The following is a 71,398-nucleotide window of genomic DNA, read 5'->3' as shown; positions in this document are numbered from 1 at the left end:
GCTCACAGGCACACCCGGCCCAGCTCACAGGCACACCCGGCCCTGCTCACAGGCACACCTGGCCCAGCTCACAGGCACACCTGGCCCAGCTCACAGACCCACCTGGCCCAGCTCACATGCACACCTGGCCCAGCTCACATGCACACCTGGCCCTGCTCACAGGCACACCCGGCCCAGCTCACAGGCACACCCGGCCCTGCTCACAGGCACACCTGGCCCAGCTCACAGGCACACCCGGGCCATCTCACAGGCACACCCGGCCCAGCTCACAGGCACACCCGGCCCAGCTCACAGGCACACCTGGCCATCTCACAGGCACACCTGGCCCAGCTCACAGGCACACCCGGCCCAGCTCACAGGCACACCCGGCCCAGCTCACAGGCACACCTGGCCCAGCTCACAGGCACACCTGGCCCAGCTCACAGGCACACCTGGCCATCTCACAGGCACACCCGGCCCAGCTCACAGGCACACCTGGCCCAGCTCACAGGCACACCTGGCCATCTCACAGGCACACCCGGCCCAGCTCACAGGCACACCCGGCCCAACTCACAGACACACCTGGCCATCTCACAGGCACACCTGGCCCTGCTCACAGGCACACCTGGCCCTGCTCACAGGCACACCCGGGCCATCTCACAGGCACACCCGGCCCAGCTCACAGGCACACCTGGCCCAGCACACAGGCACACCCGGCCCAGCACACAGGCACACCCGGCCCAGCACACAGGCACACCCGGCCCAGCTCACAGGCACACCTGGCCATCTCACAGGCACACCCGGACTATCTCACAGGCACACCCGGCCTAGCTCACAGGCACACCTGGCCCAGCTCACAGGCACACCCGGCCCAGCTCACAGGCACACCTGGCCATCTCACAGGCACACCCGGACTATCTCACAGGCATACCCGGCCCAGCTCACAGGCACACCTGGCCCTGCTCACAGGCACACCCGGACTATCTCACAGGCACACCCGGCCCAGCTCAGGCACACCCGGCCCAGCTCACAGGCACACCTGGGCCATCTCACAGGCACACCTGGCCCAGCTCACAGGCACACCTGGCCCAGCTCACAGGCACACCTGGCCCAGCTCACAGGCACACCCGGCCCATCTCACATGCACATCTGGCCCAGCTCACAGGCACACCCGGCCCTGCTCACAGGCACACCCGGCCCATCTCACATGCACACCTGGCCCAGCTCACAGGCACACCTGGCCCAGCTCACAGGCACACCCGGCCCAGCTCACAGGCACACCTGGCCCAGCTCACAGACACACCTGGCCCTGCTCACAGGCACACCTGGGCCATCTCACAGGCACACCCGGACTATCTCACAGGCACACCCGGCCCAGCTCAGGCACACCCGGCCCAGGTCACATGCACACCCGGCCCAGCTCACAGGCACACCTGGCCAGCTCACAGGCACACCTGGCCCAGCTCACAGGCACACCTGGCCCTGTTGCAGGCACATTGCTAACATGGATTCCCAGCTCTCCTGGCTGGGGGCACTGTGTGCTGATGGCGCGGAAGCTGTGGCTGTGGCAGATAGGTCTGTCCTGGGTCACCTTTCCTATAGGCTTTTCTTCAGATAGTCGCGTCTTAAGGGCCTTGCCAGGGAGAATCATTCTGGAGACACAGGCCTCGTGGCGCCTTTTTGGGGCGCGGACAGCCTGTGAGGGGCTGGTGGGCCAGGGGATCACGTGGTGTCTGAAGACAGCTGGGCCCCCGTGGTGGGATGGTCCCTGGAGCCTGGTGGACACTCTGGGGCAGGCATCCCCAGGTCCGCCCGTCCTGCATCTCCTTCCACTCTGGTCTGTGAGCCCACCTTGCAGCTGCCCTGCTCTCTCCAAACCCTCATTTGAAAATGCAAATCGGTAATGCAGTCCATCCCCACACCCACCGTGAATCCCTCATCAGTTCCCAACTCCGGAGCCCGCGGGGTCAGCCATGCCTCAGCAGGGCCTGGCCAGGTGACACTCACACAATTCCTCCACCTCACCTGCCCACCCACCTGTTCCTCCTACCCCTGGCCCGGGTCCCACCCCGGGGACCAGCTGCTGACAAGCGTCACGTGGAGGGAGCAGGGCCGGAGCCCGCGGGGCCTCCGGCTTGCCGCGTCCACAGCCAGCCACAGCGACGCCTGGTCACGAGGTGCAGGCCCACACGTGGGTACTGTTCGTCCTCGATGGCTCCAACATCGGCTGCTCCCCCCACCGTCCTGCTTCTCCCCACAACAGGAAGTCACCTTGGAGAGCTTCCCATCTGCGTGTAGGGTCTCACTCCTGTTGTTTTTGTTAAAGTACTTTTCAAGTTACTTTATTAAGCTACAAACGTGGAGCCCAGGATGGAGAGCTGGCTCCTGGAGCTCATCACCACATCCCCAGTCGTGTCCCCCTGCCCTGAGCCCCGGGGTCCTGGACCGTCCTCACCAGCCACTGAGCCTCTTGAGCTGCACTGCCCTTTCTGTTTGGGGAACTTGTAGGTCCTGAGTTCAGCAGGGCCCTGCTCGGGACCCCCACAATGCCAGGTTGCCCACTTCCCCCCGCTGACCACTAGCCATGACTCTGGGGCTGGGTGTTGGTGCTCAGCTCCCGGCTCCCCAGAGCTGCTGGAGGTGGAGGGGTCTTCTCAGCCCCGTGGGGACCCGGGCCCAGCTTTGGGCATTCACTGGGCTCCTGACGCCATCAGCCACCCCCCCACCATGAGCCCCCCTACCCTGGGCCCGGGCCGCAGCCCCCCGGCCCTCGGAGTCTCCGCAGACCCCTGCTCTCGCCTGGGGCTTCCCTCTCCTACTAGACGTCTGTTCGGCCCCCTGGGTGGGGGGCACCCTGGTCAGCAGGCCGGGCCCTGAGGTGGGCGCAGCAGTGTGACCGTTCTGGATCCCTTCCCCGAGGATGGTGTCACCCCACCGATGCCCGGGAATGTGTCACTCGGGGAGCCCCCAGGAGGCTGGCTCATGCCTCCCTGTGCTGGAGGCTTTGACTGTCGGGGACTTGGCGGCCAGGGCGCCGGGGCTGGAGGGGCCTCGCCGTGTCCTGCAGCAGATGGACGCTTTGTCCCTGGCAGGCCACAGCCCCTGTCCGTGGGCAGCGGGGGCCTTGGGCAGCCGCCCGCCAAAGCAGGTGACCTCTCGCTGCTTCCTCCCAGTAGCATGGCTGACAGCAGGCCCAAGCCCCCCAAGCCCGCCAACAAGACGCCCCCCAAGTCCCCAGGGGACCCCGCGAAGGACAAGGCAGCCAAGAGGCTGTCACTGGAGTCAGAGGGTGCCAGTGAGGGGGCAGCCGCCGCGGGCCCGGAGCTCAGCGCCCTGGAGGAGGCCTTCCGGAGGTTTGCGGTGCACGGGGACACCAGGGCCACCGGGAAGGAGATGCATGGCAAGAACTGGTCCAAGCTGTGCAGGGACTGCCAGGTGATCGACGGCAGGAACGTGACCATCACCGACGTGGACATCGTCTTCAGCAAGATCAAGTACGTGTGCGCCTGGGACCAGGGGGGTGGGAGCGGGGCCCCGCGTTCTCTCGGGCGGCCAGGAGGCGACGCTTCAGGACGCCGTCCCCGCCCGGAAGAAGATGCCCGGGAGTTTGAACCAGAACACGCCCCAGTGGGGCCGGGAGCCCAGGTCAGGGACGCTGCCGCAGCCTCAGGGGTCTCAGGTGGCAGGGCCCGGCCCGTGGGGGGCTGCTGGGGGCAGGGCACGGGCCGGGAGGTGGGCGTCTGTGGCGCCGCTCCCCTCAGCTCTGGGGGCGTTCGCGTGTGAAGAGCGGGGGTGACGAACGGTGCGCACCGTGTGCTTGTCCGTGTGTGTCTGCACGCGCGTGCACACGGGCTCGGGCGTGTGGCCCGGGCATCGACTCGCCCCCTCCCCCTTCTCCCGCCCTTCACACCCTGTGACCGCACCTTGAGAGCAGCAACAGCGCCCCGAGGCACCGCAGACTCGCACACACGTGCACGTGCATGCACACACAGGTAGAACTCAGGGCTCCACTCTGCTGGTCGCGGCTCACCCGGAGGACAGACGCCCTGGACAGGCCCTGGAGACCCCGTGCGTGGAGGCACACGGGCCCTCCTGCGCCCCGGGAGAGGGAGCCCCGTCTGGTCCCGGTCCCGCTCTGGAGGGCAGGACGCTGCTCAGACACTCAGGGAGGAGGCTTGGCCCCTGGCGCCCAGGCACTACGGGGGCCCCACCTCAGGGCCCGGCTGCTCTGGGCCCCAGGGTCTCTGCCTCGGCTCGCTGGGCGCGGGCCGGCGCGGGAAGTGGGCGGCTGCGGCCCCGGCCCGGCCAGGGGTCGTGGTCAAGACAGAGTGAAGACCAGCCTGTGGCTACTCCCCCTCTGCCCTCCTGGACCTGAACTCCCTGTGGAGTCCCTGTGACCTGTGTCCCACTTGGGAGAGCCTGTTCTGGGGGAGGGTCCCCCGGACCTCCCAGCTGTGCAGCGGGGGACCTTTCCCTTGGGAACGGAGAGGGAGACAGTGCTCCCTGGAGGGGCCTGGGGGGGTGGTGCCCTGAGTCGGGTCGTGGGGTCCTGCAGGACAGGCTGGGAGCCACCGCTGGGGGACCGGGTCTGAGGAGCGTGGGGCGCGCGGGTCGTGGGACCGCGGCCGCTGCAGGTGGCAGCCGCGGCAGAAGCGCCTCAGCTCCGGGAGCCGTGGGGTCGCCGACGGCGACGGCTGTTTCTGTTTGGGGCGGTTGCCATGGCGCCGCAGCCCTGCCGCCAGCGCGGTATCTGCAGCCTCTGTTTAGGCCCGTCGTCATGGGAGCGCTTGTTTGTTTGCGTGTTACTATGTGTTAAGTTTTAAACAGGCTTCTCGCAGCTCTTCCCCAGGCCTTGATTGAAGACTGCTGTCTCCGGGACCAGGGCTGCCCCCGGCCCCGCCCCCCGGCCCCAGGGCGGGAGGAATTAACTCAGGACCCCGTTCCCATAAGTCCCGCCGGGGGTCTGTGGGCCGCAGGGTCCCCTGCGTGTGTGCCCAGGCGGGAAGGCCAGAGGCGGAGGGGGGCTCTGCTGGCCTTCCTGGCCCCCACTCGCCGGCTTCCTGGCCAATGGTGGCGTTTCCCGTGACTCTGGAGCCCTGTCTGGGCTGCAGGTTAGGAGCAGGCACGCCGGGGCGGGGACGCGGCCCATTCTTGCCGCACGGGCTGCGGAGGGAACCTTCTGAAGCGCAGAGCTCGGCGCATCGGTGCAGAGACCCAGGCCGGGCGGGATGCCTCGGGAGCGGCGGGCAGAGCCGGGTGCGCTGTGCGGTCCCGGGCACGCCAGCGGGGCCCAGCGCCCGCTCAGGGCCTGACGCCCGCCCCTGCCCTGCCCCTCCCCGCAGCCTGGTGGGTGAGGCTGCGGCATTCGGGGCCCTGGTCCCAGCACGTGCTTCCAGCTGTGGCGTTGGGGGTCTCACAGTGTCCTCCGTGGGGGCCTCTCCCGGCCGCCCGAAGCTGTGCAGGGCATCCAGCGGCTTCTGCCCTGGCCTCCTTGGGGCCTGCCTGGCGTGTCTACAGAGGGCCAAGGCTTGGGGGGCAGGAATCGGGCAATTCCGCCCATGCTGGCTCCTCAAACCGCTGATATCGGTGTTGGACGCCAGTGCACACAGGCCTTTTGATGACCTTCCCCAAACACCCAGAAGTGGTTTCAATGACCTCAAGTGCATCTGTCCCCAGAACCCATCCCTGAGCCTCCAGCCTGCGTTAGGCCCTCGCGAAGTCAGGAGGAACTTAGGACGCTCTTTCCTGCTTGGGGAGTAGCTGACTGTTGGGGTCACAGCTGCCCTTCAGGTGGCCGGCCCGGAGGCCTCCAGACATGGGTGTCAGCAGCCTCCTTCCAGGTTGCCAGCAGCGTGGTCCCTGGGGCCCAGGAGCAGGGGGCTGGCGTCTGCCCGCTCCCAAGGCCTGGTACCAGACGTGTGGGCAGCTGCCACATCACACTGCATCCTCACACGGCATCCAGGTCCTCCAGACAGCGCTCCCGTGGCAACCCGCACAGCCCCGCTGGCCCAGGGTCTGATGGGAATATCCCGGAGGCTCCCTCCTCTGACCCTCGTTGGTGCCTGAGTCTCCCCCTCCAGATCCCACTTCCTGCTCTCTGGACAGGTCACCCAGGTCCCAGCTTCTGCTGCTCAGGGGAGCCTGGGAGTCAGCTTTCTCCAGCCCCCAAGTGGCATGTTATCTGTGGTCCAGAGGGGGCCCCTTGCTCCGTCCTAGGACATGTTAGCCAAAGTCCAGCTGCCTTCATGACGCTGGCCCTGGAGACACAGACCTCTGTCCTCGGAGGGCTGCGCTGCCCACCCTACCCCCCACCCCGCCCAGATCCCTGGCATCGAGTGCCCCTGGTGAACTTCGGGAGTGGCCGGGCTCAGCCCTCTGCCTGCCCTGTGTTGGGCCTGGAGGTCTGGGGACACAGGGCCTGGGAAGCACAAGCCACGGGGCCTCGTGTGTGACCAGTGACCCCATTACTGCTGGGCCAGCTTTCTAGCAGAACAACAGCCTTCTGAGCAGGGCACTGGTTGGCCCCAGCGCTGAGCCAGGAGGAGGGGGGGTCTGGTAGGGGGACCCCCTCCAGTTCTGTGCGCTCTGGAGAACAGGCTCCCTGTGTGTGGGGAGCCGTGTAAAGTGATCACGTGTCTCCAGGGAAGAGGCTGGCAGTGTCATTCGAGAACTCCCCAGGGACTGCTTCCAGCGGGGGCCACGGGGCCCCCTGGGGAAAGCTCCCTGCCAGCCCAGCCCGGGCTCTGAGACCCTGCCTGGCGGTCACGGTGGGGACACGCGGGGACACCCGGCCCCGCCAGGTGGAGCAGGCAGGTCAGCGCCCTGGGCCCGCACGCCCACTCCATGTGAATGCGGCCTCTGATGGAGGCCCCGTCGGCCACGCCCCCGCCCCCAGCCCGAGTGACTCACACTGGTGGTGCCTGGTGCCCCAGCGGCCGGTCACCAGGCTGGCAGTCAGGCCTGGCGTCCGTGAATAGAGACAGGAGCGCCTTGGACAACCCAGGACAAACAAGCGGGGCCCCGCGGCCGTCGCGGGTCAGCAACCAGCAGGGATGCCAGGCTCCCCGCCCCGACAAGGCCAGGACCACGCTGCCCAGGACAGCTGGGCCAAGGGATCCCCCCGGCCCAGCCCACGGACCTCAGAGCCGCCGTGGCGTCGCAGCCAGGCTTTGAGGGGTGGAACCCACCGCCGGACACGGGGGCTCTGATGAGGCCTGCGGTGCAGGTGCCCCTCCCGACAGCCGTCCAGGCCTCTCGGGCTCCGCTCACCACCCGCCACGTGGCCTCGCTGGTGCACGACTCGGTCGTCCTCCCCATGGCCCCTGCGGCTGTGTCCTCCCTCCGCTGTCTCCCGACCCTGGGCTGGCTGGTCAGCACGTCCCGTGTCCGCAGGCTCACGTGTCAAGTGCCTGTGAGTCCCGGCATGCACAGGGGACGTCCTGAGGCATGTTTATCGCTTACCGCTGGGCTGTTGGAGTCCTGGTGACTGAACAGAACCCACGAATAGGAGAGCAATACACACGCACAGGTTTACGTGCGAGTGAGACCCAGGAGGGGTCGCGGGGTTGTGCGTGGGCTGCCAGCCCACCTCTGGGGGATGCTGCCGCCTGCACCCTTCCACACCGTGGTGTCCTTTTATCTGGCTTACTTCCACTGTCCCAGTGGGTGTGCGGCAGGGCCACATCCCGGTTTAACCTGATTTCCCCGGTGCCCAGTGACGTGGAGCGTCCTTCACGGGCTGGTTTGCACTTGTAGATCTTTGACAAAGTGTCCGGTTCAAATATTTTGCCCAACTTTTGTTTTTTTTTTTGGAGTACGCGGGCCTCTCACTGCTGTGGCCTCTCCCGTTGCCGAGCACAGGCTCAGGACGTGCAGGCTCAGTGGCCATGGCTCAGCGGCCACGGCTCACGGGCCCGGCCGCTCCGCGGCACATGGGGTCTTCCCGGCCCGGGGCACGAACCGCGTCCCCTGCACCGGCAGGCGGACTCCCGACCACTGCGTCACCAGGGAAGCCCCCCATAATATGCGCAGGCTCAGCGGCCAGGGCTCACGGGCCCGGCCGCTCCGCGGCATGTGGGACCTTCCCGGACCGGGGCACGAACCCGCGTCCCCTGCATCGGCAGGCGGACTCCCGACCACTGCACCACCAGGGAAGCCCCCCATAATATGCGCAGGCTCAGCGGCCATGGCTCAGTGGCCATGGCTCACGGGCCCGGCCGCTCCGCGGCACGTGGGATCTTCCCGGCCCGGGGCACGAACCGCGTCCCCTGCATCGGCAGGCGGACTCCCGACCACTGCGCCCCCAGGGAAGCCCCCCATAATATGCGCAGGCCCAGCGGCCATGGCTCACGGGCCCGGCCGCTCCGCGGCACGCGGGATCCTCCCGGGCCGGGGCACGAACCGCGTCCCCTGCACCGGCAGGCGGACTCCCAGCCACTGCGCCCCCAGGCAAGCCCGTGCCCAACTTGTTGCGCTGCGTTCTCTCTCGTTGTTGAGGTATGAGTTCCTCGTGTGTTTCCGATACAAGTCCTTGATCAGATTTCTCCATCTGTGACTTGCCTCTTACTTCTCTTAACAGTATCTTTTGAAGAGCATGGTTTTAAAAGTTTTGGTCAAGTCCAGTTCATTGTTTTTCTTTTATTGGCTGTTTCTGGGGCGTCGTTCCTGAGAAAATCTTTGCCTAAGCCAGGGTCACGAAGAGTTTCACTGGGATACTTATCCAGAAGTTGGATGGTTCGGGGTCTATGAGAAATGCAGGACTGTGGGCCAGTTGAGTTAACCTCGTAGACGGCGTGGGGCACAGGCCAGGCCCTTTCCTCTGTGCAGAGCCTCCGGCCGCTGAAAGGACAGTTCCACCTGCACTCATTGGCTTATGCAACCTTGTCAAAAACCCTTACACGTGGCCTGTTTCTGACTGTCCTGTGGCCGCTCTGCGGCCGTCCCTGTGGCTTTGCAGCCGGTGCTGACGTGGGGGCAGCCCCCTCCCACTCTGCCCTCGCCTCTCCAGCCGGTCCCCTGGGTGCCGTCGGCTGCACTGCCTCGACCCCTTGGCTTCTGCAGGCAGCCTTTCTGTTGGTCCCCGGGCACCTCCCCCCACCTCCTCTTACTGTAGAACATTGACAGCCTCACCGGATGGATTAGCTGGGGAAGATCCAAAGTGGCAGAAGTGTTTTTCAGTTAAAATTCGTAGAGAGCAAGAGCCAGTCTAGAGCCATTTTGAAATTGTGAGAATGGACTTCCCTGGTGGCACAGTGGTTGGGAATCCGCCTGCTAACGCAGGGGACGTGGGTTCGAGCCATGGTCCGGGAAGATCCCACATGCCGCGGGGCAGCTGAGCCCGTGCGCCACAACTACTGAGTCCACGCGCCTGGAGCCCGTGCTCCACAATGGGGGAGGCCATTGCAATGAGAAGCCCCCGCTCACCACCGCAACTAGAGAAAGCCCGCGTGAAGCAACGCAGCCAGACAGGGAGGGAGGGAGGAGAAAGAAATTGCGAGAATGACCTACCAGGTCCCGGGCAGCCGTGGGATGCCTCCGGGGGAGGAGCTGCTCCCCGGTCCCGGCTGTGCCCCAGGGAGGCGGCCCCCAGTCCTGTCCCCGAGTGGGGACCGTGCCCCCCACCCCCTGGCGACCCCGCGCAGGCCGGTGGCCGCAGCCAGGACTGCGGCTGCCTCTGTGCCATGGGATCTGACGTGCTTTTCACCCTGACTTTCCCTCTGACGGAGGCCACACGCTCGCCCGCTTTAGAACCAGACCAGGATGTGTTTTGATGTCAGTCGTTCATAAAGGATGTGCTTCCTTTCAACTTTGTTCCAAGACGATTTATATTTGCTGCCATTGCCGATGGCAACCGACTATTGGGTGCAACGCTGCAGACCAGGGCGGGGCAGGGGCACGTTCTGTGTTTTAATGGCAGACTCGCTCTGGGCTGTGGCAAAGAGGTGGGGTGAGGGGTCCCCCGATGTCAGCGGGGCCCTGGGTGGGGCGCGGGTCCCAGCCCAGTGACTGCTCAGCGCCTCCTCCCCGTGCCTGGGCCCGGTGGGCGCCCCCTGAGCCCCCCTCTCCCTGCAGGGGCAAGTCCTGCAGGACCATCTCATTCGAGCAGTTCAAGGAGGCCCTGGAGGAGCTGGCCAAGAAGAGATTCAAAGACAAGAGCAGCGAGGAGGCCGTCCGAGAGGTGCACCGGCTCGTCGAGGGCAAGGCCCCCATCATCTCGGGGGTGACGGTGAGTGTGGCGGGCGGGCCTCGGGAAGGAGGCAGGAGCGTGGTTCCCGGGCGCCGGCGGCCCCCGTCCGCGGTCTGGGCCCCTGGGCCGGACTCGCCCTGGCGGCTTCCCTAACCTCGCTCCCCGCTCTCTTGCAGAAAGCCATCTCCTCGCCCACCGTGTCGCGGCTCACGGACACCACCAAGTTCACGGGCTCCCACAAGGAGCGCTTCGACCCGTCGGGCCGGGGCAAGGGCAGGGCGGGCCGCGTGGACCTGGTGGACGAGTCGGGCTACGTGCCGGGCTACAAGCACGCCGGCACCTACGACCAGAAGGTGCAGGGCGGCAAGTAGCCGGCGGGGCCGTCTCCCGCCGTCCGGCCCCCGCCGCCCACACTTCGGTACATTCCCCTGCTTCGCAGGCGGACTCGGAGCCGGGCCGGGCGGCCGCGGGGGCTCCAGGCCTGCCTCCCTCCCACCCGGGCCCGCACTCCCCTCCACCCCGGCTTGGCCCCGACTCACCTTTCCTAACACACCTGCCTCGTGCCCGCCAGGAAGTGGGCAGATGGCCCTTTCCAAAGCGTCTCTCGGGGCCAGACCACACTGGCCACTGGTTTGCAGCAAAGGGGGCGTTTTAAAGGAGCTGCTGGGCAGACCCTGTCGGGGCAGTGTTGACCCGCAAGCGCCAAGGCACCAACCAGCAGCACCGATAAAGCAGAGGGAGCCCCAGACAGGGCGCCGTGGGGCCCGGAGAGCACCACGGAGGTGTGGGAGGCGGGCATCACAGTGCACGCTTGCACACCCAGCACACAAACACACCCACGCATGCGCGCACGCACACGGCGCACACACCGCGCACGCACACGCGCTCAGACGCACAAACCGGCCGCCAGGTCTGCGTTGAGGGCGGGCGCCGAGCTGAGGGCTGCCATGCAAAGGAAGAAGCCTCTGTCGACCAAAGTGACTCCAAGTGTGACGTCACAAGATTTTAAAATGGAAACTAAGGGCAGTTCATTTCACTTCTCTGAGAAGAAATAGGAAACAGTGATGCGTGTTTATTCTCAGAACGGCTCAGGGAAGACTTAGAATATGCCGTCTCTGTGACTCCCTCCCAGCGGCCCCTGTGTCCCCGCCCCGACCCGGGAAGACCCCGGGGGCCCTGGGCTAGAGGCTGCGGGTAGTGCGACGGCTCTCTCCTTGTTCCTCTGGCCTCTCTGGAGCCTCCGTGAGCGGCCTGCCCTGTCCTCCCCGCTCAGGAGTGCAGAAACCGCAGGGCAGGACCAGGCCAGGGGAGGGCCCGAGGCCGGTAGCATCTGCGGGGTTTGGTTTCTCTGAGACGCCGGGGTGGGGGTGGGGCTCCTGCTGTCACAGTGGGCCTTTGGCGGTGTGTCCCTTTGCATGGACGTGGCCACAGCCCAGCGTGTAACCCTCTGGACCCTGTGGTCCTGGTTTCGGTCCCGGGGAAAGCCCATGGCAGCCCCCAGGGATTGCTTCCCGGGAACCCAACCGCCCTGCCACTATCTGTCCTGTGTCCAGCGCAGCAGGCCGGTGAGGGGCACCCCTCCATGGACACACGGCCTGGCCCACGGCACAGGTGGCCGTGAGAAAGGCCAGCACTGCCACGGCAGGCACGTTGGTCACAGCTGGACCTGGGACACCTGCCCACCCACACAGAGGGGCTCAGGCCATTGCTCCCAGCCGACACGGCCCCTCGCACGGGGGGCTCCCCCGGGATGGCGGTGGCCTCTGCGGGCAGCTCCGTCTTGAGGCACCTCACCGCGCGATCACCCAGGAAGTGACGGAGCACAGGCATCCGGGGCTCACTGCGAAGATGTGAATCGCTGCCGTCTAGGAAGTTTCTAAAACTTGGGGATCCGAAGCTGCCCGGCCAGGCCCCCAATCCGCCACCAGGAAACAGGCCCGAGGGCTGAGGGAAGGCAGGCAGGAGGCCGGCCCCGCCCCGGGCTCCTCTCCTCCCTCCAGAGGCAAGAGTCACCTGGGGAATCGCGTCTGCAGAGAACTCTGAACGTGCAGAGTGTTTGTGGGCACTAAGCTGATCACAGATGGCAAAGCCCGTGTTCCAGCGCCAGCCGGTTCCTCTCCGTGGACTCGGGACAGGACTCCTCCCCAGACCCATCCTCTGCCCAGCCGCCGCGGGTCTCCGCCTGCCTGACAGCCCAGCGCCCCGCCCAGCCGTCCCGCGGCAGGACACTGGGGTCCAGCCCTCCCAGCCGGTCAGGGGCTGGCCTGCCCAGGAGCAGACTGCCCAGGAGCAGACGGGAGGCGGACTGAGCAGAAGAAGCCACGCCAGTGGCGTCCTGGGACGCTTCCTCACGCTGCCCCCCGCCCTGGGGCCGGGCTGCGGGGCCGACGCCACCCGCAGCAGGAAACCCATCTTCCCGATGGCTACGGCGGCACCTCCCCCGTGGGTTAAGGAAAGTCTAGCGCACACAGCTGCCCCCGCCCCGGCCCCGCGCTCGCGGGCTCCCGAGCTGCGGAGGCCGAGGCGTCTGGCTGGGTCTCAGGTGTCCCCAGCCCGCCTGAGGCCTCCTTCCCAAAGGGTAGCTCTGGAAACACATCTCCCCGCTCAGGGCAGGAGGAAGCGGTGGCCCCCTCCCCGTCGGCTCCGTCACGGCATCTGTGTGTAGCCCAAACACAGCACGGCGCTCGGGCTCCAAGCTCTGCACAGACACACGTGCCTCCCTCAGGCTCTGGGTGCTGTGGACAAACAGGCAGGTGTGCGCCTTCGCTGCATGTTCTATGCAACACCCATTCGCTTCTACTAACTGTGGTTAACTAGAAACTACGTGTCTCTCTGTGAACGAAGGAAACTGCACAGCAAGCCCAGCAGGAAGCAGGGGCCCATGGTCAGGGTGCACCACGCTGACAGCGCCGAGCGCCGGGACAGCAGAGCGAGCGTTGGAGGACATCGTGCCACAGTACTTATTTATTTCTATTTAATGCTGTAGGATGAGCACCTAGGCGGTGGTCAGTTCACCAGAATTGAAGTTCAAATTACGTACGTTTAAAATATAGGAAGAGATCTATATTTATACTGGAGTATTTTTACACCTCGAGTATCCTCAGTCTTAAGGTTTGAGGCCAATGAAAGTTACAGTCAGGAAGAGGCACGGGGAGCTCCAGCGGCACCGCCTAAGCTGCGCTACGTCCACGCCCCAGTGGCCGAGAGCTCAGGGCAGGCCGAGGCGTCCCTCTGAAGCGCCCAGCGGACAGAGGCTCACACACCCGAAGCCTGGGCCTGCTCAGCCACCGGCTGCCGCGGATCAAGCCTCAAGGGCACACGGCCCTGCCGCGCACCGCGCACCGCCCGTGGCTGCTTCTGCGGCTACGCCGGCGGCAGGGAGATCGGTCACAGACGCCACGGCCCACGAACCCTGCAACAGCCACTGCCTGGACCTTTAGGGGAGGCTGCTGCTGCTGTCCCCACCCCTGAGGACCCAGCAGGCTCCCTCCTCCGGGAATGTTCCCGCGCGAGCTGGCACACCCCGTCCCACAGTGCACGCAGGTGGGGACACCACTGTCACCTGTTCCGTCCACTCAGGTTGACAATTCAGCTGTACTGTGAAGTCACCACAAGGCTAGAATGTCCTTGGAACTCGGACCCTCAGTAGCTTCCCTCCGCTGACTGACTACTGAGCCCTCCGTGAAATCCCGTGGCTCGGGTGTGGCCTTTGTCCGTGGGAGTGGAGTGTGTGGCCGGTGGTGGCCCCGGGCACTCCTGGGAGGTGGTCGCCCTGCACTTTGAGATGCTTTAGTTAACTTTCTCTCTTCCCCAAACCAAGCCAAACAACAAAGGAGATGCACATAACTCAAACTTGAAAGGGATCATATGCTACTAGTTTGTACTAAGTTTTTTTCAGGAAAGGGAAATAAATGTATATATAGATGCGATCTATTTTTGCACTGTTTTCTTACTGTTAGGGAGCGATGAGGGCATCACTTTGCAGTGTGATGGGACAAGCAGTGTGGACGTCACGGGTGCTCTGACTCAGAACCACACTCACCAGGAACTCTGGGGGCGTCTGTAGGGCCGAGGCGTGGTGTCACCTGTCAGTCACGGGGCAAGGCCTGGCTTGCAAACCTGTGGTGAAACAGCCCCTGTCTGTCTGCAAACCTCCTCGTGTGTTCCCTGTTGTTAACACTGTGGCAGATTGGTAAAGTGACAAATAAAGGTGTTGAATCGTGGGTCTGTGGTCCTTAAATGCGCTGTGTGCACGGGCAGTCGCGTGGGCACTACGGTAACACGGACACACCCAGGGGAGGCTGCAGCTTACGGGAGCGCCAGCCGCCCTCCAGGTGCGAGGCCGGGAGTGGGATCTGGACACAAACCACATCAGCCCTGAAAACGGGGATGACGCCATCAAAAGTGACATAAAATAAGGACGTTTTTAGACCATGATGGGGAGACTCGTGCCAGCAGGTGAGAAAGGAAATTGTAAACGCAGAGAGTGATTAGAGACGGAGAGTGAGATGTGAGAGAGAAGTGGGCAAACGATAAATAACTACAGGTAAATAGGGACTATTTCATTTAAACAAAATATTTCATTAAGGCACCTGAAAAGCATGACATGCAAGCCAGAAGGGGTGCACAGGGAGTCACGTGCTCATGGCTCATGTATGATGTCAGGAGTGCTGATCAAATAACACAAACATGTGCTGTGATACCACACCAGGAACAGGGCACACAGCCTCCAAACTTGTAGAGGTGAAAATGTGAATGACAGAAAATTATCTAAAAACGGCAACACTAGACAGGAAAAGAAATCATCCAAGTAGAACAAACAGCACAAAATGAGATGGCAGATTTAAACTAAAATGTATCAATTACATTAGGTGATAAAGCAAGAGAAACACAGAAGTGGTAACAGCTCAACCGCCAGGATGAGGAATGACCAAGGAGAATGAGTGGGGCTGCGCAGCAGCTCGGAGGCAGTCAGCAGTCCACGGTGGGTGCAACCCCCGAGGCACACAGGAGGACGCAGGAGCGGAGGCCTCCGGACCACCGCCAAGCTGGCCCAGGATCCCGGTCAGCGGACTGTTGGAGGCATCCCCGGGCCCTGCTGGGGTCACTCGGTCACTGACTGGGGCTGCCTGGATGAGGGTCCTGAGCTCAGGAGCTGGGACAGAGCCTGACGCCACGGCAGCTGCATCCCGTCCCCTGAACAGCAAGGTCTTGCGTGAAGGGACACACCTGCCCCTACATCTCTGCCACAGGGACACAACTTCAAATGCTGAAACTATTAAAGTGTCATTAAAAGATTGAGTGTCATGCCAAAAAACCTAAAAATTAGGCCATAAGAACAAATTCCTAGAGATAACGTAACTTATGAAAACCAACTTAAGAAGAACTGGGAAGCCCGCACAGTGCTGGCCAGGTGAGTACCAATGGTGATGGAGAAGCCGGAAGTCCAGGGGCTGGGCAACAAGGTGTGCATCTCACTCACACGGAGGCCAGCTGGGGCCCGGGGGGGAGGGGTGCCACTCAGGTGGCCATCAGCTCTTCTCTGCTGGGCCCTGAAGACACGCCTCCTTCACTTGCAGAGTTGGTCACATGGCCCCAAACCAGCTACAGGGGAGGCACACGGACGGCCCCTGAGAACCCACTCTGCTGCATTGCTGAACCATAATTCAACTGAATCAAGTCAAAAATCTCCTCACAAGATGTGAACTGGAACAGCCACTATGGAGAACGGTATGGAGGTTCCTTAAAAAACTAAAAATAGAACTACCATATGACCCAGCAATCCCACTACTGGGCATATACCATAAGAAAACCATAATTCAAAAAGAGTCATGTACCACAATGTTCACTGCAGCTCTATATACAACAGCCAGGACATGGAAGCAACCTGAGTGTCCAACAAATGGATAAAGAAGATGTGGTACATATACACAATGGAATACTCAGCCATAAAAAGATTAAAATAATGCCATTTGCAGCAACATGGATGGACCTAGAGATTGTCATACTAAGTGAAGTAAGTCAGAGAAAGACAAATATGATATCACTTATATGTGGAATTTTAAAAAATGATACAAATGAACCTCTTTGCAAAACAGAAACAGACTCACAGACACCAAAAACAAACTTATGGTTACCAAAGGGGAAAGGTAGAGGGGAGGGATAAATTTGGAGTTTGGGATTAACAGATAAACATTACCTATATATAAAATAAATAACAAGGTCCTATTGTGTAGCACAGGGAACTCTACTCAATATCCTGTGATAAACCATAATGGAAAATCATAGAACTATAATTAACGTACATTAAAGGAGGTCTAATAAGTGGACACACATACTACAGTCATGGCTGGTAAGACCCAGTATTACCTACGTCAGCTCTTCCCAAACCGACCAATGCAATCCCAGACAAAATCCCAACTTAACCAGCTAGTTCTGAAGCTCATGCAATTCAAAGGGTCAGAAGTAGCCCAAACACCCTGACATGGGGTGGGAGGTCTTCACCTACGGAGTGTCGTGCTGCACAGGGACGGACTGGACACCAGTGGAGGGAACAGACACACGAATCATTTGTGACCAACGAGTCTTGTGAATGGATGATGCTACATGTGAAAACCCCGGGACCGGGTCCTTAACCCTCCCAACACGCACAGAAGTCAATTCCAGGTAGAATGTGTATCTAATACTCAAAACAGACAGAAAAATCATCATGAAAAAGACTGATACATTTCATCCTATTGAAGTTTAAATTGGGACTTCCCTGGCAGTCCAGCGGTTAAGACTTTGCCTTCCAAAGCAGGGGGTGCAAGTTTGATCCCTGGTCGGGGAGCTAAGATCCCACATGCCTCACAGCCAAAAAACCAGAAGCAATACTGTAACAAATTCAATAAAGACGTTAAAAATGGTCCACATCAACAACAACAAAAAACTTTAAAGTTTAAATTTTCTCTTCATCAAAACACACCATTAAAATGTGGAAAGACAAGAAAAAGCTATTTGCAAACATAATGCACAAAGTGCTAGTATCCAGCACTACAAATAACTCCTACAAGTTAAGAGACAGACTATCCGGTAGGAAAATAGGGAAAATCCTGGACCAGGCACCTTGGAAAGGCAGGTGCTCACCCTGGCCGACGGGGCAGCAGGTGCAGGACTCCCTAGGAGGCGGACTTCTAGAAGCTTGATGGAAAGTGTGGGGCGCGAGGGCCAGCAGGTGTCCCCACGTACCTGCCAGCAGCAGCGTTAGCTGGTGTCACCACTTCGCAAACAGTTCCAGATGATCTGTAGTAACGCTACTCAGAATATGGTTAAGGAGTTAAATGAAACATGAACATAATGGGAAATAAAACCTTTATAAAAAAGATTTTCTTTCCTTTTTATAAAAAAGGACCAAGTGGAATTTTAGTACGAAGGAATATACAATTTCTAAAATTAAAAATTCAGTCTACAAGCCCAACAACAGATCAGGCGCATGGAGGAAACAGCAGTAAACTCTGTGACGGGACAACAGAGACCACCCAACCGAAGCTCCTAGAACACTAAGGAGGAAAAGACCCAAGATTAGGGAAAGGGGGGGCCAGACCCAGGGGCTGACGTGGCGTCACTGGAGTGCCGGGGGGAGGGGATTGGAAAGGCGGCTCGGGTCAAGGGAGAAATAACAGGAAATCGTGGCCCAAACTTCCCACATTTGATGAAAAATACAAAGCTCAACGTAACCCAAACGAGAAACATAAAGTAACAGCATGGCGACAACCTTCTACAAGCTGAAAACGGATTCATGCGAAAATCTTTAAATAAAAAAAAAATCTCATGATGAAACACGCACCCCCATACCGACTTCCCTGTGGTTACGAAAACGCAACGCGACCTGAAGGCGAGGGCCGCCTCCTGAGCCCCAGGGCCCGCGCCAGCCCCTGCTCTCGACCTGCAGCTCTGCTCCCTAAGTCCACCGCACGGCACTCTCAACAATCACTTCGCTTCACCAAAGAAAGCAAGTATTACCTGAGATACAACGTTTCCAATCTAAAAATCTAATTTTACGCCCTGTTAGGACGTAATTTTCAGAAATGAACTGCAAACCAAGGAGAGCGGGGCTTGGGCGGTACTTCCCCTGTGGAAAGTTAATGCCACAAACATTATTCTTCACAGCTCTAGGTGTTACTTGTATTTAGTCTCAGATCTTGCAGTTCGTGCTCATCAACCGTGGTGCACGGCTTATTTCATAAAAGAAACCAAGGCAAAACTCAGTTATAATCGAAGAGCCACTTTTTAGAACAATGTATTAGTTTATTAAATAAGGGCTGCTTGTCACACAATCAATCATTTTCTTTAACCGTCCTACAGAGCTGCTTTCTTGCACGTTAGGCAGAAAATCACAGCATTTTCTTTGTCTCAAGATATTTGATGAAAAACTACTGACCTGTTTGTCTCAAGACATGTAAGGGGCTTGGATGAGCCTGTCTTTTTAGGACACTTCAGACCCCCCCCCGGCTGCACCACAGGCCCTGAAGACAGACACCCACAGAGAGGAGCGCTCAGGGCGCAGACGCGGGCGGGCGCTGGGGCGCAGGGCCGCGGTCTTCTTGAGCTCCCTGTGGCTCCAGTGCAGCGGCTCCACCTCGGCCTCGTGCTGCGCCCGCACCTGGCCCAGCTCCCGAAGGAGGTGCTCGTTGGTGCTGACCAGGTACCTGGAGACGAGGCAGGGGACAGCGCTCAGCCCCGGGCCCCGTCCCCGCCCGGGGGGCCCTCGCGCTGGCCCTGCTGCTGCCCCTCGCCTGGCGGGGCTGTGTCTCCCCAGCCCCGGCCCAGCAGGAGCCCCGCTGGCGCGGCGCGGGAGCTGAAGGGGTGGGGAGGGGAGGCCCCTCGACACTCTGACAAGAACGCTCCATCTTCACGGCAAGAAAACAATGTTCCAGTTCTAGAAAAGGTCCAAGGATGGAAACATGTCTAATTCGCGGGCAACTGCACTTCTGACACGGACACGGCACAATGGGAAAGGCCTGGGTTCTTTAATGCTGTGGCCGTTTTTAACTCTGGAGGAATCTCAGCAGGGAAGTGGGGCTGCACGCTGCCGACCCCGTCTCCAGGCTGCCAGCTCACCCGGTTGGCACTGACTGAGGGACCTCCGTGGCGCCGCGAGCCACAGATAGCGCGGGGCCGCGTTCTCCACAAAGCTGGCCACGCCAGTGACAAACCCCGTTTGCCGGGACACTGGGAGAGCCACGGGCCAGGCGGAGGCTCAGCACCTAACCGCCTGCTGCTCCGAGAGGCGCTGCGGCCCTGCCTTGCCCACACTGAGCCCACGGAGCCCACCCGCCTGTGGCCTTCCTGCCTTCCCCCACGGGGCTTGTGCTGGGATGGGCCCAGGGGCCTGTGGCCTCCAATCCCCACAAGGTCACAGCCTGGCCGCTGTGGTGACCTCGTCCGACAGTGAGAAGGGGGCGGGGGGAGAGCAGAGGAAAAGGGAGGGTGGGGCGGGAGTGCTGCCCTCAGGCCTGCCCCCCACTGCCTCGGCTTCCCCTCCGCAGCCCCACCCGCTTGCCAGCACGCAGGTCTCTTCACAAAATCTGAGCTGGGGGCAAAGGTGGAATCTGTCTCTGCGAGAACAGCCGAGAACCACCACGCCGAGGGGGCACGCGCAGGCCTCCAGGACACGGCACCTCCTCTCCCTCGCCCCTCGTCCCCCCTTAACACCTCCCCGGAAGCTGCAGCAGGAAGGACCTCGCTGCTCAGTAAGACGCAGAAGCTCCGAGTCAACCCAGCGACACACGTGGGCTCAGGACCAGTGGCCCGCTGCCCCGGGCAGGCACCTACGGCTCTCCTGCAGCATCTGGGTGAGTTCCTGGATCCTGTCGTCGTGCTCCAGACGCTGCTTTAGTTCCACAATCTCCCCGGAGAGCCGCTTCACACTTGTCTGAAATCCTGATGGGAAAAGAAGTAGCGCTATTCAGTGAAATGCGCTCCCACATTTTAAAAAATTTTATTTGTTTATTTATTTATTTAGTTTTGGCTGCGTTCGGTCTTCATTGCTGTGCGCGGGCTTTCCCTAGTTGCGGCGCGTGGGCTTCTCACTGCGGTGGCTTCTCTTGTTGCGGAGCACGGGCTCTAGGCACGCAGGCTCAGTAGCTGTGGCTCGTGGGCTCTAGAGCACAGGCTCAGTAGTTGTGGCGCATGGGATTAGTTGCTCCGTGGCATGTGGGATCTTCCCGGACCAGGGCTCGAGCCCGTATCCCCTGCACTGGCAGGCGGATTCTTAACCACTGCGCCACGAGGGAAGACCCAACACTCCCACATTCTGGAAACTAAAATGATTCTAGAGTTTAAAGCGCACCTGGGAAACACGGGAAAAGGTCATCAGGGTGAACAAAGCAGCCCCCTCTCCACCTGCAATCATCCCACCCAGGGCCCAGCGCCGGCCCCTGCTGTTGGGGATGAAGCCCCGGGACTCTGCCCTCCGGGCACCCCTGAGGGGTCCGTGCGGCGTGGAGCAGACAGGTGGAGGTGGGCCTGGCGCCAGCCAGAAGTCGTAGGCTGATCTGCTGCTGGACAGCTGGGCGTTCAGGAAGAAGACCCCGGCAGCCGACAGGACTGGGGTGAAGGGCTGCGGGGACGGTTACCGGGCGGCGGGCCCTGGAGGGTCTCGGCTGTGACTGTGCTCACGCCCTGAGATGCTTACCACCCAGTCTTTTAGGAAGAAGTTTCAGACCCCCGAGAGGTCAGACTGGAGCAGACACTCAGGCTGAAGCCCCTGTGGGACCCCACGTCACCTCACATTACCCCAGAGCAGGCTGCACCCCACCTCGAAATCCCAAGGGCACTTTTGCAAAACTGGCAAAACAGAATCCAAGACAGTGAAGAGGGAAACAAAAATGCCCTGGGTCTGGAAGGAGCCATAACCAAGGAGGAGGACGCCCCGGGGAGGGCCCCGTGGCCTTTCAGCAGCTCAGAGAGACGGTCCCGGGCATGCGTGCCCGCCCTGGCAGGGCTGGGGGCTCCGACCCCGCTTCACTGCACTTGCTGAGTCTGAATCCTGTGAAATCCTGACTCTTACACGTACAATTAAACCGTGAACTCACCAGTGATCTGCAAGTTCAGTGTGAATGGAGCGTCGGCGTTTCTCACTTCTTTTTTCACGCTGAACAGAAGAGACTTCAAGCTACTGCTTTCCTCCAGAGTTCTGCCCAGATGCTGCCTCAGGTGATCCTGCAGACACAGAGCAATGCGTGCCAAACAGGCGAGTCAAACTCTGTGCAGACGCTGCATCGCTACAAAGATGGCATCTGGGGCCCGTCTGTCTGGATCCAAATGGTCCCAAACTGCACAGTGTAAGGAGAAGGGGTGCCACTACTCATCTGCCCAAACCCCCAAACCCACGGTCCTCTGTTTCCGGGTTGACAGGCCTGCTGTGCCCATGGGGACGACGCACTGCCCGGTGACCACGCAGGCTGGGGCTGCAGCCCTTCCTGGATGCGAGAGCCATTTGCGCGCAGACACCCAGAGGATGCCGGTACCACTTCACTATTTTTCACTTATGCCTCTAAAAATGAAGCTGTGTGTAGGATCTCTGTCTTGACAAGATGGTAAGCACCAGAAACTTCAGACACTTGTCTCCCAGCAACCCTGTGGCTACTTCCACTCCCATTTTACAAACGGGGGGACTGAGCACAGAGGGTGCTCACGCCCGGGGAGGAGACCCGTCCCTGCCACACACAACACACAGAAGCCACCACGTGGCACCCTCCGCACCAGCTGCCGCATCGCGAGCACTTGCGGGGCTGCCTGGAATGGGCGTGGAGGACCTGCACCCTGCTAAGCCTTCAGAGGAGACCCCAGCCCCGAGTGACAGCCTGACAACAACTTCAGGAGGCCCTAAGACACACGGCTCAGCTACCCTGGGCTCTGACCACAGAGACCACACAGGGTAAGCGTGTGCTGTCTGAGGTGTGACTGGGGGTGACTTGTTACGCAGCACTAGACAACCTAACACAGGGGGTTCAGTACCTGCTGCCATCCCTACAGCCCACCCTCTTAACCACGGGACAGAAGCCAAAAAGCTTCTACACAGCAAAGGAAACCATCAACAAAATGAAAAGGCAGCCTGCGGATTGGGAGAAAATATTTGCAAACCATTTGTCTGATAAGGGGTTAATATCCAAAATATATAAAGAATTCACACAACAGTGAAAAAACAATCTGATTTAAACATGGGCAGAGGACCTGAACAGACATTTTTTCAAAGAAGACATCTAGATGCCAACAGGCGCATAAAAAGATGCTCAGCATCGCTAGTCATCAGGGAAATGCAGATCAAACCACAGCGAGGTGTCACCACACCTGCCAGCACGGCTTCATCAAAAGGACAAGCGATAACAAGTGTTGCCAAGGGTGTGCAGAAAAGGGAACCCTCGTGCGCCGTTGGTGGGAATGTGAACTGGTGCAGCCACTACGGAGAACAGTATGGAGGTTCCTCAAAAATTAAAATCAGAGCTAGCAGATCCAGCAATCCCACCTCGGGGCATTTATCTGAAGCAAACAAAACACTAATTTGAAAAGATATGTGCACCCCCCCTGCTCACAGCAGCATTACTTACAATAGCCAAGCTGTGGAGCGACCTCAGCGCCCATCAATAGATGATGAATGGATAAAGAAGATGCGCTGTATGTTACAACGAGAAAGACGAATACCATGTGATATCAGTCACACGTGGAATCTAAAACAAACGAAGTGAAGCCCACAGATACAGAGAACTTGGTGCCTGCCAGAGGCAGAGCTTAGGGGTGGGAGAAGGGGGTGAACCGTTACTGCTTTTTAGTTCAAATCAATTGAATTTTTTTAAAAAGTCTACTGCAAATAAAAGGGAGAGGTTGTTAGTTAGATTAAAAACGCAAGATCCAAGTGTACGCTGCCTACAGGGAACCCACTTTAAATATAAGCACACCAATAAATTAAAAGGACGGAAAAAGAAAGATACACCATAGCAACACTAATGGGAGAAATCTGCTGGTGGCTATGCTCGTGTCAGTCAAAGCAGAGTGAGAGAGAGAGAGCAGGCACAAGGGGGAAAGCACGAGAGGAAGCATCCCACGCTCAGGGCACTAACAGCCGTCAATGGCAGGCAGGGTGCCAGGTGGCGGCAGTGTGTGGAGGGCAAGGCAGAGAACGGCCAGGAGGTGCGCCCACGCGGGACAGCAACACCGCTAGGACCACGCGCTGGGAACGCCGACACCACTGAGCACACAGGTGTCACCTCAGCAGCCCCCGAGGGACCAGGGCACAGGCGTGGGCCCATCACACGGCACAGGGGTCACCAGATTCACACCGGGCAGCCTAACTCCATGGCCCCCACACTCAACCCTGACAACATACGAGCTTGACCAAAAAGAACAATTATCTATATGGGTCAAATTTACTTATTTTGGCTATAAAATAAATAAATAAAAATAAAATGAAAGAACACTTAAATAGTTTCCACACAATTAAACTGAACCATAATGATCAGTGAGGTAAAGACCTCACCATGCTGAATGCACGATGGTCTTTAAGTAAAAATTATCATGTTTAAGGTGCCCCTTCGATGGTCTGATGTGCGTGTACATAGTGACGGCCACAGTCGAGGTAATACACACATCTTCTCTTCACACAGTAACCATTTTCTGGGTGATGAGAACACCGGAAATCTGCTCTCTCAGCAGATTTCCAGATTCCATGCGGTCTTATTCACTGTGACCACCAGGCACGCTTTAGAGCCCTAGACTTAGTCACCTACAGAGCTGCCACTCTGTGCCCTGGGCCACCATCTCCCCACTCCCCCCACCTCCCCACCACCGGTGACCACCGCTCTACTCTCTGCCTCTATGAACTCAACTCTTAGATTCCATATATGAGATCATGGAGTTTATTTTCTTTCCACGTCTGACTTATTTCACTTAGCATAACGCCCTCGAGGTCTATGGCAGGATTCCCTTCTTTTTAAAGCTGAATAATGTCCCGCTGTACACATACACCACGTCTCCTTTCCCCACTCATCCGCTGAAGGGCGCTTAGGTTGGTTACTGTGACTAATACTGCAGCGAACATGGCAGTACACGCCTCTCCTCCAGATCCTGATTTCACTTCCTTTGGATAAACACGCAGAAGCGGGATTGCTGGATCACATGCTAGTTCTACTGTGGGCTTTCTGAGGACCCTCCATACTGTTCTCCACAGCGGCTGCACCAACGTACATTCCCGCCAACAGTGCACGAGGGTTCCCTTCTCTCCACATCCTCCACTTGTTATCTCTTGTCTTTTTGATGACAGCCGTTCTGCAGGTGTGAAGCGATAGCTCACTCTGGTTTTGATTTGCATTTCCCTGATGATTAGTAATACTGAGCATCATTTTCACATGTCTGTTGACCATCTGTATGTCTTCTTTTTAGGTCCTCTGCCCGTTTTTTAGTTGGGTTTCTTTTTTTCTTCTATTGAGTTGTATATTAACCCCTCATCGGATAAATGGTTTGCAAATATTTTCTCCCAATCCGTAGGCTACCTTTTCATTTTGGTGATGCTTTCCTTTGCTCTGCAGAAACTTTTAGTTTGAGGTAGTCCCACTAGTTTACTTTTGCTTTTGTTGCCTTTGCTTTTGGTGTTACATCCAAAAAATCACTGCCAAGGCCATGTCAAGGAGCTTTCTTCCTCTGTTTTCTTCTAGGTTTTTTTTTTTTTGGCCGCACTACGCGGCATGTGGGATTTTAGTTCCCCTACCAGGGATCAAACCCATGCCCCCTGCAGTGGAAGCGTGGAGTCCTAACCACTGGACCACCAGGGAAGCCCCTTCTAGGAGTTTTAGTTTCAAGTCTTATATTTAAATTTTTAATCCACTCTGAGTTGAATTTTGTGTGTGCTGTAAGATAAGGGTCCAAGTTCATTCTTTTGCCTGTGAACATCCAGTTTTCCCAACACCATTTACTGAAGAGATCATCCTTTCACCATGGTGTATTCTTGGTGCCCTTGTCAAAAATTAGTTGACATATATGTGTGGGTTTATTTTTGGGTTCTCTATTCTGTTCCAGTAATCTATGTCTGTTTCTGTGCCAGCACCATACTGTTATGATTACTATAGCTTTGTGATATAATTTTAAATCAGGAAGCGTGATGCCTGAAACTCTGTTCTTTCTCAAGATCACTTTGGTGATTTGGGGTCTTTTGTGGAACTACAAAAAGAAGAATACAAATTAAAAGAAAAATAATTATACAAATTTTAGAATCGTTTTTTCTATTTCTGTGAAAAATGCCATTGGAATTTTTATAGGGCTTACACTGCGACTGTAGATGTCTTTGGGCAGTATGGACATTTTAACACTAACAACCTTCCACCCATGAACATGGGATATCCTTCCGCTCATTTGTCTTCTTCAACTTCTTTTATCAGTGTTTTATAGTTTTCAGTGTTAAGATCTTTAGCCTTCTTGGTTAAATTTATTCCTAAGTATTTTATTCTTTTTGATGCTATAAATGGAATGGCTTGGGAACAATCATTGGTATAAAGAAATAAGAATGATTTTTGTTGTGCTGACTTTGTATCCTGCAACTTCACTGAATTTATTTGTTCTGCTTTTCTTTTGTGAAGTCTTTAATGTTTTCTACATGAATAATCACATCATCTACAAACAGAGGTAACTTTACTCCTTCCTTTCCAATCTGGATGCCTTTTGTTTCTTTTTCTCACCTGCTTGCTCTTGCTAGTACAGTTGACCCCTGAACCACGGGGGGTCGGGGGGCTGGGGAGCCGACTCTCCTTGCAGCTGAAGATCTGCATATAATTTACAGTTAGCCCTCCAAATCTGCAGTTCTGTGTCCATGGATTCAACCAACTTCCAATTGTGTAGTACTATAGTATTTTACTATTTAAAAAATCCACGTATAAATGAACCCATGTAGTTCAAACCCATGTGTTCAAGGGTCAGCTGTACTTCCAGTGGAAGAGAAGCTGCAGACTGGACACCCTGGTCTCATACTGGGTCTCAGAGGAAAAGCATTCAGTCTCCCCCACTGATCGTGAGGTGAGCCAAGGGCTTCTCACAGATGGCCTTCATTGTGTTGAGGAAATTTTCTTTTACACCTATTTTGTTGAGTTTTTTTCTTATCGTGAATGGATGCTGAACTCTGTCAGATGCTCTGTCTCCATCACTTGGGATGACTGTGTGGTCCTTCTCTCTCCATGAGTTAATGTAGAGTATTAATTTGTGTATGTTGAACCAACCTTGCATTCCAGGGGACAATCCCTTTTGGTGGTGATGTGTTGCTGAATTTGGTATACAAGTCTTCTGTTGAGGATTTTTACATCTATGTGCATCAGACAGTAGCCTGTAGTTTTCTTTTCTTGCAGCGTCTTTGGCTTTGGTATCTGGGCAATGCTGGCCTTATGAAATTAGTTTTAAAGTATTCCCTCTACTTCTATTTTTTTGGAAAAGTTTAAGAAGGATAAGTATTAATGCTTTGAATGTTTGATAGAATTCCGCCATGAGGCCATCTGGTCCTGGACTTTCCTTTATTAAGAGGTTGATTACTGTTCCATCTCATTTGTTATTGGTCTCTTAGGTTTTATTTCTTCTTGATACAGTCTTGGTAGGTTGTATGTTTCTAGGAATTTATCCGTTTCTCCTAGGTTCTCCAACGTGCTTGTATATAACCATTCTTTGACTCTTTTTATTTCTGAGGCATCCGTTGTAATGCCTCCTCTTTCATTTCTGATTTTTAATCTCCTCTCTTTCTTAGTCTAGCTAAGAGTTTATTGGTTTTGTATATTTTCAAAACCCAACTCCGTTTTGTTCATTGTTTTCCTGTTGCTTTTCTACTCTTATTTCTTTCTGCTATGATCTTTATTATTTCCTTCCTTCTGCTTTCTCTGGATTCAGTGTGTTCTTCTTCCTAGTTCCTGTAGCTGTAAAGTTAGCTGCTTTATTTGAGATTTTGAGATCTTTTTTCCTTTTTAGTGTAGGCATTTATGAGTGATGGTCTCATGGCGAGGTTACAAAGGACGAGGGCAGCCTCCGCCAGGAAGTGGGCTCCACTGCCAGGCCCACACTGTGCTGGCTCTGGCTGCCCTTCAGTGCCACCTGGTGGCGGAGTTCCCACAGGTCCAACAGGATACCTCGGTCTCATAGCTGGCTAGTGCAGACAGGACAGCCAGGTAACTGGAACCTCTCTCACCAGTGTTCTGGGGAGCCTGGGCCAGGGAACACTGGGGCCACAGAAACTCCACCTCCAGCCCAGCCTCACTCTCTCTTTTTCTCTCCCACTCGGCCTCTCTCAGAACAGAACGCAGCTGCCCAGGAGAGGCAGAGCTGGGACAAGTGGCAATGCTGCCATCTGCAATCACTGTCATGAGGGGTCCTGGAGTGACAGAGTCACGCTGCGTCCCTGAAGGGCAGCTGGAGTCCCTGGGGGTGAGGAGAGCCTGGTGGGGGAGAGGGTTCGCGTCCTGTGAAGGGCAGGAAGGGGCCCCGGTGTTGTGCCCGACAGCTGTAAGGGGAAGCAGCGTTGAGAAGCTACTCTCATTCTGTGATGTCAAAACTACATTTTGGGGCTTCCCTGGTGGCGCAGTGGTTTAGAGTCCACCTGCCAATGCAGGGGACACGGGTTCGTGCCCCGGTCTGGGAGGATCCCACATGCCACAGAGCGGCTGGGCCCATGGGCCATGGCCGCTGAGCCTGTGCGTACGCAGCCTGTGCTCCGCAACGGGAGAGGCCGCAACAGTGAGAGGCCCGCGTACCGTGAAAAAAAAAAAAAAAAAAAAAAACCTACATTTTGCTCCATCTGTGAACAAACGGAACTAACTCACCATCTCCTTCCGAGTGTCGCTGAGTTCCGACACCACCTCACTCATCTTCACGCTATACTGCTGCTGTAGCTCAGCAAGGCGACTCTGCAAAGACTTATTTTCCATAGTCAGGGAGCTAATTTCTTCACTCACATGTTGTTGAACTGTCCTGAGTGGCTGTAAACTCTTGGACAGATGACAAAATGTGTCTTGCCTGAGCTAGAAGTAAGAATCAAACATTATTACACCATTTATGTTGAAAGGATGAGTGTAAACAAAACATGTTCAATGCACTTTGAGTAACACGGGCTACATGGCTCAAAAACACTGGCCGGCATGGAGACTGGAAAAGGGACACGTATGCCATTGAAATGACCTCATCAGGCCTCTTTATCCCCCGCCGTGGATGAGGACCAACAGGCAAAGAGCAACAGTCTTAGAGACCTAGAGAAGGGGCCTCAGGGAAAGGCCACCATTAGGAGGTCTGCCTTAACGCGCTCTCACACAGCACCGACTGCTGCTCCAGGCCTGGCCCTGCTCCACGACTGGGAAAGCAGACAGTCCTGCTTCTAGCCCTGACAGGGTGTAGGTTTATGTGGTCAGGATCCAGGGGCGCCAGCTTCTCAGGGCGCCCTGATTCCAGAAGGAGAAGCTGAGGGGCCAAGACACTGAGTGGAAGGCTCGGGAGCCTATGGTGCAGCTAAGCTGGGAGATCCAGGCAGATCGGGGTCTGCTGGAAGGAGAGAGCTGGCAGGTCCCTGCTCCCCCTGGGGCACGTGAGGCTGCAATCAGGCTGTGGGGAAAGAGAACGTGGCCCTGGGGACACAGCATGTCCCCGTCTCACACCCCAACTCTGGATGTGGGGTCCCCTGTGTGCCCCTGTACCCAGGCACCAGGCAGAAGAAAACCCAAGTCCCCTCTGGGGAGGGGCCACATCTTCCTGGGCCTCAAGTCATTGCCACCAAAAGGTCAGCAAATCCAGGGCCCTGCATTCAGTCAAATGCTCAGAGGATTCGGAGAAGACAGCAGCAGCATTTTAGTCTCTCCAAATCCCCACATTAAAACAGAGCAAGGAGAAGCAACATCCAGGAAGAGCGATGCCAACACCACTGGCTGATGACATACCTCCAGGAAGCCTGGAGCGCCAGCAGGTGGGAAACGACAGCCACAGGCCGCGTGGAGTCCTCCATGTCTGCCACCTCCCGAGAACCCAGACGCTGTGAACAGGACCATCAGGACGCTCCCCGCAGCACAGTGAGGCAGTGACGCCGGTGAGGCGGTCCAGTGAGACACGGGGACCAGCGCCCCGCAGTGGGGCGCAAGCATCTGCCCGCAGAGCCCTAGGCCAGCTCGCCGAGGAACACCTCGCTGCCGTGCAGGGGGCTGCAGCCACTACAGTGCCTGCCCACCAGGTCGAGGAGCGCCACCTCCAGGGTGGCCTTCGTCCCGGGCGGCACGGCCAAGTGCAACTTGGGACACACCTGCACGGAAACAAACCACGAGCGTGGCTTCTTCCCTGCCTGAAACCAGTGGGTACGATGCAGCACTAGGCGTGCGCGCCACGCTGATGCCCCATCCCACCGCCTACAAGCACGATGGCGGGTTCACACACCACAAGCCTGCAAGCGTGGCTCATGGGATCCACCTCCCCGCCCCGCACGTGTGTCCACACGTGTGGGGCGGGGGACAACATCTCACACCGGGAGGAACGGCGAAACTGTCACCCTAGTGTAACAGTCAGGAGACCGGTCGGTTCCCAGGGACGGCTGTCCTGGGCCCTCCTGAACCAGCCCCAGCGATTCTGGGAGGGAGGAGAATAGTCTCGGCCTGAACGGTCACTGGAGCCCCGGAGGCCCTAAGTGCAGCGCAGCCCACGCGGGACTAGAGGGAGGGCTGGCCGGGACGGCGCAGGCACAAGGCTGCCGAGGCTCCACCCCGGGCCCAACCACGCCAGGACCGCAGAGTCACTGGCATTCACGGCAACGCTCTCTTTTTTCCGTTTAGAAATTGTTTTACCAATTTTAAGGGATTACTGCAGAAAGCGGGGTGGCTCCTGCCCACTTTCTGAGCGCCTAGGGAACAATTCCTGGGTCCGGGGATTTGGGGAGTAAATGCCAGCAGTGCCAGAGCTGGCGACGAGCCCCGCCGCCCTTCACAGCCCGGCGCTCCCCACTGTTACACAGATAAAGGGCTTTCCTCCTCGAGGCCGTCTGGAACAGCCAGCGAGACCCTGCAGGGAGGGTGGGAGCGACCTGGGCCACTTGAGCCGGGACAGCCCTTCACTCCTGGCATCACTGAGCACCCACGGGAGCCCCAGGAGCACCGGGAAACACATGCCCGCAGAGGGGACACTGCTCTGCCCGAGGTCACACCAAGGGCGGGGTGGCCGTCTCCGGGGACCAGTTGGCGTGGGAACACTGAGGCCGGCTGCTGGTCCCAAAGAGCCGAGGCAGAGAGCACCTGTGGGCATCAGCACACATACCTCCGCCGGGAGCTGCACCTGGACGCTCAGCCGCAGGCGTGGGTGATGGAGCCGCGGTCCCCAGCGTGGTCAGGCTTCTGCCTTCCACCCGGCAGAAGGGTCGTGCCCTCTCCAAGAGGACAATCTCACCACAGGGTCAGAGTGCTCAGAGGAGGGGGCCCCGCAGGCAGCGCCCCTCCTGCAAGGTCCCAACCCCACAGCAAGGGCCAGCCCGTCAGGTGAGGCTCCGCCCGGGGTGACACCCATCTGGGGACAGGCAAGGCCCAAGCACGTTCCCAACTCAAGCAAGTCCTCGTTTTCCTTCCTTCACTCAATCCAGTGAGAGACTAAAGAGGCGAACAGACAGCGGCCAGACGAGCTGTGAAAGCAGAGCTCGGCCCCGCGGCCTGCGGCTGGAAGCCACCCACCACCTACAACGGGCCCAGCGTCCCTGATTCTATGTCTCCAGCTCAGGACCAACCACAGGGGGCCAGGCGCTCCCCTCACCAACCTCGTGGGACGCCCCCTTCCAGCCCCAGCCCCCGGCCTCCCCGGGCCGCAGCCCCTGTCAGGGCACCTGCGCCCCTTCTCCGCTGGGACGCTCTCCCCCCGCGCCCGCCTGGGAGTGACGTGGCAGGGCCAGCCCCCTGCCCCGTGAGCCCGGAGGGCAAGCCACCCACTGTCTGCTGGGTGGTCTTCACTCGTGCCCCAAACTTTGAGAATGTCTCCATCTCCAGTTGGGCCAGTGACAAGGGCGACGAAGCACCGTCCACAACCGCCCTGGGCGACTCTGGGCGACTCTGGGCGAGAACCTGCACTCCCAAACGAGGACGTGTCTTCGGAGAGCCAAAGGACGCACGCCCAGGACCCCCGCTCCCGAGGGCGCCGTGGGTGGCTCCAGCCAGCGGGACGAGGAGGCCGCGTAAGCCAGCGCCCCCGGGAGGACACTTCCACCTCAAGGCCCTTTGCACCACGGGGAGAGGCGAGCAGCCTGGGAGCGCGCTTCTAAGAGAACGGGGCGGTGACAGCGCCGCGGAGCAGTTCACCTAAGAGCTGCGCTCACCTCGGGGTCATGTTAGCGCTGAGGAAGGAAGACGCGGCCTGACAGAGGACGGCGGCCCCATGGCCTCCACACCTGGCTCAGCTCACGCACGCTGTGCGGCCTCTGCTGCTCGGGCCCCCAGGCCGCCGAGCGGGAACAGGGTCCCAGCTCCGGCCCTCCTCCAAGCAGCTCAGACACTCCTGGTCTGCAGGGGCCCGGAGCATCCTGCCACGCACCCTTCGCTTCCTGTGCTTTTCCGGGCAGGCAAAAGGGATTTAACCCCTTTTGCGTCAATAAACTTGTCTTCTGAGAAGGAGGGGCTGAGCCAGGGTGGGGTCCGTGGGGTCTGCAACAGAGAAGGGGGCAGAGCCCTCACCACCAGGCGCCCTGGGCTCAGGGGCCGGCACTGCAAGTTAAACAGCTGTGTGCACATGCATGCGTGTGTGTGCGTGTGAGCGTGTGTGCAGGCATGTGTGTGCCTGTGTACGGATGCACGCGCACACGCAAATACGGAAAATCCACCAAAGAGTAACAGAACTGAAGTAGTAACTTTAACAAATGAATCGACTGATTACTGTATGTCCTCTCACCAGAACTATACATAACAAAGATGAGTCAAGTGGGTGACAACCTAAGATCTGGAAGTTACAGTGGGTTTAACAACTTGTTCCTACCGGAGACACTGTCGACGCGTCGGATCTGAGACCCTCCCTCCCCAGCCGCTGAGCCACTTCCCGGGCACCTCGGGGCCCAGCACCCCACAGCCCAGGGCCCTCCTCCCAGGGCAGGCTCTCCTCTTGAGGCCCCTCAGCCTGACCGCCCTGGACCCTCCTGCACGTGGACTCTGCAGGCACCCAGGCTCAAATCTGCCCCACAAGGCTGCCCTCTGGCCAGGCCTCCCCTCAGGGCTCCGTGAACAGGGCCATACCCAGGGCGTCCCCAGCAAGTGCTCGTGACCTGAGCGGACGGACACCACTGTCATCTGGCGGCCCAAGCCAGAGACCACCCGGACAGCCCTCCCCCGCAGTTCCCTGTCCATCAGCATACGTCACCAAGTCCACCCAACCAGCACCAGCTGGCCACCTCTGCCCCTTGCTGGGACTGGTCTGCCGTATCCACTCAGACGGACCCACTGCCCGCCCCCCACAACTCAAATGCCCACCGGCCACTCCATGCCGTCCCCTGCCCCCAGCCCGGGGACCTGGCCTCCCCCCACCATGCGGCACTGCGCTCCCTCACCTTGACCTGCAACCTGTGCTCTTCTGTCCCCCACCTCCAGCCCAGGGCCTCCACACGAGCCCACACCCACACAGCACAGCTGAGCCTGGCCACCAGGGGCCAGCAGAGCAAGCCACACTGGGACTGGGGGCCGGCCCACAGAAGCACAGTCTGAATGCTTCAAAACCCTCCAGGACGTAGACGATGGGAGGACGCAGAAACACTTCCAGCTCACAGGCGTCTGAGACACGACGCTAAGATACGCCACGTGCGCCGGACAGGATCCGGGACCCGAACACGCATCCACGCATCCCCACGCACACATACATGTGTAGATGCGTGTGTAGGGACACACGCAGGAGGTCTCAGGACGTGGAGTAAATGCGGCTGGTGCCTCGATGCCACGGCCTGCTCTGCAGTGGCCACGGGGCACTGGGCAGCCACCATCACGACCCACCAAAGTCCCCACGAGCTCACCTGCACGAGCCTCAGGCAGGGGCTACGTTCGCTCACACTGGGACGTTTCTGACGCCTTTTCCATATTCGTGCAAACAACACTCAATTAACTTATTTAATTTCCCTTGTCTTTCATTTTTTAAACTGTAACAGTAGCCACTGTCATAACTGGGCCCATGTATGTATCCGGAAGAAACTGTGTGTGAGTGAGAGTGTGTACTCACAGACCAGGAACCTAAACCACAGGTGTTCTACAAGGGTCAACTTCCATTCATAGAGAAGATTCTTTCCTAAGACACCTTAGGGAGTCGCGCGCACACACAATGAAGAGGAACGAGGGCAAGCAGTGGGGCCGGGGCCGCCTGGACGAGGGGCAAAGCGCCGCGGGGGTGGGGGGGGCTCGCCACGCACCAGCCCTGCATCCTCGGCTCCGCCCAGCCCCGCTGGAGCTGCCCCTCCGCTTCTCGGGGCCCTTCCTCAGGGAGTCCCCACGCTGCTGCTGTGCTGACTCAGGACTCAATAGGTGCCGCGACTCTGCTGCATTAAAAAACATTTTAAAAGCTCTATTTCAGGCTCCCAACAGTGTACCGTATCTGTCAAGTATACTCCTTCCGTGGGGTGAACGGGAAAAGAAGGCCGAGTGGATAACACACACCAGCCCACCCTGCTGGGAACCTGCAGCGGTCACCGCCCACAGCGCCCCAGGGGAGGGTGACCCAGCCGCACTCAGGAGAAACTGTTCGGCCGAGGAATCAAGACAGACACGACGGTCAACAGAACCCAGAGACTCCGGCCCGCTGAATTAACAAGGGCGCCAAGGTTATTAAATGAAGAGAAAGACAGTCTTCTCAACAAATGGCACTGGCACAACTGGACATACGTGGGGGGACAGGCGGGCAGCCTGACCCACTATCTCACGCCACACCCCGAAATTCACTCAAAAGAGCGGCTCTCAGACCTAAGCACTGACCCCCAGCACGTGGACCAGTCCGTGGGAGGAACCCTCCACAAGCAGGGGCAGCACACCGAAATGCACGACCACGAAGGGAACACGAAGAACGGAATTTCACTGAAATAACACTGCTCTGGGGGCACTGCTTAGAAAAGAGGCAAGCCACAGGGTGGGCAGAAACTTGCAGTACTATACCTGAGAAAGGGCTTGTGTTCAAACACCATGAAGAAGTCTTATGCCTCAGCACCAAGAAAAGAAAAGGGGAGGGGAACAGACAGGAAGAGAAACGCCACGGAAGACGTGAGCCCATGGAGAGGCTGTGGTGACTTGTTTTCAGGAGATGCTAATTAAAACCAACAAGAGATACCACCATACACCCAGGACGGGAGCCAGCGTTAGAGAGACTGACAGTCCCAGGAGCTGGCGGGGACGCCAAGGCAGAGGTGGTCCTGCAGCAGGGAAGCCCCAGCCCGCCGCGTCCTCATGGAAAGCTCTTAGGAACCCACAACTCAGAAGCAGCAGCAACGGAGCTGAAGCTCACACACACGTCCTGGCGGAAGAGCCCCAGCAAAGGGCATGAAGTTCACGTGCACGTTCTCACCAACGTGCAGCTGGAGCCGGGAGTCCCCTCGTGGCCGGCAGGGACTCATTCCCTCCAGCACAGGACGCTTCCTCCCTGTCTGCTTAGACATCTCACTTCTTCCCTATCCCTGTAACTGATCTGAGGAGGGACCTGTATAAACAGCCCTGCAACATGACTACATCCACCTCAAATACACTGACTTCTCCTTTTGTAATTCCATGATCCAAATTACTGATATTTACAAGTGCACAAGATTTCATGAAGATTCTGCATTTAAAGGTAAGTTCTCTAAGAAGGCATCAACCTCCCAGAAAGGCTGCAAGCCCTGGCCCTCTCCCTGGAGCAGCAGCCTACCTTGGAGCGCTGGAAGCTGGCCTCTTGCTCCTGCTGGCTGGAACTCGTGCTCCCAGGAGGGCTGCTCAAGCCCCACCCACACTCGGCAATGAGGTTCAGGGCCGCCTCATCATCCGCGTCCATGACAAGCACTTCTTGGCCGAGGGGGCAGCTCACTTGGCTCCGGAGTGATGCAGTCTGCAAAGAAAAGCAAACCCAGTGCTGTGCTGCAGCCCACAGAGCACTCCAGCCGTACAGACTCCGGGAGGGAGACGCCTATACCGCGAGCACGGCCACAAGGTCTCCGAGGAGGAGGAGCTGGTGTCTCTACCACAGTGAAGCTGGAGCGGCTCAGCCAGGACAGCTGGTCGCCACACCAGGATTCATTCAAGGACAGAAGTCCCAAGAAGCTCCCCTGTGCTAGGATCTCCTAGCACGTCCACAGTGCCATACGTGCGATCAAGAAAGTTCAAGGAGGACTCCCCTGGGGATCAGTGGCGAAGACTCCCTGCTCCCAGTGCAGGGGCGAGGGTTCGATCCCTGGTCAGGGAACTAGATTCCCCCATGCCATGTAGCGCGGCCAAAAAACAAAAAACAAACCAACAAAAAAGCAAGTTCAAGGATGTGGTGTTCCGACTTTCTATTTTCACATTAAGTGAAAACATTTCCCTACCAACTGAAATGTGAGGTTTTAGAATAGGACGTCCCTCCATACAGAGGTACACACCTCATTTCCAACAAAGGCAGCTTAAGAAATCACTCTTCAAAATAGAACTCAATCACATACTATGAATATTGATTTTATGATACCTTATCATACTTTGAGAGATCAATGAATGATATTCCTTATTTTCTCATACTGAAAGTGTTCCAGATCCCTGCAGAAAGAAGGGGACTTGGTTCTCCTTCGGGGTCTGACCACAGAAACCTGACAGTGGACACATGCAGCCTCTCTGGGTATCCATTGTCACCTCTGGATAATAGGACATTGCACCAGATCACCTAAACTCTGTGGTAGCTTAGTCTTCGGATAATCAAGGACAGGTAAACTGCAAAGCACTGCTGAAAGAAATTAAAGATGAGATAAATAAATGGAAACACACCCCACGTTCACTGATCGGAAGACTTAACACTGTTAAAATGTCAATACTACCCAAAGCAATCTACAGAATCAGTGCAATCCTATCAAAGTCCCAATGACGTCTTTTGCAGAAACAGAAAAACCCATCCTAAAATGCGTCTGGAATCTCAAGGGACTCCAAATAGCCAAAACAACATTGAAAAAGAGAAGCATCAGAGCTAGACTCAGATATGGCAGAAATGCCGGATGAAATCAGACTCCGATTTAAAACAACTGTGAGTAACAATGCTAAAAGATCGGACGGAAAAAGGGACAACATGAAAGAACGGGTGGGGATGTAAACAGATGGAAATTCTAAGAAAGAAGCAAACAGAAGCGCTAGAGTCAAAAACACTGTAACAGAAAAGAACACCTCTGATGAGCTCTAGACTGGGCATGGCTGAGGAAAGGATCTCAATAGAAACCTCCAGAACTGAAAAGCGAAGATTAAAGAAGACTGAAAAAAAACCAGAACAGAATATACCCAAGAATCGTGGGACAACTACAAAAGGTGTAACACACACATCTGAGAACACCAGAAGGAGGAGAGGGGAACCAAAAAAATATTTGAAGATGACTTAAAATTTCCTTAAATTAATGTCAGACACCAAATCACAGAACCAGGAAGTTCAGAGAACAGTGGCAGAGTAAATGCCAAAAAAATTACAGCGAGGAATATATTCTACTGGAGAAAACCTAAGACAAAGAAAAAAATCTTGAAATAGGCCAGAGGGAAAAACCATGCAAGCAAAAATAGTGAAAGACTCAGTATGGAGACAAAAAAACTACCAACCTAGACTTCTGTATCCTGCAAAATTATCCTTCAAAAGTGAAGGAGAGGGCTTCCCTGGTGGCGCAGTGCTTAAGAGTCCGCCTGCCAATGCAGGGGACGCGGTTCGTGCCCCGGTCCAGGAAGATCCCACATGCCGCGGAGCAGCTGGGACCGTGAGCCATGGCCACTGAGCCTGCATGTCCGGAGCCTGTGCTCCGCAACGGGAGAGGCCACAACAGTGAGAGGCCTGCGTACCGCAAAAAAAAAAAAAAAAAAAGTGAAGGAGAAATAAAGACTTTCTCAGATAAATAAAAACTGAGGGAATTTGTTGCCAGTAGACCTGCCTGGTAAGAAACATTAAAAGAAGTTCTTTAGAGAGAAAGAGAATGACACAGGTCAGAAACTCAAATCAGAGAAGGAATAAGTGAAGGCAGAATAAAAACTTCTATTTTTCTTACAATCTAACAGGCAACAGTTTGTTTGAGATAATAGCAACAATGTACTCAATACGTTATGCTCAGGTATTACACGCAGGGTTATAGTTTGGGTATAAATGAAATGAATGACAGCAATGATACAAGGGACAGGAGGGAGGAATTAGGAATATTTTGTTATTATAAGGTACTTGCACGACCTGTGAAGTGGTATAGTGTCTGAAAGTGGTCTTGGAGTACTTGTCAATGTACATAGGCAGACCCTGGAGATATTGAGGGTTCAGCTCTAGACCACCACAATAAAGCAAATATTGCAATAAAACAAGTCACACCATTTTCTTGGTTTCCCAGTGCATCTAAAAGTTATGTTTCCACTGTACTGTAGTCTATTAAGTGAGCAATAGCATTATGTTAACAAACGATGTACATACCTTAATTTAAAAATGTTTTATTGCTAAAAAATGCTCACCATCATCTGAGCCTGCAGCAAGTCATACCAGCAACATCAGAGATCACTGATCACAGATCACCACAATATAAAAAGATGAAAAAGCGTGAAATATTGCAGGAATTACCAAAATGCGACACAGAGACATGAAGTGAGCTAATACCACTGGAAGAACAGCACCAAGAGATTTGCCTGACGCGGGGCTGCCACAGCCCGCAGCCTGTAAAAACACGATATCCGCAAAGCACAATAAAGCAAAGCACAAAAAGCGAGGTCTGCCTGTCCTGTGCACTCCAGAGCAGCCACTAAAAGTGAAAGCATAACTGACATGCCAAGGACAGAAAATGGAATCATAAAGTGATCATTTAAAATCACAAAAGGAAGGAAGCGATCAGAAGAAGGGCAACAAGTAGAAACAGCAAACATGCAGCTATTAATCCAACTGTATCAATAACCACTTTAAACATCAATGGTCTAAATGTACCAAGTGAAAGGCAGAGACTGTCAGCGTGGATCAAAATAAAAGGCCCAACTACATGTTACCTAAAGAAACCCACTTTAAAAATAAAGACACATAGATTAAAAGTAAATGGACAGAGAAAAACAGACCATGGTGACACCAATCAACAGAAAGCAAAGGAGCTACACTACTTTCAGACAGAGCTGACTTCGGAGCAGGGAGAGTGATCTGGGATAAAGAGGGGCATGACGTGAGGACAACTGGCCGGTTCTCCAAGAAGACATAACAGCCCCTGACGTGTCTGCGCCTAATAAGACAGCATCAGACTATGTGGTGCAAAAACTGATAGAACTCAAGGAGAAATGGATGGACCCACTTCCACACCTCTCCTTCAGAGAGGGGTAGGTCCAGCAGTCAGAAACTCACTAAGGACACAGCTGACCTCAGCAGCACGCATCACCTGGATGCAGTGACATCCACCTCATCCAAGCAACAGGGTACACATTCCCCCAAGCTCACAGGGAACAGTCACCAAGACAGAGTCGTTCTGGGCCCTAAAACACACTTTTACATACTTAAAAGAGAACAAATCCTGTGATATTTGTTCTCAGGACACAGTGGAATTAAACTAGTAATAAAATAAATAACAGAAAGATAACTGGGAAATCTCAAAAAACTTGGAGATTAAACAACGTATTTCCAAATAACACAAGTCAAAGAAATCTCAGAAGTACTTTGAACTAAAATATTTCAAAATAAAAATATTTTGAACTAAATTAAAAAGAAAATACATCTTATCAAAATTTGTGGGATGCAGTGAAAGCAACGCGCAGAAGGAAATCTGTAACACTGAATGTATGTATTGGAATGAAGTGAGCTCCGAAATCAATAATCTAAGCTTCTAGCTTAGGAAACTAAGACAATAACAAATTAAATCCAAAGCAGGAGGAAGACAAGAAATGATAAAAATTAGGGCAAAAATCAATGAGACTGAAAACGGGGAAAAAATAAAAAATAAAAATCAACCAATCCAAAAGCTAGTTCTTTAAAAAGATCAACAAAACGGAAAAACCTCTATGCCACCAGGTTACCTAAGGAAAAAATGACGCAAATTACTAATATCAGAATTAAAAGAAGGAGCACAGCAGGAACTGTTCCATGGACAAGAAGAAGATAACAGAGGAACACTATGACACTCTATGCCCACAAATGAGATAACCTAGATGAAATGGAATGGTTCCTGGAAAGACACAATCTACCAAAACCGACACCAGGAAAAATGGATAATCTGAACAGACTGGTATTTATTACAGACTTGAATCAATAATTGATAGCCTCCTAAAACACCAGGTCCAGATGGGTTCATTGGTGAATTTAAGGAAGAAATTATACCAATTCTCTACAATCTTTTCCATAAGACAGAAGCAGAAACAGAGGGAATACACCCTAACTCATTCTATGAGGACAGCATTATCTTAATACCAGAACCAGCAAAGACAATACAAGGAAACTATAGACCAGTTATCTCCCATGAACACGAATGCAAAAATCCCCAACAAAGTATCAGCAAATTGAGTCCACACCACAGCCAAGTGGGATTTACTCCAGGTATGCATAGCTGGTTCAATACTTGAAAAAAATCAATGTAATCCATCACATCAACGGGCTCAAGAAGAAAAGTCATTATGACCATATCAATAGATGCAGAAAAAGCATTTGACAAAATCCAATACCCATTCATGATAAAAGTGGTCAGTAAACTAGGAATCAAAGGGAACCTCCTCGACCTGATAAAGAACACCTATGAAAGCCCACAGCTAACAGCACACCTGGTGGTGAGAAACCAGCTGCTATCCTGCTGAGATCAGGAACAAGGCAAGGATGTCCCCTCTACCTACGGCTTTTTAACATTGTACCGGAAGTCCAAGCTAACACAATAAGACAAGAAAAGGAAATAAAAGGTATACAGATTGGGAAGGAAGATATAAAACTATCTTTGTTCACAGATGACATACCAACCATCTATGTAGAAAATCTCAAAGAATCGACCAAAAAACAAACAAAAACTCCAGGAACTAATAAGTGACTATAGCAAGATTGTAAAATTCAAGATGTACGGGTCACATTGTGTCCCCTAAAAAAGAGATGCCAAAGTCCCAACACCTCATACTTCAGAATGCGACCTTATTTGGAAATAGGGTCTTTACAGAGGTAATCGAGTTAAAATGAGGAAATTATGGGGAGCCCTAACCAATACGACTGGTGTCCTCATAAAAAGGGGAAATTTGGACACAGGACAGGCAAACACAATGTGGAGTTCTGTGAAAAGTCACAGAGAGAAGACAGCCATAGGAAGAAAAGGATTGGAGGGAGGCATCTACAAGCCAAGGAACACTGACGATTGCCAGCAAAGTACCCGGAGCTGGAGTCATAGAATGGATTCTCTCCCAGAGCCTCCAGAAGGAAGCAACCCTGCCAACACCCTGATTTCAGACTTGTAGCCTAAGAACTGTAAGACTGTAAGTTTCTGTTATTTTAAGCCACCCTGTTCGTGGTACTTTGTCACCATCAGCTGTACACAAGTCAAATACCTGCAATGAACAACTGGAATTTGAAATTAAAAAACCTAAACTAGCCTCAAAAGAACAACATGCTAAGGTATAAATCTAACAAAATATGTACAACATCTATATCAGGAAAATCACCAACCTCTGATAAATGAAATCAAAGAAGAACTGAATAAATGGAGAGATATTCCACGTTCATGGATAAGGCTCAATAGTGTCAAGATGTCAGTTTCTTCCCAACTCAATCTGTAATTCAATGCAATCCCAATCAAAATCCCAGCAAGGTAGTTTGTGGATACTGACAAACTAATTCTAAAATTTATACGGAAAGGAAAAAGACCCAGAACTGGCAATTCAATATTAAAGGAGGCCAAAGTCAGAGGACTGACACCACGTGACTCACAAAACTCAGGCAAATGTGGACGGGGCTAGAAAGCTCTGTGCGGTCTCTTTCATAAGAGAACACCAATTCCATTCATGAGGGCTCCACCTTCAGGACCTCATCACCTCTCGTGGGCCCTATCTCCTAAACCCATCATGCTGGGGGTTAGGATTTCAGCATACGAATCTGGGGTACACGATACACAGACCATTCCGCAGGGTCCACGTGCAGCTGTCTACCCAGCAAGTAGTCTGATCTGAAATAGGGAAGTGAGGGGAGGGGAGCTCCAAGGGAGGCATCCGAGGGAAGAGGAGATTCTAGAGACTTGAAACTGATCTTAGAACAGAAGTTGGCCAAGTATGGCCCACAGGTCAAATCTGACCCACTGCCTGTGTTTGTAAATAAAGTTTTATTGGAACACAATCATTAGTTTATGTATCACCTATAGCTGCTTTCATACTACAAAGGCAGGGTTTAGAAACTGAAGCACAGATCATATGGTCCACAGAGCTGAAAATATTCTCCCCAGCCCTTTACAAATAAAGTCGGCCGACCTCTACATTAGAGAAATTTACAGATGAGCTAAGGCATACAGTGCAAGAGAAAGAAAACTATTAAAAGCCTCAAACAAATCAAAATGGTGTACAAGAAGGAGTATATAATCCTCGTACATCACAAGCAAGGTAAACACCACTGACTGACTTCTACCCTGTAGAATCAACCACACACATGAAGGCTGTATGCTTTCAGAGCACATTTGAACACTACCCACCCTGACAATCTAAAGTTAGACACAAAGATGCAGACGGCAGGAGCTGGGAGGTGGTGAGAAGCCGGGCACAGGCTCCCACAGCCCAGCCAAAGCAGAGCGGGAGCCCTGGTCACAGAGCACTGAAAGAGAACGCGGGAAGGAGCAGAGCCAAGCACTAACACCACCAGGGTGGGGAGAGGAGGCTCCGGCAGCTGTCAGATCTGCTCAAAGTGCTCACATCCAGAAATGGCCAAGATCTGCGTTGTTCAGAGATCAGAAAGTAACTGAAACAGAACCTGGAAGCCGAAACACTTACAGAAGGGAAAGAGGCTGCCTCTGAGGAGCGGGCCAGGAGCAGAGAGAAAGGACTGCTGCCTCTCACCGCAGGTCTTTTGTGCCACGTATTTTACATCCCTCACTTTAATAACCATTTTAAATATTTTTTAAAATACCATATAGAAAATGTGGACGACAGGAAGAGAGGCTGTCCCACAGTCTCCGTGATCCCCAGCTGGTATCCAGCGTTTTTCCCCACGCTCCCCTGGATGTCTGTCCTCCAGGTGGCAATCAGCACTTTAGTCAACACCACTCCTGTTCATACCTTTCGACTCTGAAAACGGCTGGGAAGCTCTGCTTTGAGTCCAGCGATTCCTCCGAAGCCAAATGCAGCCGGGATGCTCTCCGCTCACTCTCCCTCACAGGGCGGTCGTCTAGGGAGGAGATGCCGCAGAGGAACTAGCAGGCCACGAGGCAGGTGGCAGGGCCCAAAACCAAACCCCGCGGTGTGCCTGCCGGCCTCCCCTCAGGACTAAAGGTGCCCCCTCGCCCAGCCAGCCACACATGGCGTGCGTGTGACCAGGACTGCCATCCCTTGTTCTGGGGACCTTCCCTCCCCTTAGGGCTGACCCCACCACGGCATCCCCCAGATGACTGGGCAGACCCAGGAAAGCAAGGCTGGGCTCCGGGGGCTACATCTGGTTTCCCAGCAATGCTGAGCACTGATTCCCAGAGGGCCGGCAGCTCGCACCAGGCTTGCACCTCAGATGCCCCGGAGGCAGGAAAGGAAACACACACGCAAGTTCTCACGCAGTCTCGTCCTTCTCATCTCCTCTTAACGCACATCCTGGGTGCTGGGCGAGGTTCCCAACCACACTGACACCCCTAGCAAGTGTCCACGGGCGAGGAGCCTGAACACACTGGAGAGAAGACGCCCTGGCCATGTGTTGGCGCCCAGGGTTTACACCCTCAGATCCTTGGGACCAGAACAGGAGACAGAGCCAAGTTTAAACTGTCCCCGCGGGTGCCCTGGGCCCAAGAAGACCCCACTCGTCCACAACTGCACCTCCTCAGAAGCACCCGAGGGGGGCTCCCCTCCCGAACGCCGGAGCTCGGCCCTCGGGATGGCTGCCACAGAGCTCCTAGAGAGCACTGAGCCCACGGCACCCCGGGAGGTGCACCAGCTCAGTGAGCAACGAGGGAACAAGGAGGTGCCCAGTACCCACTTCCACAGGTGTGGCCACCGCACAGCAGCCCCTCTGTCCTCTCAGGGACGCCATCCACCACACACCAGCCTGGGGCCTCCCGTCTCAGGGCCTGGACGCTGCCGTCGTGCCGACAACACGTGACTCTACTTGCCCAGCCTGAAGTTCGCTTCCGCGTCAGTTCCACGTCCCTTACTCTGAGCATCCTTCTCTGGACGGTTCCACTCTAAATTCAAACTCAATATGACTAAAATCAGATGCAAACCCACCTTGCCCCCCAGACCGCATGCTCTCCTCACTGCGGCACTCTCCCAGACCCCGGCCCAGGGCGCCCCAGATCACTCTGGCGGCACCCTGCTGGGAGAGAGGGCCTCCGAGCGTCCCCCACTCCCGCACTGACTGGCCCCAGTTATGCTCCCGCCTCACGTCTGAAAGCACCTTTCACGTGTGGGAAGGCTCTCACAACCCCTTCTCTATACGAGCAGTCTAAGACTGAATTTACAACTTTCATCACAAACGGAAACAAATGATTTAAGACTGAAGACTGCAAAAACTTTCCATAAGGATTGTCACGCTTCTGAAAAAGAGTCAAATTCAATTGTTCACAGGACACATAATAGTCAAATAAAAGTTAGAACACAAGCACTTAATCCTCCCAAATATCTAAAAATTAACATTAAATGCTGAAATTCTAAGTAGGTTTGAAACTAAACAGCATGCCTCTGAGGGTCAGTGCCCCTAGGCCCAGGCAGGCACAGCCTAAGGGTGTGGCCAGGCTCCCCAGAGCTCGCGGCCTGCCAGGACCGGGGTCCAGGAGGTAAGCCGACGCACGCGCGCAGCGGGGGTGTTCATGAGACAAGCTGTGTGCGGCTGAAAGGTGCCGCCGGTGGGGTGTCTACAGGCCCTGGTAGACCCTGAAAGGACAAGAGCCATGGCCTGCCCACCATGGAGCCCAGCATTTACCTGACAGATGCTGCCATGATGTGGGTCTCATTTTGGTTTGGGTAGCTCAGTGCCTGGGAGGTGGAGACGCCCTGAAAGCCCCCCAGCCTCCCCAGGCAGTCAAGGGCCCTCAGGACGGAGAACACGCCATGATCACTGGGGGCACAGAAGGACCACCCTCCTCCAATCAGACACCGCTGCACCACTAATCAGCACTTCACACAGGAGGACCCAGGTCTGAGACTCTAAGCCCCTCCTTCCCCAGGGTTTCCACGCCAGCATGCCCTCGGGCTCACGCTCCAGCTCTCTCCCCGGGAAGCGCGACATGGGGGCGGCATTAGCAGTGCCCTGGCCACACTGCTCACAGCAAAGTGGCTCCTGAGAGCAGGGACAGTGGGTGGGAAGACGCTGTGGCTTCCCCAAGCACAACCCTCCTGACTGGGCACGGCTGGTGGGCACCCTGGTTGCTCGGCCTGCGAGCCTGAGAGATCCGGTTCTTTTAAGGCTACGGGCCACTGAGCCAAGGTGGTGACTGCACCTGCCAACAGGACCTCACACTCTCGTGCCTGTCACCTGGGGAGGGCGTGGCACGATGAACTTCTCGCCCGTGTCCTCCCAGGTGGACGTAAAACCAGGTTGAACCCAGGTGTCCAGCTGAGCCTGAGACGATGCCCAGGAGACCATGCCAGGAAACAGGGCACCAGGAACAGCCAGAAAGCAGAGCCAGCCCATGCCTGTGCCCGTGGCCCAGCAGCCATCTGTGGCCGCAAGGAAGGGGCTCCCTGCCACCCTCCAGGCAGCTCTCCTGTGAGAGGAGGAAATCAGCTTCCCTTTCCCGAAGGGTCAACAGCGCCATCACCCCAAGAACACGAGACAGCCATCGGGCAGCACCAAGCGAGGCCCGGAGTGCGGCCGGCCCACCCAGCGGCCGCAGCCGCGGGAGCATGCGCACCACGAAGAGGCGGTAGTCAGACTTGCTCTCCACCACAGGGTGCAGCCGGAACTCCACTTCCGCGAGCTCCGTTAAGCAGTGGAGCCGGAAGACCTCCGCCAGCGAGGAGATGCGGCTGTGGTAGACGCTGAGACGCTGCAGCGCCGCCAGGTACTCCATGCCCTGCCAGGACAAACACGGCAAGACAGCCATTAACACGAACCAGCCCCCAACCTCCCAGACGCGCTCGAAACGCACACGCAGCATCACCGGGAGAGCAAGGGGGGGAAGGTACTGCTCAGCTGGGAGTCCTGCGCCCCCACGGTGAGACGGCCGCGCGTGCCGACCGCGGGGAGAGGACAGCCGACGCCTGCTGTGTGGATGACGAGGACGCCAGCTGATAAAGGACGAAGGGTGACTGGCGTGCACACATTCCTCTTTCGGGCCTTATCTTATTTCCCTTACAGATACAACCATCTTCATCAGAGAGCTATGACTTCTCGTTAAAGTAGTTCGAAGACATAACGTGATGCATAAGAAATCCAGCTCACAGCAAACACAAGAAAATCAGCGCAAGACTTACAATCACCGTGAAGTGTATGGCTTACAAGTACTAGAAGCAGAGTCATAAAACAGACTGCCTTATTTACCATAAATGTACTACCCACTGCTATTGACAGCAATACATTTTCTTTCTAGAAACAAACCTAAAACTTACCTCTAGACTAACCAAGGAGTTTCGTGAGAGATCTAGAGAATTTAGACCTGTTAAATTCATCAAAGAATTTCCTAGGTGAGTAATCTTTTCTTGGTAAGTTCCAGGAATAGATAATGACCGAAGTTCAGCTAAGAATAGAAAATTAAGAGATTTTAAGTTTATTATTTTATTGAAAATAAATTACTGCAATAATTTATTCTCCCTCCAAAACCCTCTCACCAGGAAACCCTCCTAAGGGGGTTCCCACTTCCACACCTGACTGCTCAGCCCCATTGCCTGTGGGCCTCTGTGCAGGGATCGCAATCTGAAACCCACTCGGTAGCTGACCTGACCACCCGTGCTGTTACAGGTGAGGGCCAGCTGCACACGAGGTGCACCGAACACCTCTACGTGGCACACCCGGTAAGCAGCTGTTAGACAAACATCACTACAAAAGTAAGCTTCTGTAATGAAAAAGACACTGTGTCTGGATACACCAGTATCTTCCCAGGAACTTTTGTTTTAAAACACATCTTGATTACATATGAAACTGGTTTTGGGGCTTCCAGTTCCAGACAAGACAGAGGAGACATATTTCACCCTATTCCTCCCCATTTATTAGACCTAAAAACCCTGGACAAGAACACGGGAAGCAACTCTGAAGCGTGGCGACTCTGAAGCGTGGGGACTGTCTAGGGACCTGAAGAAAATGGTCGAGCACTGAGGGTTGGTTTTGTTCTGTCTCCTGTACATCCCGATCTGAGTGCAAGAGAAGCTGGCCACCCAGAAACACCCAAGGACACCTACCAAAAGATACGGGTAAGCCTGCTGTCCGTGGTCAAAGGACCAGGAGGGGTGGCCTTGCAGGACAGACTCCTGACAACCTCAGCCCCACTCCAGCCCAACGCCAAGAAAAAAAAAAATGTACCTCGTATACCTGGCCTCGCACGGTGGCCAGCACCAGGGCAGTGTGAGTGGACATGACTACTGCCCTGGACTGGCTGTAAGGAGGCATCTGCAGATGCTACGTGTGTGACAGGGGCCTGGCCACCACCTCAGCAACAAGGCAGCACCCAGGCAGTGCCAGTACTGAGTAACAAGATTTAAATAGGAAGCAGAGTCCCAATCAAAATGACCAATCAAAAATGATCAAGAACTAGGATAATCTCAATCTGAATGAGGGAAAACAATCAATAGATACCAATAATGAGATGACAGAAATTAGAATTATCTAACAAGGATTTTAAAGCAACTGATATACAGATACTTCAATGAGCAATTATGAACATGAATGAAGAAAATAGCGGTTCTTGGCAAAGAAACAGAAGATGTAAAGAAGAAACAAACAAATTTCAGAAATGAAAAATATAATAACTGAAAGAAACAAACAAAAAACCATGGGAGCAGCTCAATAACAGAATGGAGATGACAGAGGAAAAAATTCAAAGAGAGAAAATGCAAAGATAAACTGAACAAAATTGTCCTATCTGACCACCAGAAAGAAAACAGACTTTAAAAAAATGAACAGAGCCTCAGGGGCCTGTGGAAGAAGAAAAAGCAATCTAACATTCATGTCATTGGGGTCCCAGTGGAGATCCAATCAGAGTTTAAAGAAGAAAAGAAAAACAGTATGGCTAAAAATAAAAAATTTTAAGTTAAAGAAATAATGGCTGAAAACTTCCCAAATTTGGCAAAACACATAAACCTACACATTCAAGAAGTTGAGAAAACCCCAAACAGAATAAAGGCAAAAACTGACACATCAGAATCAAACTTCTGAACACTAAAGACAATGAAAGAATCTTGAGAGCAACAGAGAGAGAGGCATTACCCAGAAGGAGAAACAACTCCCATGGCAGGGCCTTACTCCTCAGAAACCATGGTGCTGAAACAAAGGAAGTGCTCTCACATTTTTCCATTGCTGAAAGAAAAGAACTTTAAACTCAGAAATCTATATCCACCAAAAACAGCCTTCAGGACTAAAGGTGAAATATAGATATTCTCAAATGAAGAAACACTAAGAGAATCTGTCACCAGCACACCTCCCTAAGATAACTGCTAAAGAAAGATCTTCAAACATTAAGGAAAGATAAAAGAAGGAAACCTGGGACATCAGGAATGAAGAAGGAATAATGAAACAGGTAAACATGTGGGTCAGTGTTTCCTCCTAAGCTATTTAAACTGTTGGCTGACTATAAAAAGAAAACGTCATATCATTACTGTGGTTCTCAGGTATGCAGGGGAATGTCTAGACAACTAAATTATAAAGTGGGAAGATAATGAAACCTAAATGGTGGTAAAATTTCTATATTGACGTGACGTGATAAACCGTTCACACAAGTAGACTGTGCTAAGTCACATACTGTATACTGTAATTTGTAGAGCAACCACTAAAAAAGCTATACAAAGAGATATGCTCAGAAATATAATAGGTAAATCAAAATGGAATACTAAAAATACTCAAGTAAACCACAGGAAGGCAGGAAATTGGAAACAAAAGAAGAAAAACAAAGGGAACAAACAGAAAAAAAAATAAATGTCTCACTTAAGCTCTGCTGTATTAACACATTAAATGTAAATGGTCTAAATACACTATAAAAGATAGGGATTGGCACTGTAGATTAAAAATGATATACAGTATACACTGTCTACAAGAAACTCATTTCAAATATTATGATATAGGTAGGTTTAAAGGTGAAATAGCACATAGATGGGTAAAGACATACCCTGCAAACACCAAACCAAAGAAAGCTGGAGTGGCTACACTAATATCAGATAAAGTGGATATCTCACTGTAGAAAATTATCAGGGATAAGGAGGAATAATACTGCATATGCTACAAGGGTCACCCCAACAAGAAGACATAAAAATTGTAAGTATGTATGCACCAAATAGCACAGCTTTGGTGCATACATATTTAGGATCTTTAAGTGAAAAGAGAAACAGATACATCCACAATTAGAGTCAGGGGTCTCAATACCCCTCTTCTGGTAATTAAGAGAATCACTAGACAGAAAATCAGCAAGGATACAAAAGAACTGAACAACGTCACAAGTCAACAAGATCAAATTGACATTTATATAACACTCCAGTCAATGACACAGTACACATTCTTTCCAAGTGCACTTGGAACATTATAGACCAGATCTTGGGCCATAAAACAAACTTCAAATTTAAAACAATTAAGATCATACAGAGTATGTTTTCTGACCATAATGGAATCACACCAGAATCAATAACAAAAAGAAAAAAATACCAAACAAACTAGGAAAACCTCCAATCACACAAAAATGAAAAGAACACACTTCTGAACAATCCATAGGTCAAAGAGGAAGTCAAGGGAAATACACAAACACAGTGAACTAAATGAAAATACAACATAACAAAACTTGTGGATTCAGCTAAAGTTGTGCTTAGAGGGAAACTTATAGCACTAAAATGTTTATATTATATTAAAAAAGGTCTCAAATCAGAAATCTAAACTTTCATCTCAAGAATCAAGAAAAAGAAGAGCAAAATAAATGCAAAGCAGCAGAAAGAAGAAAATTATACAGAATCAATGAAATTTGAAACCAGAAAACCAATGGAGAAAAAACAAAAGTTGGCTCATTGAAAAGATTAATGAAATCCATAAACCTCCAGAAAGACCAAGAAAGAGAAGACAGAGATGACCAATAACATGGACCGGAAGAAGGGTATCACTGCAGACCCCAGAGACATTAACAGGCTAATAAGGAAATACCACAAACTCTACACACATAAATTTAACAACTTACATGAAATGAACCAGTTTCGCAAAACCCCAAACAACTATAACTCACCTAAGATGAAGGTGATGATACAAACAGTTCTATAATGACTTGAGAAACTGAATTTGTCATTTAAAAGCTTCAAATACAGAAATTTCCAGGCCCATAAGGTCACTGGAAAACTCCATCAAACAAAGAAGAAGCGGCACCAATTTCACACAATCTCTTCTGGAAAACTGAAGAAGGGGCAATTTACCAACTATTTCATGAGTTGGGCATTACGTGGACGACAAAACTAGACAAAAACAGGAAAACAGAAAACTAGCGAGCCGTATCCCTCAGGACATGGGCCCACAGGTGCTCAGCACAGGAGGAGCAGGGGCCGGGACACCCTGGAGTCCTACTAAAGGAGGGCACGCTCCTCCTCCAGACACGAAGGGCGCCAAGCTTTTCCAGAAAATCCGCCTAACGCACCGTATTAACGGGGAAAAAAAGCCCAAGTGACCTTATCGGTCAAGGCGAAAAGCACTGGCGCAAGGGCTCAGCAACCCGGCTCCGAAGAGCTCCCCGCGGGCGGTCTGCGAGGGCGAGCTTGGCCCCCACCTCTCCGGGGACTCAGCGCGGAACCCCTGCCCCTCCCCCACCCGCCCCCACTTCGGGCCCCCCAGGCCTGCCCCTCACACCCCCGCTGCTCCGGGCTCCCCACCCGCTCCCGGCCTGCCCCGCAGCCCACCCCTCACCCTCGCCCCCCCAGGCCTGCGACCGTTCGGGAACCGCGGTCGCGTTTCGGCACCTCTGGCCCGACCGGTCCGCCGACACCTCGGCGGGAAGCTCGCGCCCCCGGCCAGCGCCGCCCACCCGTCCGCCGCCCGCCGCCCGCCGCGCACCCAGGCCGCGGTGAGGCGCCAGCCCGGTCTTCCCCCGGATCTTCTCTTCACACAGAAGCAGCCGCCCCGCCGGCGCCATTCTTTCAAACGGCGCACACCTGTCCGCGCCTGCGTGCTGTGGCTGCCGACGGCCGAGGCGCGGGGCCAGGATCCAGGGTGGGACCGGGGGGCGGGGCCAGGGGGCGGATCGAGGCCGAGGGGGCGGGGAGGGGCGTGGCCAAGGACCTCTGCGGGGTGGGGGGTGTGAGCAAGTGGACGAAGCTGCCGGGAGGACACGTTAGGGGAAGTCGGTGCCGCCCCAGGGCTTACCTGGGAACTCGACGCACTTGGAGACCTCGCATCACCTGGGCACCTGCCCCACCTGGGGACCCTACCCACCCCCAGATTCGCCTGCGTCCTGGGCTGCGGGCGCCCCAGGTTCTGCGCGAGGGCTCCTCACGTGGGGTCGCAGTGCTCTCCCGCCACGGTCAGGTGACTCAGCGGCAGCGGGTCCTGCTCTGCCCCCATCCTCAGTTTCTAGGTAATGAAATCTGGGGTCTGGCCTTGAGACTCATCAGCTGACCGAGGGGTTCACGGCGTGTCCGGCTTACTGGGCCCTTTGTGGAGCACCTTTAGGGAAGACTTCCCTTACAGTCTGGATCTGCCCCAGCCAGCGCGAGCCCTGGGGGTGCCCCCTCCCTCCCGGGTCACCCCAGAGGGTGCCCCTACTGCCTCTCACCCCAGATTTGACTGGCCTGTGGCAACATCCCCTGGCATGTCACAGCCTGGGTGGTGGCGTAGGGGGGTGTAGGTGGGCTTGTAGGGCCAGGGGTGAAAGGCAGGTATAGACACTCAGGGGTGAGGGGCAGTGGTGTAGACAAGGGAAGTATGGCAGAGGGTGTAGGGCAGGGGCGAAGACAGGGGTGTAGGGGAGAGGTACGGGGTATGCGCAGGGGCTGGGGTGGGGGGGGCATCAGGGTGCCTGAGTCTCTCCTGAGCAGGGCGGGGCTTCAAGCCTGCTGCACCAGACCCGTGGGGCTTTGCCATTTACGGAGGCCGGCAAACACTCAGCGATATCTTGAGTCCGGATTGCCAAGTGACTGCCCACAGTTCCAGGCCACATATTGCCATCATCTCACTTCCTACAGGACCGTGGAGGGACTCGGGCACACCCGAGGCCTGGCATGTGGTCACCAACCAGGTGCCCCCTGAGTGGAGCTGGTGCAGCCAGGAGGCTAGAAACTAAGCAAATATCCCGCTCTCAGAAGTAAACGGAAGCAAACAAAAGGCTTCTGTCGCTGTCCTCCCCCCCCCCGGCCCCCGAGAAAAACGGCTTGTCAGCAAGGGCACAGCCCACACGCCAAACATCACTGCTTCCTCCTGCTGCAGGTCACTTCAGGCCGGGCACCCAGTCTCAAGTCCTCTACAGCTTTCTAGAACATTCCAGGGAGGCTTCCAGGCCCCTCAGCCTTGAGCCAGAGTCGGGCAGTCCATCCCAGGGTGAAGGCTGGTGACAGAGATGGAGACCCAAGGACAGGCCCACGCCGGTCCTGCGGACTGGGCAGCCAGAGGGGTCCTCCAGGGGCTGGCGGCCTGGAGCATCTTGGACTTCCCTTACTCTTTGACTGGCCTCGGCTGGGAGGGGGCGGGGGCGGGAGGAGAAGGGGCAATCTCCCACCTTCCCCCCGGAGAGCAGAGCTGTCCAGGCCCCAGAACTAGAGTGGCTGTGGCGCTGGCCACGCGCTCCGGGAACTGAGTGAGCTCTGGTGTCACCACCTCTCCACCCTGGGGTGAACGCCAGCACGGTCACTTCACCCACGAGGAAACATCAACCAGCTGGGTGCGACCGGACTGAGAATCAGTGTCAGACCCGAGCCCAGCCCTGGGTTGCTTCTGCACCGGGCCCTCCAAACGGGAGGCAGGGAGCCTCTGGGAGCCTGAACCCACACAACCACGGCTCCAGACACCACTGAACTCACACGCATCCCCGTTCACACTCACACACCCTGACACTCACACATCCTCACAAACCTCCGACAATCGAGCTCCAACTCGGACGACCATTCCCCGGCCGGATGGCAGGAACCCACCCTGGTCCCACGCGAGGCACTGCCCAGAAGCCGGTGCTCTGTGGCCTCAGCCTCCACCCTGGACCAAGTGAGAAGCATCTGATCAAGGACAGCTGCTCGCTGGTTCCGATGCTTATTCGTTCATAAATGTTGAACGAAAGAGCCTTTTCCCGGCTGCTTTTCTACACAAGATCAGTACCGACATGTGTGACTTGTCAATGCATCATTTTGCCGACTAACCTCTATCCAAAGTGTGACGTGAGACGGAGTGTGAGGACCTTCCTGCGGCTGTTGGAAGGCAAACAGGGGCGAGAGGGGGTGGGGGCTCATGTAAACATCCTACCGTCGTGACTAGCTCCTCTGAACACAGAGGACAGGGTTTGTGTTCACCTGCGAGTGAAAACATTTGTATCTAGCTGAGCTATCAGTTAAGATGCAAGTAAAACCCAGCTGGGGCGGGCCTGACGTAAGGACACCCGGCTGGAGTCCCCAAGGTGGGCTGGGCTCAGCTTGGCTGGCTGGCAGCCAAACCTCTGTCCTGGACACTCGGCCACGCAGCTCACTTCCCAAGAGGCAGGATCCTTCCCGGCTGCATCCAGCGAAGACTCCTGTTTCCATGCCCTGCCTGCGGAGCCCGTAGCCCGAAGGGTCTCCCGTCCTGCTGGCCTGGGCCATCCCCAGAGCTTGTGAGCCGCCTCCGTGCCCAGCGGGGCTTCAGCTGGGAGGAAGAAGCAGAGGCCAGCTCTCCCTGCAATTGCTGACCCTAGAAAGCTGAGACTTCTCAGGAAAATGGAAACTTCCGCTCATTCTGAAAGTAGGGAGGCAGGACAACCGGGCCTGACTTTCTGCACTGCAGCGGCATGGGGCGAGCCGCAGCCACTCACAGGCAGGCTCCGGCTCCATCTGGACAGCCCCTCAGGCACCTACCCCGGAGAAGCAGCACAGGTGGTGCTGGGTGCACCTAGCACCTTCCAGGTGGGAGCTGCCCCTGTGCACACACCCTGCCCCTCGCACAACTGCTCACCGACGGGGGGAGATACAGGGATGAGGGGCACACCTCAGCCATGATCCCAGGGTCCCCAGCCCTCCTGAGGACGAGGCCCCCTCCGTCAGGTCTGGGCACCTGCGGCCTTCTCCCCACCTCTGAGGCTCTAGTGAGTGCAGGGCTCAGGGGCCCTTTGGACCAGGCGGATTATGGCCAGGGTAACCAGACCTCGGAGGCCTGCTCCCCACCCTGGTCCTTCCCCGCCAGCCTATTTCAGCCGCCCTAACTGCTTCCCGAGAGCTCGCCTGCACTGACCCTGTAGATCCCAGTATCGCCCTGCCTGCTGCCGCTACACCGGTTCCTGTTGGACTCGGAGCCCTCACCCGGCAGAGGCTGGCAGGCACACGGCAAGAGGCCAGGCACTGCCATGCTTTTGTGGGTCATTGGTTACATCCGCTTTATGGTGGGCAGCATGGAGGGCAGCAGGTGGGACTGAGACCCAGGCACTCAGGTTGAACAGTGCAGCTGGATGCGGGGCCTGTCGTGAGGGGGGCCAGCCCACCTGTGATCACTCTGAGGGGCCGTGGGCAGGCTCCCTGGCTCTTGTGTCCGGGGCAAGCTGCTCTCCGAACCGAGTCTTCTCATCTCTAGAAAAAAATAACAGGGCTCTCGAGGGGATGGGTGGTTCCCAGCCCTCTTCAACCTTGTCTAGTTCCAATGGAGAGGGTGGAGAACCTCTTACATCTCTTACAGCTACGGTTGGCCACTTCTGGCTGATAAGAAGTAAGCATGAGGCTACAGTGGCATCTGGGGGTAAAGTTTTGATATTCTGGGAAAAGAGATAAGTGTAGGTGACACATGCCAGGCCCCCCTTCTTCTTGCCTTGACACAGTTGTGATGGCTGGAGCTGCAGCAACCATCCTGGGACAATGAGGGGGTAAGACACCGGCATCGCAGAGGTGCCCAACCTGGGCTCCAAACCAGTGCCAGTCCCTGAACCTCCAGCCTCCTGGCTCAGTGAGAAGAGACTAGTGAGAGTGACCATTGCTGCAGCTGAATGCATTCCCACCCGATCCTGGGGTCTGCTGAGGTAGCAGATGAAAAGTGTGTGGCGTAGACTGGACCAGTCAAGAATGTTCGTAGGACATGGGCCGTAAGGCAGAAGTGTAGCGGCGACTGTGCCAAAGGAAGACTCCCTTTCCACTCGGGAGAGACAAGACATGGTCCCAGAGGAAGAAGGGGAGGGGGCGTGGAGCCGTGTGTTTCGAGCAGAAGAGTGGGGAGTGAGAGGCCCCCACGTGGCCCCAGGCCCAGTCAGAGAGGAGGAGCCGGACGGGGCAGACCTGTCACTCCCTCTGCCCAGGGGTCCAAGTGTGGCTCCGAGTGGGGGTCCAGCCTGGCTGAGTCCAGGTGCTTCGTGTAGATGATGGAGCAGATCAGGGCGAAGTACAAACAAAACTCGAAACTTAACTAACTGGTTTCCCAACTACAAAGGGAGTGAGAGATCTGAAGCCACCCTCCTGCCCTTCGTCATTTGTAATGATCAACAGTTGAGATAAACAGGGATGCGACCCCCAGGGCGCAGACTAAACCCAGGCAGTATCAGAAAAACAAAGTGGAAGGAAATCTTTGCCTTCAGGAAGCTTACAGTTTACTGGGTAGCGTGTACTCGAAAAGGCTATTTTGGGAAAATTTTTGTGAAACTGAAAAATGCGCCCTTCCCCCCAGAGAGTCCATGCAAGACCCCTGGGACCGCTGAATGCTACCTTATATGGCAAAAGGTGAGATTAAGTTAAGGATGTTGGGAGGACTTTATCCTGGGTTATCTGGATGGGCCCTAACGCAATCACGAGAGATGGAAAAGAAGACACACGCTACACACGCTCGGGACCCCACGAGGCAGAGGTTGGCATGATGAGGCCACGAGCCCAGGGACGCCTGGAGCCCCCAGCACCTGGAAGAAGCAGGAAGGACCCTCCCCAAGACCCTGCGGAGGGAGAGTGGGCCTGTGACACAGGTGCCTGTCTGCGTGGTCATGGCGAACCTGCACGTGAGCCGCTGAGAAGAGGCTCCACAGGGTCCTGAGTCCTCTCACATCTCAGGGGCTCCTGGAGTAACTGGGAGGCCCCAGGCAGGCCCTGTGCCCGCTCTGCCTGCCGGCGAGAGGGGACTTCGTCAGCCACGGAGTCTTCATGGGGCGTTTTCTGGGCCAGCGACCACCACGGGGTGAGGGGCACCGCTTCTCACGCGCTTGGTTCCCGACCTCAGCTCCTCACATGGAGGGAGACCAACTCCCAAGAGACCCTGGACCCTGGAACACCGGAATGGAGGGGAAGCTCACTTCATCGCTGGCCTGCTGCAGAGGGGCCCAGGAGCACGCTCCCTGGGGCCGGGTCCCCTGCTGGAATCGTATCACCTGAAGTGCCACCTTCCTCGGGACCCCGAGGAAAAGGCTGAGTGGTCTCCCGTGGATTATGTGCTGTTTTCTGTACTTATTTAACCTCAGGTAACCATTTTCAGAACTCAGTCTCTGGTACCGATTTCGTTCAAAGACCTCTTTTCAGTCTCAAGAAGCAGGAAGCAATATCCTTTCAAAAACCAATTCGCCACATACTTTGGCTCATTAAATAAATAGTTTAACTCTGGACCCAGTTGATTTTTGAGGGCGTAAACAACGGGTTGACTCACCTGTTTGCAGCCCCTGTCCTCCCGGACCTTTGAAGTCCCTGGGAGGCACCTCCACCTGGCCCGCGAGTGGGGTCCGGCCGCACCCCGCAGATACACACCTGAATCCTCACCAATTTCGCAGAGGGTCAGAAATGGGCTTTTAATTTGCTGACATACCCTCTGCTCGGAGCCCCAGGCGGGGTGCACAGCATGACACGCCCTGCAGAGAAACTGTCAGAAGGATGAAAAGCGCCACGGAAACCACTGAGGGGGCAGGACAGGACGCGGCGCTGGGCAGGTCCCTACTTTCACTGTGGGCATTTGAGCAAAGAGCTGATGAGCTGAGGTTAACCGTCCACACCGTGGGCCCCACGGGAAGGTGTGGGGCAGAGAGGAGCCGGGCGACGTCACTGTGGCCGGCACAGGCGGGGGCACCTCGTCCGCCCCAGGGCTGCACTGCACCACCGGCGCCAGCCCCTGTCGAAGCCACAAAGCCAAATCAGTACTTGTTTCCCCCTCCACCATTTGCTTCTCCTCGCCCGAGTGACTTTTCTGCTGACCCTCCTTGACCCTCCACTGCCCCACTTAACCTTCTGGTGCCTTTGGTCTTTACCCATGTTTGGACAGACCCACAGGGCACAAAGCCAAAGGGCAAGTGTTACACAAACACGTATTTCATTTAGTTTTTTAAAATAAACGTCAGATCAGTTATTTAAGTGGTCAAATGGTTGGTTTCATACCCTTGAGCAGAAATATCTGTAGGTATTGGAAGAATAAATAATGAAGTTGGGAGTAGGAATCCAAAGAAGCAGAATAGACAAGTAGTTGAAATATGTAAACAGATACTCTTTCAATTTTTAGTAGTTTTCGATTTTGTTGTTTAGGCGTTGATAAGTTGATTAATTATTTTTGGTGACTATTAACTGGATTCTTTAAGTGGTTCATTTTCTAATTCTTGAAGTGAACATGGAACTGGTTTATGGGATAATTTCTAACCCACACGAAAAGTTGTGTGTCATTAAATTCAGCAAACACATCAGAAGGACATAGTAGAAAACAGATGAAGACCATAACGTAACGTTCAAAAGGAGCTAAAGAAAACAAAATTATAGGGCTTTCCTGGTGGCGCAGTAGTTAAGAATCCGCCTGCCAATGCAGGGGACACAGGTTCGGGCCCTGGTCCGGGAAGATCCCACATGCCTCGGAGTAACTAAGCCCGTGCGCCACAACGACTGACACTGCACTCTAGAACCCGTGAGCCACAACTACTGAAGCCCACATGCCTAGAGCCCGTGCTCCACAACAAGAGAAGCCACCGCAATGAGAAGCCCGCGCACCGCAACAAAGAGTAGCCCCCGCTCGCGGCAACTAGAGAAAGCCACGTGCAGCAACAAAGACCCAACGCAGCCAAAAATAAATAGATTTATTTTTTTAAAAAAAGAAAGAAAGAAAGTGATAGAAACCATGAAAGAACAACATAATTTAGAATTAGGACAACTCAGAAGTAAAGTGATTGGAGAAAGTGAATATTTGAAAACAGATGACCAAACTCAGGAAAGAGTTTTAAATATTTTTAAAATTTAAAGAAGACTAAACCAGAAGCAACACAACTGTGAAAAATCACAAAGGATATTGCCTTAAGAGAAATGAAAGAAATGAAGAATGTTTTTTAAACTAAGAGTTGCAGGAAGAGGAGGAAAGGATTGAAGAGGAAAGAACTGCAGAGAAAATGAGCAGAGACCCAGGGACACACGCCCCTGAGGAAGGAATCGAGGCCACAGACGAGAACCATAGCACAAAGAAGACTTCCAGGAAGAAGAAAAGTCACTTGAAAACATGAATTGAAAGAGTTCACCGAGCACTGGAAAAACGGCCCAGAGTGACCAGCCCTGAGGCAGCCATCAATGGAATTAGTGCACTTTGCAGCAGAAGGGACATTACTTGGTCATCAAGACAAAAGGACCAAGTCACTGGTAAAGGGAAGAAAATCAGTGTCATCTTTCTACCAGATAATCAAGGAAAGAGAATAGAGGCCCGGACTTCAATCCAGCCAGACTGACCTCAAGGGTTAACAGAAGGGCCGAAGACTAGCAGTGTGACCCCCAGCCCTCAGGGCATGCTGTTGGTGTCAGGAGCCCATGCTGAGGAGTCCGCTGCAGCCGTGCTCAGCAACCATTCTCCTACGGGGATAGATGGTAAATATTCTGGACTCTGAGGACCAAGAGGCAAATTGAGCCTATTGTGTGGGTTCTTATGTGACCATCTAAAATATAAAAACCATTCTTACTGGGGGTCTCATAAAAATAGGCACTGGGCTTGGTGCCGCCCTTGAGTAGGTTCGCTGGTCTCTGTACTGGAGAGCTGGCCTCAGACAACCAAAAAGACCAGTGTGTGTGTGGCGGGGGGGGGTGGGGGGGGATACCCATATCAGGCTGGTGATCCAAATCAGAATTAAGATTTAGAATTTGGAATCTGGTTTTGGATTCAAGATTCTAGGCACAGAACTTGGAATCCAGAATCTGAACGCAGAACTTAAACCAATGAATTAAAAGCAGGATCCAGAATAAGGATTTGGAAATGGAGGCTGAACAGTTAGTGCCAATATTGGCAGTATTTCTTTTTTTTAACAAATTTATTTATTTTATTTATTTTTCTTTGGCTACGTCGGGTCTTCGTTGTGGTGCGTGGGCTTCTCATTGCGGTGGCTTCTCTTGTTGCAGAGCACAGGCTCTAGGCACACGGGATTCAGTAGTTGTGGCACACGGGCTTCAGTAGTTGTGGCTTGCAGGCTCTAGAGTGCAGGCTCAGCAGTTGTGGCTCACGGGCTTAGTTGCTCCGAGGCATGTGGGATCTTCCCAGACCAGGGCTCGAACCTGTGTCCCCTGCACTGGCAGGCGGATTCTTAACCACTGCGCAACCAGGGAAGTCCCAACAGTGTTTCTTAAACTTGTGAAACTTAACACTCTTTCCTTTTCATTTTAATATGGTTAATGAATTAACTTACTTGCACACCATAAAGTCTACGTTTTTCTTATAATGGCACCTTGATGAGGACACAACACAGCTCCAGCACCCCAAAAACTTCCTTTGGGCTTCCCTTTTGTAGTCAAACCCCTCCTCTACCCCAAACTCCTTTCCGTTTCCCCATCTCTAAAGTTGTGTCTTTTGCAGAAGGTCATATAAATTTACCTTTTGAGACTGGTGTCTTCGGCCAGCAGGATGTCTTTGGAGTCACCCAAGTTGTCATATGTATCAGTAGTTTTTTCCTTTTAATTGCTGAGTGGTATTCCATCCGTGGACGTCCATTCGCCTGCTGAGAGATATGAAGTTGTTTCCAGTTTTTGGTGATTACGGATAAAAAGCTACTATAAAGAGTCAGGTATGGATTCTTCTATGAAACAGGTTTTCATTTCTCCAGGGTAAATGTCTAGGGATAGATAGCTGAATCATATGGTAAAAGAATGGTGAACTTTAATAGAAACCGATTTAAAATGCCATTTTCTGGAGTGCCTATACACCACACACTCTCCCGCCAGCAGCGGAGGGGCGTTCCAGTTGCTCTGCGTCCTCACCAGCACTTGATGCTGTCGCGTGTTTGGTTTTTCTTCCTTTCTTCTCTTTTTCCTTTTGTGCTGTACTAATAAGTGCACAGCAGTATCACACTGTGGCTTTCGTTTGCACGTCCCTCGTGACTGACGACGTTGAGCATCTTTCTGTGTTCTACACTGCCATCTACAGTTCATTGGTGAAATGTCTCTTCAAATCTTTTGCCTTTATTAACTGGTTTGTCTGAGAGCTCTTTATACAGTCTAGATACAAGTGCTTTGTCAGATAAGTGCCTCACGAACATTTTCTCTTAGTCTGTAGCTTGTCTTTTCGTTCTCTTAACAGTGCATTTTGCAAAGCAAAGGTTTTGGTTTTCATGAAGTCTAATTTATCCATTTTTCTCTTTTATAATTTGTGCTTTGGGTGTTAGATCTATGAATTCATATTCTAACCCAAAGTCAAAAACATTTTCTCCTATGTTTCCTTCTAAAAGTTTTATAGCCTTACATTTTGCATGTAGGTGTATGATCCATTTGAGTTAATTTTTATAGGTCAACATAGATGTGCATATAAATGCTCACTTTTTGCATATGGATGCCCAATTGTTTCAACATCATTTGTTGAAAAGACAGCCCTTTCTCTGTTGAATTACCTCTGCATCCATTATAAAAATCAATTGACCATATTTGTGTGGGTCTATTTCTGGACCCTCTGTTTTTCCCCATTGATTCGTGTCTATCTTTTTGCCAGTACCACACTGTCTTTGTCACAGCACCTTTACGGTGAGTCTTAAATCAGGTAACATAAATCCTCCAACCGTGCTCTTCTTTTTCAAGACTGATTTGGCTAATCTAGTCCTTTGCCTTTCCATATAAACTTTAGAACATGCTTCTCTTTATCTAGAAAAATCTTGTTGATATTTCTATTGGAATTGCATTAAACACATAGATCAATCGGGGGAGAGCTGACCTTTTTACTCTGTTGAGTCTTCCAGTCCATGAGCACATTATGTCTTCTTTGATTTCTTTCATCAGCATATTGTAATTTTCATCATACGGACCCTGTCATGCTTTATTAAGTGTATGTGTATTTTATTTTCTTTGGAACAATTATGAATGGCACTGAGGTGTAAATTTTGGTCTCCATGTGTCTGTTGTTAGGGTATAAAAATGTGATTGATTTTTGTGTGTTGAGCTTGTAGCCTGTGACATTGCCGAATTTGTTAGCCCTAGGTGTTTTGTTTTGTAAATTCGTTGATTTTTTATATAAACAATTATAACACCTACAAATAGATATGGTTTATTCCTTCCTTTCCAACCTGTAAGTCTTTATGCCTTCTTTTGCACTAGGACGTCTACTATGTTGTTGAAAGGAGTGGTGAGAGAAGCCATCCTTTCCTTAATCCGGATTTTGGGGAGAAAGTATTCAGTTTTCTTGCCATCAAGGGTGATGTCAGGTGTACATTAAGGAAGCTCCCTTCTAGTCCCAGTTTGCTGAGAGCTTTCGTCATGGATGGATCTTAAATTTGTCTTTTTTTCTGCATAATTTGAAATGATCATGTAGTTTTTCTTCTTCGTCTGTTAACATGGTAGATCGTACTGGTTGAATTTCAAGCATTTATCGAATCTTACATCCCACTTGGTCACAATGCGTTATCATTTTTACACGTTGTTTAGTTCGATTTGCTAATATATTGCTGAGTATTTTTGCATCTAGGTTTATGAGGTATATTTCCATGCAGTTTTATTTTTCTACTGTCATTTACTTGATTTTGCTATCAGGATGATTGATGCTGGCCTCAGCACATCAGACGGGAAGTGGGTTTTTTTTTCTTCTGTCTTCTGGAGGAGGTTGTATAGAGTTGGTTGTATTTCTTCTTTAAATATTCATAAAATTCACTAAAGGAACTGTCTGTAACTGGAATTTTCATTTTTGGTTTTTTCACTGTGAATTCAATTACTTTAATACAAAAAGGATTATTTGGGCTATTTAGTTCTTCTTGGATGAGTTTTGGTAATTTGTGTTTCAAATAATTGGTCCACTGCATCTAAGTTGTCGAGTGTATGTGCTGGAGCAGTTCATGATGGTCCCTACAATCCTGTAATGTCTGTGGAGTCGACAGGGCACCTCCTCTTTCACTTAATTTATGTCTCCTCTCTCCCTCTCTCATTGGTCTGGTTAAAGGTTTGTCAGTTTTACTGATCTTTTCAAAGAACCGGCTTTTAGTTTCATTGATTTTTTTTCTTTATTGTCTTTGTGTTTTTCATTTCATTGGTTCCTCTTATCTTTATTATTTCTTTCCTTCCGCTTGCTTTCAGTTCAACTTGGTCTTCATTTTCTAATTTCTTAAGGTGGAAGCTTACATTGTTCATTTCTAATTTTTTTCTGTTTCAAATATTGCTTTATTCTTTCTAGTTAAATGCTTCTAATATAAGCAGTTAATTCTATGAATTTCCCTCTAAACACTCTTCAGTTTTGATATGTTACATCTTTATTTTCACTCGGTTCCAATAATTTCCAATTTTGCTGAGATATCCTCCTTGACACATGGATTATCCAGAAGTGTGTTGTTTACTTTCCACATATTTGGGGAATTTTCCAGATATTTTTCTGTTATTGGTTTCTAGTTTAATTCTATTGTGGATTTTTTCTTCATTTTAAGTTTATTAAGGTGTGTTTTATGACCCAAGATATGTCTATCTTGGTGAATGTTCCACTGGTGCTTAAAAAGCATGTGTATTTTGATGTGGTTTGACGTAGTAGCCTATAAATGTCAATTAGATCCGGTTGGTTCATGGTCTTGGTCAGTTCTTCTATAGCCTTGCTAATTTTCTGCCAACGTTTTTGTCAATTACTGAGAGAGGAGTTGTTACAGACTGAATTGTATTTCCCCAAAATTTATATTTTGAAGCCCTAACCTCCAGTGTGACTGTATTTGGAGAGAGGATCTCTAAGAAGTAATTAAAGTTAAATGAGGTCATAAAGATGGGGCCCTAAGCCCACAGGACAGAAGAGAAAGACAGCAGATCTCTGTCTCTCTGTCTCTCTGTCTCTCTCTCCACACAAGCACAGAGGAAGGTCACGTGGGGACACAGCAAGAAGGTGGCTGTCTATAAACCAAGGAGAGAACTCTCACTGTAACCAGCCCTTCCAGCACCTTGATCCTGGACCCCCGGCCTCCAGGGTGTGGGAAGATAAAAGTAGTTCAAGCCGCCCAGGCCGTGGTGCTGTGACAGCGGCAGGCTGGCTGAGACGGGAGGGTGGGGTGTCCAGCTACGGTGATGGGGTCGTCTATTCCCTTTCAAGTCTATAAGGTCTTGTATTTTGAAGCTCTGCTGTCAGATGCACATGCATTTAGGATTATTATGTCTTGGTGACTGGATTGTTCTGTCATTACATAATATTCCTCTTTATTTCCAGTAATTTCTTTATTCTAAGGTTTATTTTGTAACTTCATTTTTTTAAATTGGTGTTTGCTTGGTGTCTTTTTCTATCCTTTTACTTTCAGAGTCTCTGTATGTTTATATCGGCAGCAGGTTTCTGTAGACGGCATGTAGAGAGATCTTGTTGCTTTTATCCAGGCTGACCGTTACTGCCTTCATCGGATTCTTAGAACATTTGCCTTTATTTTCATCGTTGACACGTTTGAATTTAGAGCCACCATTCTATTACATGATTCCTATTTGTCTCCTCTTCTTCTCCCCCGTTTCCTGTCTTCCTTTGGATTACTGGAATAATTTCTAATATTTCATTTTAATTTACCTGCTGGTTTAACTAAATCTATTTGTGTAATTTCTTCAGGGGTAACTCTAGGGGTTACTGTATCCACATTAACTTCTCCCTCTACTTATCAATCTAGTAGAATTAACATTTTACCATTTAAAGTGGGATGTGAAAAGCTTATCGCCTCTCTACCTTTTATGTTGTGGTTGTCACGTGTATTACACCCATATCCACTTAATCCCTAACCCGTACCCTAACCCGTACCCTAACCCGTACCCTTACCCTAACCTTAAGCCTAACCCTAACCCTAACCCTAACCCTAACCCTAACCCTAACCCTAACCCCTAACCCTAACCCTAACCCTAACCCTAACCCTAACCCTAACCCTAACCCTAAACCATACACTAACACTAACCCTAACCCTAACCCTAACCCTAACCCCAACCCTAACCCTAACCCATACACTAACACTAACCCTAACCCTAACCCTAACACTAACCCTAACCCTAACCCTAACCCTAACCCTAACCCTAACCCTAACCCATACACTAACACTAACCCTAACCCTAACCCTAACCCTAACCCTAACCCTAACCCCTAACCCCAACCCTAACCCTAACCCATACACTAACACTAACCCTAACCCTAACCCTAACCCTAACCCTAACCCTAACCCTAACCCCTAACCCCTAACCCTAACCCTAACCCTAACCCTAACCCCAACCCTAACCCTAACCCATACACTAACACTAACCCTAACCCTAACCCTAACCCTAACCCTAACCCCAACCCTAACCCTAACCCCTAACCCCTAACCCTAACCCATACACTAACCCTAACCCTAACCCTAACCCTAACCCCTAACCCCAACCCTAACCCTAACCCATACACTAACCCTAATCCTAACCCCTAACCCCAACCCTAACCCTAACCCATACACTAACCCTAACCCTAACCGAAATTGTACCACTTCATGTTATAATTGCTGCTTTCAACCGTCATACATATTTTAAAGACACAGCTACAAGCTGTCTACAGTTTAAAATATAATGGTGTAGGTACGTTATAAATACAGGAATGGAAGAAGTTATATCAGACAAACATCGATTAAATAAAAATCCTCCAAGGGCCTTATCAGCGTTAGGCAAATTGACTTCAGGGCTAGGAACATCCACAGGAGTGACAAGGAGGAACCAGCCGCTTCGCCTGCCCGCCCTCCTCCCTTCCTCCCTCTCTCCCTCCCTTCCACCTTCCCTTCCTTTAGCTCGAGTTTCCCTCCAGGGACATGCCCTCTGCCTGAAGGATTCCTTGGTATACCTGTCAGAGCAGGTGTGCTGGCCACAGGCTGTCTTGGTGCTCCTTCACCAGAGAATGTCTTCACTTTCCTCATTTTGATGATGCTTTTGTGGGACACACAGCTCTGACGTGATGACCTTTCAGGTTTGGCTTTTTTTTGTAAATAAAGTGTTTTTTTTTTTTAAGTAGAGCTGATTTACAATGTCGTGTTAGTTTCAGGTGTACAGCAAAGTGATTCAGTTACACACACCACACACACACACACACACACACACACACACACACATATTCTTTTTCAGATTATTTTCCCTTATAGATTATTACAAAATATTGAGTATAGTTCCCTGTGCTATACAGTAGGTCCTTGTTGATTATCTTTTATATACAGTGTGTATATGTTAATCCCAAACTCCTGATTTACCCCTCCCCCCTTCCCCTTTGGTGACCATAAGCTTGTTTTCTATGTCTAGGGTTTGGCACTTTAAACATGCTCTTCAACATCTTCTGGTCTCCACGATGTCTGATGAGAAACCCCAACCGTTTGAATTAATGTTCCCCTATGGGGAGTGTGTCATTTCTCTCTGAGTGCTTCCCAGCACTAACTTAATTAATTCAAAGAAACACTATTCTCCCACCAAACACTTCATGGAACACCTGTCACGTTCACCACCTCAATGATTAAGCAGGTGCAGGAAAATCTGTCTTTGTTATCTCTTTATCTTCACATCCTAGGAAATACAGTGTGGGATCTGTGACAGATTTTCTGTTTGATGGTATGTCTGAAGAATGTTTGGGTTATTACTTCTATAAGAAAGAAAGAATTTCTCAAAGTTGACAAAAACAATGATGGCCATTAGGAGGCATTAGAAGGTAGAGCGGGAAACACCCAACACCAAGCCTTGAACTCGACGCGCACCCAACCTGATCTCGGGCGAATTACCTGAACATATAATGTTCATGTAACGTTTAACCTCGCTCGCCACAGCCCTGGGGTTAAGTGAGGGCAGAATCAGCCTGACAGCTGTGAGATAACGCTCCCACTTCTTTCAAAGCACAGGCGACCTCGGAGGTACTGTGGGTTCGGTTCCAGACCACTGCAATAAAGCAAGCTTCACGGTAAAGAGCGTCACACAAACTTTTTGGTTTCTCATACGAAAGTGCATGTGAAAGTTATGTTTACATCGTACTGCAGTCTGCTAAGTGTGCGATAGCTTTATGTCTAAAAAAAGAACGTATATGCCTTAACTAGACGTAGTTTATTGCTAAAACACACTAACCATCTTCTGAGCCTTCAGTGACTCATAATCTTTTTGCTGGTGAAGGATTTAAAATATTTTGAGAATTACCAAAAAGTAACGGAGACAGTAAGCGAGCAAATGCTATTGGAAAAATGATGCCGATAGGCTTGGTCAAGAGAGGGTTGTCACAAACCTTCAATCTGTAAAAAACACAGTGTCTGTGAAGTGCAATGAAATGGATTGCAATAAAGCGAGGTCCGCCTGTATGAGGCATGAGCTGCCCGTCGTGTGAAGCTGGGGCGCTCTCCACCTGGCGAGAGGACGGGCTGAGGCAGGGGTGGGGGGACTGGAAGGGCCCTGGGCCACCTGAGAGCCGCTAAGGGGGAGCAGGAGCCAGCCAGGCCCCCAGGGCAGAAAAGGCACCAAGGGAGGACCTTTGGAGGCACACGTGAAACCGAGCGTCTCGAACTGGGGGCCCTGGAGAGAAGCAGCCCTGCTAGTGTTATGGGGCCCCTCGTGGGGCCTGACTCCACGCCTACGCTGCTGTCCCGCTTTGCAGCCATCCTGCCCCCTGGAGGCCGAGGCGCGGGGCCTGGGCTCTCACCCAGAAGGCTAAACAGGTGTTCAGCAAGCAGCCTGCCTGTCACTTTCCGGTGTGTCCTTCCAAAGTTTGTTTATGCAAATGTATGCAAATGTATGAGCACGTCATTCATCACCCTCCCCCACTTTAGGCAAAAGGCCGCGTGGTACACAGACCGCTATTCCCCACCTGTTCCTTTCCTGATGGGAGCGCTCGGAGCTCTGCAGGACGGATTTGAATTGGGAGTTGGTCGATGCCGTTCCAGGGCGTCGGAGCGAGCCAGCCCCAGCGGGTCCCGCTCAGTCACGGAACCACGGTGCCCCCGCCCTCGCCCCCCGCGTGGGGACCCCGTGTGGCCCGACTATCCCCATTTTACAGACGAGGGAGCCGCGACAGCGTTTGGGCCTGCCGAGGGCTCACAGCTAGGAAGAGGCAGAGCCAGGATTCAAGCCCAAAGCTGTTTGTCCCCAAAGCCCACACCCTTTCCCTTGAGCCTCTGGACTTCTCTTGTCCACCCCCCTCGTCTGTCCACCACCCACCCATCCTTCTGTCTAACCATCCAGCCATCAAGGGCTCACGGGTGCCACTCCCTGGACCAGCCCTGACGTTACAAACCCCTCAGCCAGAGCGACCTCCCTGACACGTAGAGTGGCCACGCCCTGTGTGAAACCCGCAAGGGTTCGCATCGCCTGCCCGCAGAGAAGGGCCCAGCCCCCCACCCCCCCACCCCCGACCAGGAGCCCCTCCTCTCCCACTTCATATTCCGGACCCGCCCCACCCCGTCCTGCCTCGGAAGGCGCCGCCCTGTCCCTGTGCCACGCTGGAGCACACCTCTCCTCACCCCAGCCTCACCCATCGCCGGACGCATGCGTCCTCTGCCGCTGCGGCATCGGCTTCCCTTCTCTGACTTCCGAACCTTGAGTTTCCTCTGGAGCTGCCTCTGCCCCGCTCTGTCCACGTGTTTCCAAGGGCACCGGGGTGGGCGCCCACCTCAAGCTGGCTGAGTGAGAGTCTGAATCAAGACCTGCTGACTCTTAGGAAAGAGGCAGTGTTTGTACCAGATTTTGGAGCTGGGATCGATTTGCCACTACTTGGGAGAGCCCACCTCTCTGTGAGAACACCGCATCGTGAGAACTCGACAACAGAGAGGAAAATGGCTAAGAGATGGACTGGGGCAGACTTGTGAACTTATCACTCAAACACCTGGATCCCGCCGTGTGTGAATGAATTGAGGCTGCCCCAGAGCTGGAGCAGGAGGTCATCACAGCTTCTCTAGAGCATCTGCTGGAGATGTGCTGACTAGCGGCTCAGCTTGCTTTCTGTACAAGTTGAAAACAGCAGAGTTCTGTCCTACGATTCCACCTGTGGCTTCAACAACAAAAAGTCAAAACGAGTTCTGTCCACAACTTGAGAAACCACCTTAAAAACAGACACGCCATTCCAAGAGGAAACACACGTCACTAATTCACACCGTGGCTTTAGGCTGTAAATCTGCTTTAAAAGTACAGTTATAAGAACTACCATATGACTCAGCAATCCCACCACTGGGCACATACCCTGAGAAAACCATAATTCAAAAAGAGTCATGTACCAAAATGTTCACTGCAGCTCTACTTACAATAGCCAGGAGATGGAAACAACCTAAGTGTCCATTATCGGATGTATGCATAAAGATGATGTGGCACATGTATACAATGGAATATTACTCAGCCATAAAAAGAAATGGAATTGAGGGATTTGTAATGAGGTGGATGGACCTAGAGTCTGTCATACAGAGTGAAGTAAGTCAGAAAGAGAGGGACAAATACCGTATGCTAACACATATATATGGAATTTAAGAAAAAAATATCATGAAGAACATAAGGGTAAGACAGGAATAAAGACACAGACCTACTGGAGAACGGACTTGAGGATATGGGGAGGGGGAAGGGTAAGCTTGACAAAGCAAGAGAGAGGCATGGACATATATACACTACCAAGCGTAAGGTAGGTAGCTAGTGGGAAGCAGCTGCATAGCACAGGGAGACCAGCTCGGTGCTTTGTGACAGCCTGGAAGGGTGGGATAGGGAGGGCGGGAGGGAGGGAGACGCAAGAGGGAAGAGATATGGGAACATATGTACATGTATAACTGATTCACTTTGTTATAAAGCAGAAACTAGCACACCACCGTAAAGCAATTATACTCCAATAAAGATGTAAAAAAAATAAAATAAAGTACAGTTACAAATGGTGCACATTTGGTTTTCCTCGGACCCCACCCATCTACCCTCCACCCAGCTCCTGCAGTGTGGTTTCAAAAGACCTGCAGGTGTGACACCTTCCACACCTGCCCAGGTGGCCGGGGCACAGGGCAGCCACGCCATCAGGAACCCTGAGGGTGAGGGCCACTGGAGCAGCCATTGCTTTGTTTATTCTCTTCCTGCCTTTTAGTTCTGTAGCCAACAGGAGCATAATACCTGTGTGAAGGCTCAGGAATTGGAAATATTAAGTATCAGCAGATATTGAAGGATTAAGAGCAGAGAAGGGAACACCTTATGCCCTGGTGTCACGTGAATGCCCGAGTAGGGCAGAGCAGATGTAAAGAAATCTTTAAAACACACATATACAGAGACTGGGCGAAATTCAAAACAAGGCAGAGTTTATCAGAGGAGGAATCTGCCCACACATTTAAGGATTAGGACAGAAGGATGCGGTGCTTGCCCACGTACTCCATTACCTCTGTGTTGCTCTCATGCCCGGCAGAGAAACCCCCTGCTGGCTGGCCGGCCCGGACCTTCTTCCAAGGTCCTCATCCCGCGAAAGGAAGCGAGCGCTCCCACTGGGCCGCGCACACACTGCACCATCCAGTGTGGAGTCTGAGGGCAGGACAGCCTCAGAGGCCGCGGGTCACACGTCCTCATCACAGCCAGCACCGTGATGTCCCCAAAACCCACATCCTCGGAGAGAGGCGACGAGTGTCCCAGGCCATGGCCCTCAGGGAGCCCACCTCTCAGACACCCCATCCAACTCCCCCGACCCCAGTGCCTTAGGGCGAGGGCACAGGCCAGGGTCAGCCCATCTTTCTCGACCCTGAGATATCCCCAAATAGTTGTCCACACGTACTGATAATAGTTTAGGCCTCCTTAATTCCATTGAGGAACGAGATGGCGATAAGGAAATAGAAGTGTGACGGTGGACGACAGTTGAGCACGAGGGATAAGAGCTTGAGTCCCAGCGCAGCCTCTGTCCAGCTGCGTGACTCTGGCCAGATCTAGCAGCCTCTCTCTGCCTCAGTTTCCTTACCTAAGCGTGAGGATGCTGCTGCTCCCTGCGTCCCAGGCTGAGCCACCAGGGGCCCCGGGGCCATTGCTATTGAAGGGCTGATTTTTGAATCAGGGCTCCCTCCCACCCAGCCCGTCTCTGCCCTTCCTCCACCCCAGATTCGTCAGACCCTCTGGGCTTAACAGCTGGGATCGCCGGGAGCCTACAGTCAACTTGGGTAGAATTGACAGCTCATCACTAATGAATGTTCCAATCTGTGAAGGCGATTTCCCATGCCTCTGATCGAGACGCCCTGTATGCCTTTTCTTAAATTTAGTCCTAAGTATTTTAGAGTTTTGATGCTATTAAAAACTGGATAAGTCAATATTTTTGTTTTCAACTTATTTGCTACTGTATAGATACATAACTGATCTTGAATTCTGAGACACAGCTAGGCTCTTATTCATTCTAGTAACTGTTGCGAAGATTCCTTAACATTTTCCCTGTTAATAGTTGCATCATCAGTGAATAGTTGGAGGTAGTTTTACATTTTCCTGGCCAATCTTTATTCCTTCTATTTCTTACCTTACTGCTCTGAGACCTGCAGTGAAGTGTGAAATAGACATGGTTAGAGCAGCTTTCCTTCCCTTGTCCCTGGTCTCAGAGAAGCATTCAATATTTTGCCACTAAGTACAATGTTAGTTGTAGGTTTTACGCTGATGCCTTTGCTTCCTGAGAGCTTTTATCTTGTATGGTTTTTGAATTTTGGTAAATGCCCTTTCTGCTTCTACTATGATGTTTATACGGGTTTCTCCTTTATTTTTTCAATATGGAGAATTCCATTGATCTGATTTTCAAATACTAACCTAGTCTCACATTCATTCCTGGAAAAGCCCTACTTTGTCATGATGTATAACCTTTTTCATATATTGCTGGATTCACTGGCCAGTATTTTGTTTACATTTTTAGCGTCTCTTTTCATGAAGCTGTTCCTCTGTAACTGTCATATGTTATACTGTCTTTACCTGGTCTGGACATCAGTTTAGCTAGTCTAACGAGTCAGGTCGGGAAGCGTCCTCTTCTCCCTGGTTTGGGAATAGTTTATGGAATACTGCCTTTATACCTTCATTAGCTATTTCATAGAATTCATTTGAAGCCATCCGGCCCAGGGGTTTTCACTGTGAAAAGGTTTTTGATAACAAATTCCATTTCTTGAATAAATAACGTGCTCTCTGTAATAGTATTCAGTTCATTAAAGTTCTTGCCCAAGAAATAGGGCCGTTCTGATTGTCTCACTTGCTGTCAATCTTGGTAAGTTGTGTTCTTAACAGAATTTATGTATTATATAAATTGTCAAATGTATCAGTATAATATTGTTCATAATGCTCCGATATTGTCCTATTGAAATCCATAGAATTTGTAGTGATATCCTCTCTTCTGTTC

At 53.1% G+C, this 71,398-nt stretch overlaps 2 protein-coding genes across 3 annotated transcripts in view; one reads left to right on the top strand and one right to left on the bottom strand.

Moving 5' to 3' along the window:
* TPPP (tubulin polymerization promoting protein) overlaps nt 1-14,094 on the top strand; it is a 26,613-nt gene extending 12,519 nt beyond the window's left edge. Inside the window, exons 2-4 of one of the 2 annotated variants that reach the window (XM_082652161.1) lie at nt 3,153-3,473; nt 10,051-10,204; nt 10,342-14,094. In XM_082652161.1, the coding sequence (XP_082508287.1) occupies nt 3,157-3,473; nt 10,051-10,204; nt 10,342-10,536 (666 nt within the window). In that variant the 5' untranslated portion in view covers nt 3,153-3,156 and the 3' untranslated portion in view covers nt 10,537-14,094. The remainder of the gene's footprint in view (nt 1-3,152; nt 3,474-10,050; nt 10,205-10,341) is intronic. The other variant, XM_082652162.1, reaches the window with a different exon arrangement.
* Nucleotides 14,095-18,508: 4,414 nt separating this feature from the next.
* Nucleotides 18,509-50,711, bottom strand: CEP72 (centrosomal protein 72; the record flags this gene model as incomplete). The annotated part of the gene is given in 10 exon segments (XM_082652217.1): nt 18,509-18,852; nt 19,975-20,086; nt 21,241-21,367; nt 35,033-35,160; nt 35,163-35,184; nt 35,188-35,209; nt 42,547-42,655; nt 45,290-45,482; nt 46,018-46,145; nt 50,633-50,711. Coding segments are annotated over 10 exon segments (1,143 nt in total). The 3' UTR covers nt 18,509-18,629.
* Nucleotides 50,712-71,398: the final 20,687 nt, after the last annotated feature.

This window comes from Grampus griseus, assembly GCF_964374135.1.
Source record: "Grampus griseus genome assembly, chromosome: 3".
In the NCBI taxonomy this organism is placed as follows: Eukaryota; Metazoa; Chordata; class Mammalia; order Artiodactyla; family Delphinidae; genus Grampus; species Grampus griseus.
The sequence above is the reverse complement of the archived record's forward strand: the minus strand, read 5'-3'. Positions and strand labels throughout refer to the sequence as shown.